General features: G+C 45.5%; 1 protein-coding gene across 1 annotated transcript; it reads right to left on the bottom strand.

Moving 5' to 3' along the window:
- Positions 1–35631: 35631 nt before the first annotated feature.
- LOC136489288 (protein COP1 SUPPRESSOR 2-like) lies at positions 35632–36619 on the bottom strand. Its single transcript, XM_066485972.1, has 3 exons — positions 36525–36619; positions 36359–36432; positions 35632–35866 (listed from the first exon to the last, which is right to left on the bottom strand). The coding sequence occupies exons 1-3, from the start codon at positions 36594–36596 to the stop codon at positions 35632–35634; spliced, it is 381 nt and encodes a 126-aa protein (XP_066342069.1). The 5' UTR covers positions 36597–36619.
- Between the last annotated feature and the right edge of the window lie 35470 nt (positions 36620–72089).

Here is a 72089-nt window from a genome sequence, read left to right as displayed (position 1 = left end):
AAGGGGTTAACTCCCTTCAACGAGTTCGGCAAAATAACTCCTAGTCAATGGGAGGAGCTCGTGGCTTAGAAGACTTCACCGGAGGCATTGGAGCTCAGTGTCCGTAACACCGAGCTGGCGAAGAGGAACAAACACCACCATCATCGAGGCCCCGGTGGCTACTATGAAAAAGGAAGAGCAGTTTAGGAAGATGGATGAAGAGGCCACAACTGCTGGGAATATCGATGTGACGAATTTGAAGGTACGCTCAAGGAACTGGATATATGCGAGGAGTATAGAATCATCCGGCAGTAATCTTAAGTTTGATAAGCCGGAGACCCAAGAGGCGGTATCAAGGATACTGAAATATGCTGAAGACAAAGAGAAGGGCTCATTCAATCCTTCCAGAGAGAGGGACGAGCTTAGCCTTGGCTTGGGAAACAAGGAGCACACAGGCCGCACCAGGGGGCTAGGGAAAAGGATGACCTAGAAGCAAGGATTCAAAGAGGACAGGCATATGTACAAGAAACATGGCCGAGACCGGGAGACAAGTCTTGAGCTCCTAGTGAAGGCTCTAGTTGCGAAGGCGCTGAAGGAGCAAGGACTATCTACGGAGCCATGGATATTAGTGACGCTGTCGGGAGAACTGGCATTAGTTGGCAGCCCTCCGAAAGTTCCTAGCAGCCAAGGCTCCACTGCAGCCACAACCCCAGTTGATCGCATATGGGAACCAACTAGTTGCACCTTGGTGTTTCTCAGCGGCCGACAGAACACTGTGATGGAGGTGGCAACGGGTGTGGCACATCCTCCCGGTGGCTTACACCACAATAATAAGATACCGCCGGACTACACTAGGGTCGAGGTGCATACAGTGAAGCCTGAGTTCATGCAGTGGAGGATAGACTACGCAACTCCCGAGGGGCTGGTGTTACTCGGAGACGTTATGGGGTAGTTCATCCTCTGGCACAAACGAGACATTATATTGACTGCTTCTTCGCCGCCTCCCCCTCTCCCAAATTTGGAGCGAGTTGTTGAGGTCGGGGAGATATTTTCATCGTCTCGTGACCCCCACATTACTGAGATGCCACATTCTTCCCCGCCTCCTAGCGATCATGTGCCTGATGAGATGCCACAACCTTCTTCAGCTCATACCGAGCAAGTGCATCATGAGATACCACAGCCTTTTCAACAAGCACAGCCGATACATGAACAACGAGTGCCTCCTGAAGAAGCGGCAGCACAAGAAGATGAGGACATGCCTGAATGGGAACTTCAAAAGAAGCATCCAATCACCATAAGGCCAGTTTATGTTCCGATCAAAGACGTCTCGTCGGTGTCCAAGTGGTATTCCCATGACTAGTTCAAGCCTAAGAACCAAGTTAAAAAAAGTCCCATCACGGGGTTCTGAGGAGGCCGTCACTAGCAAACTCCACCAAATTGCAAAGCAGTAGCCAAATGTTGATGCCATCAAATGGTCAAAGGATTGCCCGAAAACATATGAAAGAGGCAAGCCCTTCCTACCAAACCGGGACATCCAGTGCCTACCACTTGGAATTAGAAGGTTCCATGATTGGTACTTGCGTGTTCTCCCAACGAGCATAGATATCATACAAGCATGCTTCCCCACCGGCACATTTGGAAGCCCAGCCGGGAAAATTGTCTTTGACTTCAATGACATGCAAACATGCTTTCACCTGGGAGAAATGGAGATGAATCTAATTCGCACATGGTGCCTGTAAGTCCTTGTTCTCCCGATATGATATGAATGTAATCTTTTAATTTTATTGTAACTAACTCATGCCGTGATTTGTAGAATGCAAGTGCACATTGTCAAACAAATGCCAAGTGTGAAAGCCGGGTATGTGGACCCTCAAGCTATAGCCCAAACAAATTTTAATTACCCTAAACGGTGGACACTGGATGCCAAAGAGCTAGCTGCTGCAAAGACTCTTCGGGAGAAAGAGCACATCCGTACGGCGAAACTAAGGGAAGAGTCCCTTAAGGTTGCGGCATACATTGCCCTGGCTTTCAAAAATCTCCAACAACACTCTACTATATGGCTACCATACAACTTCGAGTAAGCTCAACTCTATACTTAAAGCTTTGTTTGATATATTTTATTCGATGCAAAAGAGCTTATCTAGTTCTATGATTAAATCCATGCAGCAACCACCGGATTTGTATAGCCATCGATGTCGGGAGGAGCATGGCATGGGTCTTTGATTCATTAGATAAGGACACGGTGACATACAAAGACTTCATATTGATTCTCAAGACGTATACATATCGACAATACTCATTAGCTTATATGTTTGTATACATACTTGTAACGTTCACTTTTGGATACTAACAAGTTGTATTTGCTAAAATAATTCGAACAAGGCATTTAGGTTCTATGTCACTAATCATCATGGAAGGCATGATCCAGCAAGGAAGGAAAAGGTGGCTATAAAACACTATGTGCAGTAAGTGTAACTTACTTCTTCAGTACTCCGTTACATGGCTGTCAAAAGCATTACTTAACATTTTCATATGCAAAACACACAGTGCCCCAAGCAGAAGCCTGGGAGTGTACATTGTGGATACTATATATGTTCTATAATGAGTAACACCGGTGCCTACAGGAGACACCCCTTAAGGGTAAGTTTGAACCTCTTCACCCGTAGTATAAAAACTTCGTAAATGGTATGAAATACTAAACCTAAACTTGTTCTCTTGTAGTGGAGAGAAGAGAAAGGAATGAAAAGAGACCCATACAAGGATGACCAACTCTTAGAGCTGGTCGGCGACCTTTGCAACTTCATATTGAACCAGATTGTACACGTCAGAGGCGCCTACCATGATCGAGAGTCTGAGTTAGGTACAAATCCTCAGTACCAACACCTTCGTGAGACTGAAAGGCTAGCTCTAGGACGTTGATAACAATGTGTATGGAATTTGTATATTTAATGATGAATTGTAGTTTATAGAATACTCTTGTGCTTGTAGTCGCAGTCGCAGGGCGTTCGGAAACGCGAATGCGGTTCCGAACGTTGGTCGCGAGGCGTTCGGCAACGCGAACGCGGCTCGGAATGTTGGTCGCGGGGAGTTCGGCAACGCGAACGCGGTTCAGAATGTTGGTCGCGGGGCGTTCAGCAACGCGAACGCGGTTCGGAACGTTGGTTGTGGGACCTTCGGCAAAGCGATTTTGAATTGTAAATTTGAATTTTTTTTGCAGGAAAACGTACTGTAGGGGCGGTTCTAGATTGAACCGCCCCTACAAATACCTGTTTGTAGGGGCGGCTGGTACTACAGCCGCCCCTACAAATCGATTTGTAGGGGCGGCTGGTAATACAAGCCGCCCCTACAAATAGATTTATAGGGGCGGCTTGTATTACCAGCCGCCCCTACAAATCGATTTGTAGGGGCGGCTTGGAAACCGCCCCTACAAATGCATGATTTGTAGAGACCCTTGCGTAGGGGCGGTTGAGTAAACCGCCCCTACAAAGGGTTACCAGCCGCCCCTAGAAATGCTTTTTGTAGTAGTGAATTGCGTAACTTGGCATCCTTGCATGTGCAATTCATCCAACTATGGGTAAACAATGTCGCATTCAGGGGACTGACAAAAAATTATAATCTACACTATGGGTGCCGTAAGTAAACAACAGATCAGTGATAGATGAAGGGCATTATAAGAGAAGTTGGCAGATGGGCCAAGCCAAGGACTGTATCATCCCCTCGACCTATTCATGTGCTCAGAGAGCTCATGTGATGGTGACGCTGCCATCGCGGACTTACTGTTCCTCTGCCGATGTGAGTGCTTGTGTCCGTAGAGGAAAACTGGGTCCATGTTAGTGACAGCATACTGTGATCTTGGAGGATGCAACCAGTGAAATTTTTTTACTTGACAGTGGTAAGATATGGTGATGCAAAACATCCCAATGCTTCCCAATCCTAACAGGCAACATGATGGTATATATGATGCAGTACCACTTCGAGGTTTGACTTCCAATCTCAGGGTTATTCCCGATGCACCATGTGAAGTTGTATTTATAGTCCCGTGTTTAATGCTCTAGAAAAGTAAGTGGTTGAAGATGTGTTCCTTCACTTAGCTCTTTTTTCCCTATTCTTTCACCAATTATTGGGCTCATATATATATAGAGAGAGAGAGATAGGGAGAGAGAGAAGTTTATTTGAATCGAGCTACAGAATACTCTATTCTATATCCGCACCCAAGCACCATGATCGCATCCAACGGTCCAACCTGCACCGGCCTGCCCTTCCTATATGGCATACGCCATGCAGCGTGCGCGGTGTGCCCTCCTGCAATCGGCTTGTCTAGGAACACAGCTCAATCGCCTCACGTGATTTATAGAATAACACCAGCTAAAGGAAGCCGAGCCTGGCCTCCTGAAATTCCGGCCATTCAACTGTTTCCTATTCCCACACGAAGAAGTGGACGGAACCCAAAATCTCCAATCTCCATTCACTACTGGAAACAGGGCCTTTGCCGAGTGCAAACTGCTTTGCCGAGTGTCAAAAATCGGGCACTCGACAAAGACCTTCTTTGCCGAGTGTCGCACTCGACAAAGAATTGCACTCGGCAAAAGTTCTTAGCCGAGTGCCGAGCACTCGGCAAAAATGGGCACTCGGCAAAGGACTTCTTTGCCAAGTGCCAGGCTCTTGGCAAAAGCGCGGCACTCGGCATAGGCTGCCCCGCGTAACGGTGTTCGGCTACGTCCTTCTTTGCTGAGTGCCTGCTGTTAGGCACTCGCCAAAGATTTTTTTTGGAAAATATTTTGCCGAGTGCCCCTGACACGGCGCTCGGCAAAGATTCAATATTTTTTTTGAAATGTCTTTGCCGAGTGCCCACTGATTCGGCACTCGGCAAAGAGAGGAATTAAAAAAATACTTTTTTTTTGAAATTCCTTTGCCGAGTGCCCCTGTGAAGGCAATCGGCAAAGAGGAAATTTAAAAAAAAATTCAAAAAACCTCTTTGCCGAGCGCCTTATTCTTGGCATTCGGCAAAGACCCCCTTTGCCGAGTGCCATGCCTCGGCGCTCGGCAAAGTTTTTTTTTGATTTTGGCCTCCAAAAATTTTGTGCAACCCTTTTTAAGTACCAGGAACTCCTCGTCATAATTTAGGGATTTTTTTTGGCTTTTTGATATATTTAGTTACTTTATTTCGTTTACTTGAATTTTTTCGAAAAATATAAATTTGAACTGCACGTGGTACGAATAATGGAATTTAATGATTCAAAAAATGATAGTCATGTTACTGAGTGCAAAGTGAGGCCGTATCCAGGAACGGACCCGAAATTTCGGACATCTTGTTCACGAAACATGACCGCGAACTTGCGTGCGAAGTGTTTTTAAATTCTATAAAAAGCAAACGAAGTCCAAAAATCATGAAACTTGTTGAGATGTCGTAATATCGTATGTGGAGGCTATGATAAAAATTTGAGAAGGTTTCACGCAAGTTGTCACGTACGATGCTTGCAAACTGAAGAATCTCCAAAGAAGTTTCATGATTTCGCGAAGAGATCGTCGAGGTGGTAAGCATCGTACGTGACAACTTGCGCGAAACCTTCTCAAATTTTTATCACAGCCTCCACATATGATATCCTGACATCTTGGCAAGTTTCATAATTTTTGGACTTCGTTTCCTTTTTATAGAATTTAAAAAGAACTCGACCGCAAGTTCGTGGTCATGTTTCGTGAACAAGATGTTCGAAATTGGTGGTCTGTTCCTGGATACGGCCTAACATTACACTAAATAGCATGAATATCATTTTTCCATTCATTTTTTCATTATTCGAATGACTAGCAGTTATAATTTGAATTATCCAAGAAAATTCAACTAAATGAAATAAATTAAAGAAATATAGAAAAAGTCCGAGGAATGTGCCACATTGGAACATGGACTACCAGATATTGTATGAGGACTGCAGAAAAAGTTTGGAGGTCAAAAGTGAAAAAAAAATATGGTTTGCCGAGTGTGAGGAGAAGACACTCGGCAAAGGAGCCTCTTTGCCGAGTGCCAGGACGGTCGGCACTCGGCCAAGATTTTTTAAAATTTTTTAAAAACCCCTCTTTGCCGAGTGCCAGCCCGGTTGGCACTTGGCAAATAATTTAAAAAAATTAAAAAATACTTTGCCGAGTGCCAGATCGGGGGCACTTGGCAAAGAATTTTTTTTAAAAAAAACCCTCTTTGCCGAGTATCAGGCCAGGTGGCACTCGGCAAAGAATTAAAAAAATAAAAAAAAACTTTGCCGAGTGCCAGATCGGGGGCACTCGGCAAAGGGATGATTTAACCAGCCGGCCCGCACACACCGCACACACGCACGCCCGCGCCAACGCCCCCCGCGCCGCCAGCTCTAGGCCACCCCGCCTCCCGCGCACGTCATGCCGTGCCGCCGCCGGGTGCAGCTCCAACCCCACCTATCCGCCTCCCGTCTACGCCGGGTCGGCGTCCCGCATCCCGCCTGCGCCGCGCGGGCGCGCCCGTGGCCCGTTTGTCGCCGCCACCGTCAAGCAGAGGCGTGAAGCAGGCATGACCGGTCGCTGTTCCTGGCTTTCCTACAGACCTCTCGTCCTGCAGAGCTAGCAAAGTGGTGAGCTCCCATCTCTCAGTCTACTCCATGGTTCGCATCCTTCACATGTAGGCGTGTGTGTGTGCCCTGATTGTGGTTGTGCCGCTCCGATGCAGCTGGTGGCTTAGAAGTCGAAGGAGGCGGAAATCACCGAACTGGATTTGCTGCTTCTAGTAAGTCTCCTCATCTCCTAGCTCTTCTCCGATTTCAATTCTAAATTTCATGTGGAGGTGACTAACAGCTGCAGCCTTGTTCATCAAACTTTTTCAGGTTTTTATTTCATCAACAGGGTGCAGAAACTGCTCAGGTTATTTGCTAATATACAAGTTTTGTTGGCTCTGCAGAAACTGTACAGTATAGATAAGATCGATTATTTGGGCTCTTACATTCTGAATATCATGATACAATGTATTAGATAATTGTAGTTAATTTGCTTATGCTTCCAAAGAGTTCTATACTCATATTTCATATTTTAGATTGAGACAATTAGGAGGAGTTATAGACTTCTCAAAATGATTGTCTACACTTTGTTCGACTTCAAAAACAGTAATTTTGTACCTCAAGTTAGGCCCAGTGGATGGATGACATAAACATTGCTATGACTAGAAATTCTGAGCTGGTTGTCTATCATATGAAGTCTGTTTTAATATGATCTGTATGTGTTTATTTATTGCACGTCTGGTTGTCTATCCATCCAGTTAACAACAATTGGATGATTGGATTTGCACCAATTGTTTACATTTATCAAGTGTATTGTGGACATACAATTTGTTTGGTTAGTTGCCAAAGAGTAGATACATTCCAGTAGTCAATTTGTTTGTTTGTTTGGTTAATTTACCCAGCACCAGCTAAATAATCAATATTTCCCAGTAATCTTTGGGATTCAATGCTTAAAGTAGTTGATATAAATGTTTAGGAATAATGATACCGAAATTTATCTTTTAAAGAATGTTGTCAGGATTGTTATAGCTGGATTCATTTACGATGGCAAAAAAATTATGGGCGTTCACAATCTGACTGGTAGGGTGCCGCGAAGCGTGCAAAAGTTTCTAGTATGTTTAGAGCAGCATGTTAGGTTTGTGGTTTTTAAAAATGCAGATCATAAGCTACTCCCAACAGTACGATTTATATGACATAAAAATGCATATCTAGGTGATTTGATTTTTTTTCTTTGTCGATATCATTACAGTATGATCCTTGAGTCACTTGTCCACTCTTCAAATGCTTCTAACAACCAGAAAAAGCTGGCTAAATCCTTTGGCGAATTAAAAATTGTGGTTTCTGCAACTTTCCATTGGAATGCTGCAAATAAGGATGTCACCAAACACCTTGAGAAAGGTAGTAGTGTTTAGGCCTTAATTCCGTAATTCTGTGATCATCCTCTGGATGCTATGGGCTGTGATCTTTTTTGCTAGTAGGACCCAATGTGGTTGCCTCCACTAGAGCTGATTATGTATCTCATTTTCCTTAGCACTGATAGTAGAACATGGTGGTGCTCGCTAACTACTGCATGATTTATGAGTCCCACTATCACTGTCAAGGTATGCTTCCCCCTATTTTGTTCTCCTTTTTTCTGATTCAGTTTAGTGAGCCTAGATGTGGTTTCTGACTGGTTTGGGTGATAGAGATTAATTCCATGCTATTTTTTTGGGTGATAGAGATTTGATTAGAAGCAGAAGATCTAATAATACTTACTGCATGTTTTTCCTTTGTTTCTCGCAGTCGGCGTCACATAGTGGCCAGGCTTGCTCGGACTTCCAGGCATGGTGTATGGCCCACAATGGCAAGGCGACGTCTCCTTCAACCTGGAGGACCCGCCCGAGGCATACACGAACCCGAGCATCCACTCCCGCATCAGTGAGTACACTGAGGTGGCGAGGTCGCTCCATGGGCCAGACCACGATCCGAGCACCCAGGACTTCGATGGAGAGGCCGTCATGAGGGCGGGGCAAGGCAAGAAGCATGGGTGGTTCTAGCTTGGCGACGGCGTCATCGACACGGCCTCTACTCCCTCTCTCTCCCAGATCCGAGCATGGAGCACGAGCGAGAGCCCGGCCATTCGCACACGGCCGACCCCTATGATATATATTGTGATGGATGTGATATGTGCGGATGGATGTGTGGATGGATAAGATATATATGTGATGGATGAGATATATATGTGATGAATGAGATATATATGTGATGGATGAGATATATATGTGATATATGTTTGTATGAATTTATTTGTCATGATGGAATGTAAAATAAAAATAAAAATTGCCGTTTTGGGTCACTTTGCCGAGTGTTGCACTCGGCAAAGGACCCCGTTGCCGAGTGCCATGGTCACAGCACTCGGCAAAGCTAGAAAATGGGCGCTCGGAAAACCATTTTTCCAGCTTTGCCGAGTGCCATGACCATGGCACTCGGCAAAGATTTTTTTTTAAAAAAAATTCAAACTTTGCCGAGTGCCGGCCAGAGGGCACTCGGCAAAGAATTTTTTTTTAAAAAAAATTCAAACTTTGCCAAGCGCCGGCCAGGGGGCACTCGGCAAAGAATTTTTAGAAAAAACAATAAAACATCTTTGCCAAGGACCGGATAGAGTGCACTCGGCAAAGAAATTTTTAAAAAAATAATAAAAAATCTTTGCCGGGTGCCTGCAGGGTTGGCACTCGGCAAAGCGACCATCAACGGGGCCGGCACAGTGACGGTCGCTTTTCTTTGCCGAGTGCCCCCGGGGCTCTCGGCAAAGGCTTTACCAAGTGCCTAATAAAAGACACTCGGCAAAGAGGGCTTTGCCGATCAATTTTTTGCCGTGTGTTCTTTGCTGAGTGCCGCACTTGGCAAAGGCTTTGCCGAGTGCAATTTGGCCTTTGTCGCGTGCCTCAGGCACTCGACAAAGAACCTGAATCCAGTAGTGATTGACTTCATTCGCCTCTCACAGGCCCCGAACACCACCAAGCACGGAAGCGGTATGTGTGACCTGTGGTGATCTCAATTTGTCCTTCGATGGCCCTGTTCATTTTAGGGGAGCTGCCACACAGAAACAACAATCCATGTGCTGTTAGATATGGAGCTAATTATCCTGATTTTCCACCTCTTAATCCCACATAAATGAGTTTTCGTTCTTGAAACCATTGCTCAATTGGCGACTGTTGTTGGGAGATGTCACCATTGGGTGCCAGAAGGTGGCAACAGGGAGCAAATCACTACTGGAAAGAGGGCCTTTGCCGAGTGCAAACTGCTTTGTCGAGTGTCAAAAATCGGGCACTCGGCAAAGAATTGCACTCAGCAAAGAGTTCTTTGCGGAGTGCCGGGCACTCGGCAGAAAAGGGCACTCGGCAAAGGACTTCTTTGCCGAGTGCCAGGCTCTCGGCAAAAGCGCAGCACTCGGCATAGGCTGCCCCGCGTAACGGTGTTCGGCCACGTCCTTTGCCGAGTGCCTGCTGTTAGGCACTCGGCAAAGATTTTTTTTTTGGAAAATACTTTGCCGAGTGCCCCAGGCACGGCGCTCGGCAAAGATTCAATATTTTTTTTGAAATGTCTTTGCCAAGAGCCCCTGTGAAGGCACTCGGCAAAGAGGAAATTTCTAAAAAAAATTCAAAAATCCTCTTTGCCGAGCGCCTTATTCTTGGCACTCGGCAAAGACCCCCTTTGCCGAGTGCCATGCCCCGGCGCTCAGCAAAGTTTTTTTTTTTGTTTTTGGCCTCCAAATTTTTTGTGCAGCCCTTTTAAAGTACCAGGAACTCCTCGTTAGAATTTGGGGATTTTTTGTGGCTTTTTGATATATTTAGTTACTTTATTTCGTTTACTTGATTTTTTTTCAAAAAATATAAATTTGAACTGCACGTGGTACGAATAATAGAATTTAATGATTTAAAAAATGATAGTCATGTTACTGAGTGTAGTGTGATGCCATATCCAGAAACAGATCCAAAATTTCGGACATCTTGTTCACGAAACATGACCGCGAACTTGCGTGCAAAGTGTTTTTAAATTCTATAAAAAGCAAACGAAGTACAAAAATCATGAAACTTGTTGAGATGTCGTGATATCGTATGTGGAGGCTATGATAAAAATTTCAGAAGATTTTGTGCACGTTGTCACGTACGATGCTTACAAACCAGGAAATCCCCAAATTCGCATCTAGGTATGTTCTTTTCTGGATTAATGGATTTTGCTAGATATTTTAGATAATGACAGAAATCATTTGGGCTAGATTTCTTCTGGTGGTGTTCATCTAGCTGGGAACTTAACAGAGTACAGCTCTGTGATTGTTTTAATACATTTGAATTGTATAAAATACCTCAGTGTTCTACTCTTATGCTAAACGTGGCTGCTGCTCTGCCTTAGTTGACTTTTAGCTGATGTGCATTTATCGTGTGTCTGTGGTGAAACCCCTATTTCAGTATGCAATCACACCTGAACATCCAAGAGAAATAGCCTTGTATTTGCATTATTATGATAGACTACTTTTCTGTATAAGATTCAATTTTTTCTAGCTGATATTGCATACCACACATCAAAATCACTAGTTAATTGGAGGCCAACATGATAGCACATTCAGTTTGAGTTTCGCTTAGCTGGTCTCGGTATGGCAACTGAGATTTGAATTGATCGTAGATTTCATGTATGATTTCCACTTAAAGAATCAGACCCTTTCGAGTTGTATCATCTCCTCGCCAACTTGATGCTTAGGCAACAAGCTGCTTGTTTAATCTATCTACATCCATATGAAATTGGAAATTCAATCGATCTTGGTTTCTCCAACATAGTAAATGTTGCCCTTCCAATTTGAGTTGCATCAGGACTCACTAACTATATTCCTTGTAGGCTACTGGATATGATGCTTCTAGTTTGCTCAGCGGCAGCAAAAGAACATGAAGACAACTTGAACCTGGAATGAGTTTGTAGTAAATTACATACTCTGTTGTGCAAAGGGCCTGTTAGGACCTATTAGGAAGCAGCAGCTTCATGTCCTTGTATTGGCCAAGGACTTGTTAGGATCTTGGTAGTAGCTTCATGTTGACCTGTTAGAAATGAAGCATTGCAACTTAACTTTCGTCATGACTTTATTTGACAGTAGCTTCATGTATGACTTGGGTAGCAGTACCTTCATGTAGCTTGATCCAAGGATGATGTAATATTTTACTGATGATTGCATATTGTTTTGACATTGCTGAATGTAAATTTATTGCTTTCATGTGGTGGAATAGCTATTTGAGCTGATGTGATATTAATTTGCATAATAATTTAGGTGGTAATGTAGACAGACAGAAAGGATGGATGCGAGGACTGAGTTTGGCACCAGAGCACGAGGGCAACATTCGGTCCTCTAGAAAATGGAATTAACGAGAGCTAGCAAGTGGATGGAGAAGCTAAGAGAATCACACTGGATGTATAAATTTTGTATCCCCATCCAAACAAATAGCTAATAGGTGAACTAATTTTTAGCCAAGCCTCTAACTACTTCATTCATCCCGGAATATAAAGAATGGATGGTTCAAAATTTATACCAAAGTATAAGGTATTCTATATCCCCAGCTCCTCTCTCTCCTCTGTCCTTATTAATCAAACCCCTCTTTCCTTCTAGATACACCATATCGCGCCGCCTCTTGTCGGGTCCGCGCGTGTACTGCCGCCACTCACCAAATCCGGTCGCGCTCCACCGGATCTGGCGGGCTCGCATGGAGGGAGAAGGGAGCAACCGACGGTGGGTCTGGTGCCCGCCGGAGACGCCGCCACCGAATTTGGGGCCCGCCAAAGCATCCGCCCCCGAATCTGGGGCCCCTGAAGCCACCGTTGTCAGATTTATGACCCGCCGGAGCCGCCACTAATGGATCAGGGATCCTCGAAGCTGCTGCCATTCGATCTGTGGCCCGCCGGAGCCGTTGCCGCCAGATTTGTGGCCTGCTGGAGCCGCCGCCGGGTCTAGGTACCGCCGAAACTGGGCCAGCCGGAGCCGCTGCACGAGCGTCGCTGTGCGTGCGCCACAGCCGGGGGGTGCATGGGCGCCGCCGCGCGTGCGACCTGCTGGGGGGTGCTGCCACCATGGATTTGCCGAGGCTAGGAGAGGGAGATCCGCGCCGCCATGGATCTACCGTACAGAGGGAGAAGGAGCTGGTTGATGGTGGGAGGGAGAGCCGGTTGGGAGAGGAGAGGGAGAGGGAGCCGGCCGGTTGGGAGAGAATGAGTGTCGAAACCCTAAGTTTGTGTATTTATATGCAAACATGGTTATCGGGCCTTCTGGGTCTCTTGGGCCTCAGCTTTTTTTCCCAGGCGGGTCTCACAAGAAGACCACCTCAAAAAATGGTCTCTATTTTCGTAGGCGGACCTCATAAAGAGGCCCGCCTCCGTTAATGGATTTACCGAAATGGTTGTTTTTTAGTGTCTCAGAAAATGGTCTGTCCACCTCCGAAAGTCGCTGCATATTTTAGGAGGCGCCTAGACTTTGTGCCCGCCTCAGAAAATCATAGGGCCTTGCCTCGCAAAATCATATTTTTAGTAGTGGAAGGGGCATCAGTCCACAATAATTAGAAAACAAAAATGATCTTGCACACCCAAGAGTTTTAAACTTAAGAATTGATCCAAAAAAAATAAAAGTCCATCCAATATTTGAGGTGGCGAAGTGTAGTGCCCTCCACTCTAGTAGACGACCTGTGCATCATAGCCTCCATTTGGTCCTCATTGTGCTGTAACTGAGCCCAAAACCAAGCCAATGTGTTACCTTGAATGAGACCAGCAAAAATGATTTTGGTGTTTGTTTAATAAAATCCAAATCCTAGTGATGAATTTGGATGGCCACAACAAATGAACTGTATCTGCAAATACATTTCCAGAGGGCAGGTGGTGGTTACCATGCTCCCATAGAATTCGAGAGGTACAAGAAACAATGAGATCGCCCCTGCAAAGCGAGGCCATTGTTATCCGCTGCTCTTAATTATGGTCAGGACATCGCATATGCAAAATGTATTGAGGTAGAAGCCAACTTTCCACATAGAAGTTAATAAATTCAAGTGGCCAAGAAGCATGCAATTATTGAGAAATCAAATGAAATTTACAGTTCCTGTAGAGTGCACACAGAACATGCTTATATGAGGAGATATGGATAAGTCAAAAATCATCCTTCATCATGCGAGGTCTGGTGGTGGACTAATTAAGTTTGATCCATCACAGAGAGAAAGGAACTTCATACAAAGTTTAAATCAGTGGTGATGCTAGGGCGGAAGAGGAATACAACAATGTCGATTATGGATGCTTTTGATGCTGAACATGCAAAGAAGCTAGTGGTGAAAGTGGTGGCGGTGGTCATGGGGATGACGTTTTAGGTGTCATAGGGGCAGGCCAGGATGAGGGTGGATGCCAGAGTGATGAAGACTTATTTTTGGAGGAACGGTTGAGAAGCATTGAACAGATATGTTAATCATGATTATGAAATAGCGAAAAAAATTTAGGAAGCATAAAGGTGCAACAAAATGAGAGTTTGTATGGCATTGAAAAAGGTTGTCGGAGTGGTTGGACGCTTCTAAGTTTTCTATTTGAGCTGGTGACTCTGATGGCTGTATTTGGTTAAGCTGAGCTGTTGCGTCTCTGTTGTATGTTTCTTCCATAGGCTAACATATGAAACAAAAAGACATACAAGTCCTCCGTCAACAAAGTGATTCATAGATCTACTGTGCTCTCACTCTTCCAGGTTTTCCCCACAATGTCATTTTCGACTTCCATGCCAACAAACCTGGTCGGACCCCTCGTTTTCGAGCCAGGTCTGTTACCATTGTGTTGGCTTTTAGACATGGGATGCATTGGGAGATTTAGCCGAGTGCTTCTTGCCTAACGAACGTATCTGTGAGTGTATTTGGTTGTCCAAAGAAGAACAAGCCTGTAATAGACATAAGCCAGGCCGGATAGACGAAGCAAGGATACATGGTAGAATTATTAGCCGGAATTCTTCTCCGGAGACGATCAGGAACTCCGGCGAGAGCTCCCCTGATCACTTGCTCTGAAGAACTCACGGGAACAGAAAACAAGACACTGGATTTTTGGTGCTGTGTAAATCGTGACAGCTTTTCTCGACGCTAATACTGGAAAGTGAAAGAAAGGAAAGGATTGGACAAGCTAATCTCGCTGTCCGCCATGCAGCATGGCGCCATGCACGACCCTGTAAACGTGTGCCATCCCACATGCCAGATCAGCAGGAATCGTAGCCATGATACAAGTTCGCGCTCGGGAGAATAACATTCCAAGCCGAGCTCAACGCTATCTCTAATAGAAAGGAAATGAGCCAGAACTCAGGATTACATGTCTCTCTCACACGAATGAGCTCGTTTTACGCTGCATTAAGGTTCCATTTGACTGACTTTTCTCAACTACAAAATCATTGTACAAAGTTGAGTAAAAAGTACTTCTTGAGGAGGGGTGCTTGACCGCCTCTGTTTCAGGGTCTCGCAACTATGGCACGGTTCACCAATTAATTAGTGTGATTGTTGGTGAGTCATCGATTTGGATATCTGAGCCCAGCATGTACTAATGATGGATATTAGAGGACTAGACAGGGTTGAGGTTCGGTTTGGATAAAGAAAGCAATATAATCTTAAATCCATTACCCCTTGGGGGGGTCTCTCTCCTACGGAGCCTCCTGAGTTTGTTGTCCTGGCCATGTTGATTGATCAAAGCTGCAAAAGTTCACAAGATGGAGACATATTATAAATAACCACTCACAAATAAACAGAGACAAGGATACCAACACACCAAAATGAAGATTTTGGTCTAGTTTGTATGAATTCACAACTAAAGTGATCAACTTTAGCAATTAGGGCAGCAATGCCATGAATCAAAGCCCTCAATAAGGAACAATGCATTAAGTTTGATGAATTTCAATTGAATGACATATGAATTTGACACAAATACCAATTTTCTTGACTGATGTGTGCTGTAGTTCATATGAATTCTCAACTGAAACTCTGTAAGAGATCTAGCTTAGAAATTAGGGCAACAATGCCATGAATGCAAGCCCTGAACAAGGAACATTGCAAAAAATAGATGAAATCTGATTGAAGCTAATAAAAATACATTGCAAGTAATTCTTACCAGAGACAACAAGGGCAGCTCCTTTCACATGAATGACTGTGAGGGCGGCAGCTTTGGCGTCGGAGAAAGGTGGTGGCCGAAGATGTGGACTATGGGAGGCGCAAAGGCCACAGGTGGTGCGGGTGCGGGCTCAAGGCATCCTGGTGGGAGGCACCGAGACCACCGGTGGCCCTCGAGCAGGCTTTAGGGGGATTTTCACACGACGCTCGTCGGAGGTTTTTGTTTTTTTGTTCGACAAATGGAGGACAACCTTAGGGTTCAGTCCAGACAAATGGCCAGTTCTCATAGATGAATGGTACAAATTCCCCAAGTAAAAAGGACCACCATACCATACGTCAGAGTTTGTTGTGCATGTCACCAAATTTTATGATGATGTACGGAGACAAGTTGAGGGAGTGATGAAGAAGAGGAGAGAAAAGGGGTTTTGTTCCAGCCATTTACCACCGCCAGGTTAAACGAGCAACTGACTATGATATCTGTTGTTACCACTGGATCATGGCAGGTGAAATTCAGTCTGTGAACAAACCAGCGGTAAAAATTGTTATCACTGCTGGTTCAGCGGATGGTGCGGCAGTTGGAACCTTTGCGCTTTTGACCACCAGATCATACTCCGAACCGATGGTGATAGCAATTTTCACCGCCGGCGGTTCTAATGTGCACTTCGACATACCTTCAAACAAGTGTTGAAACTTCTTATTATATCGGTTTGTCAGTGCCTCACGCATTGGGTGACTAACCAGCAGTGCTAAACATTTTCGCCGTTAGTTTGACATATGATATGGCAGAGAAGATCGGCACAGTTTCAGTCACTGGATCATACATTAAACCGGTAGTGTATACATTCATGACTCCTATGTCTCACTCTTCTAACCCCCTTTGCCTCTGAACTACACACTAATACATAAATGATTTTGCTTGACACTGCCAAATCATTAACGAAGGCAATCACAAAATTCACCTGTCTTCTAAAGTACCTTAAGTTTTTCAGAGGCAGTCGTTTTATTTACAGAGGCGGTCACTAATTTTCCGTCTTTCAAAATGTATTCATGGAGGCGGTCATTTCATTTACGAAGGCGATCAGAAATTTTCCGTCTTTCAAAATGTATTTATAGAGATGGTCACAAAAAGTCCGTCTCTTTAAATATATTAATAGTGGTGGACCTCTTAAGAGGAATCGCTCCAAAAATGGAGACCATTTTCGGAGGTCGACCTATAAAAAACTTCAATCGACTCATTACGGGGTAATGTATACAAACAAGGGCTACGGTATCTTAGCCTCACTTTCCCCTTCTCTCTCCCTCTAGCAGCCGACGCCCACTGCCTCTTCTGTCCATAGATGCCTACCTTCCTTTTTCTCTCCAGCAGCGGCGTGCGACGGCACTGCGTGGCAGTGCGTGGCAAAGCAGACGCGCGGCATTGGTCTACGCGGCCTGAGTGCTTGGCGGCGCGAACGCGTGGGCCTGGCGCGACACCAGCGAGTGCCAGCATGGAGTGAAGCAGATGCGGCGGCACTGGACGAGGAGCATAGTGGACCCTGCGTGGTGGAGAGGTCAAGACCCAGGCGCCACACCCGATTTTAAGGATAAAACAGGATGCAAAATCTTTTGTGCGCCCAGAGATCAGTCACACACATAAGCAGACAAATTATAAATAGTATCATCACAAGTATTTATTACATCACGAATAATAAGACATAGTCTTCACATAAATATATAGCGGAAGTATAAAGAAAAATCTCTCGCGGAAGCTTCATATCACAGGGACGTCAACTGGTTGACCACAAGTCTAGAAATCCTCAGGAAAGTCTGTCATTACCATAGCCATCTGTTACCCATCCAGGATTTTTATCCAAATAATGAAAATAAACAAGCGTAAGTATGTGTCGTACTCAACAAGTGTAACATGGGGTTCATGAGGCTCAAAAGGCTTGACACAGGTTTAACAACATTCAGCTTTTAATTGTCACAATTTTAGCATAAGAGTAGCAACAAGTTGTTTTAATCCCAAAGTAAAACACATGATCAACGTAAACATGAATAATGAATAGCATTAACAGATAATTCTTAGTGATCATCTATTCCATAAATGTTCCAAGGCCGCTCGTGACCGTGAGCACGGCTGATATACCAGTTTTACACTCTGCATAGGTTATACACTTTCACTGTGAGTCGTGATACCCATATGCCCGGGTTAATTACTCCCAAACCACTTCCAAGGTGAGCAGCAAGGGGTCACTATGAAGCCTTTCAAAGGTTCATCTAACAAGTTAGGGCCATTAGATTCACTTGGCAAACAGATATAGAGCCCCCCTTCCCGATGGCACATTAACGCGCAACCTATACACATGGGGACAGAGGCCGCACTATACCCGATTCGTCAAGCCATTCTTACGCCAATAAAGGTAACCTCTAACAAGATATAAAAGGTCCTCATACTGTGCTAAAGCCAGAGCCATATATCCCTCATAGCTGTACTGTAAGTCCCGGATGATTAGTTACAGATAAGTCCTTAGGAAGAGAAATCTAGAGCATTTAGAAAGTAGCTAAGCACTCCAGCCCCCTGTTTCCATGTTGCTAAAAAGTCATGTTTTAATGTTTATTGCATATACTATTAGTCAAGTTACAAGATCATGGTTTAGTTGAGCACTAGCAAAGCTACCCAATGCATATCCCATAGGAGACAAGGTATAAGTTCAATTCTAGGGAATCCCAATCAAGGTGACACATGGAAACATGAATTAAATGTATTAAAGTTGATAGGAAACAAGGTTAATCCCATGCTATACTTGCCTTGAACAAAATGATCCTGCTGATTCTGCTCGTCAAAGTAGTACTCTTGATCACCCACGAATTGCTCACCGTCTATACTCGATAATCACAACAACATACAAGCATCCGGAAGCAATCATGCATAGCAAACAAAAGCTATAGATTAGAACAGTACACCAACAGCATAAAATTAAGATGAAAAGTTTGTAAAACAAATTTACGTCTCGCTACGAACACACAGACGCGAAGATCACAAAAATCGAAGCTATAACGAAGAAGTTACAAATTAAACAAGATTTCCTTTAATAAAATAATAGATTAAATCTAACCTCTAATTTTAAAAGTTGAAAACATACCGAACAGTAGTTTGAACATGTAGATTATGGAATTACAAACCTAACGCAAGTTGAACGGATCAAATCGGAGTTAAAACAAAGATTTTATGGCCTACAGAAGGTAGTGGCAGTTCGGTAAATAGATGAAACTTAATTTCCGAATTTAAATAAATAAAATCAGATTTTAAACCGAGCCAAGGACTGCGGGCATGAAAATGCAGAAACCTAGGGGCTCTTTAGAATAAATGCAAGCAAGGCGGGTTGAGATCCAAATAATTATAAGGGCCTTTTTGCAAAACGACAAGCGAAAGGGTATCTTAAGATCTGGACTGTTGGATCAGAATCGAACAGCGCAGATCAGATCCGAGGGGAGGGTAAACGCCCGGCGAGGACGGCGGCGAGCTCCACGGCGGCGCCATGGCTGGAGACGGATGGCGCGTATGAAACATGGCCTACGGACCACGGATTCACGAGCCGAAGACACCGGGAGAGAGAGGAGATGAGGGCGAGCTCGGCTAGGTAGCTTACCTCGGCGTGAAGCGAACGAGAGCAGCATGGTGCTCGGCGAGGTGGGCGGAGATGGCGGCGGTGCTAGGGTTAGCGTGGCTCGGCGCAATGCGAGGGCAGCTGCAGCTCTGAAGCTTGGGACGGGAGCGGCACGATGCGGGCATCCGATTTTTATGGTCAGGAGCTGCTTAAGGCGCAAGGCAAGGACGGGGCGTAACCACGGCGGAGTCAGAGTGGCGACTGCGGTCGTGACCGACCCGGTCACGCGCGAGGAGGAAGACGACGCGACTGACATGTGGGGCCCGGCCGTCAGCGTCACAAAGTGTGGAAGAAGGGAACGGCGCGGGCACGCAACTGGGCCGCTGCGGAGAAAGAGCAGTCCGCGTGGGAAAAAAATGGGCTGCGCAAGAAGAACCAGGCCGAGCTGGGCCAGAATCGGAGAGAGGGAGAAGAAAATAAAATTCCCTTTTCTATTTTCTTAAACACAATCTCAAATCCAATTTCAAATCAAATTCAAATTCTTTTGCAAATTTCAATCAAACCAAAGCATCACAAAATAAATATACAGCAGCATGTATGCACATACATATATGTAGACCTATATTTGATTTTAATTTTCACAAAGTTATTATTTTTCTAAAATCAAATGCTCATAAATTACATAATTAAATCATTTCCTCCAATTTTAAAAGCATGCAAATTTTAGGGTGTTACACCAGGGCATGGTGGGGCATGGCCACTGTGGCTGCCGCTAGTGGATCTAGACATTGGCCTCAATTGGGCTTGACGGTGGGCCCTGAATGGGTTCCGCATAGGGCTTGGTGCTTTTTTATTTTATTTTTTAAATTGGTTAACCCAGGCTGCCACCATGCACTGCCTGTGTTATCGTGATTAACGTAGACTTTGGTATGGAGGAGGACAGGATGCCCGCCTCCCAAAATTGTTATTGACCATCTGTGTTAGTGGGCGGTGAAATGCATAACCGCCGGTTGTCACATAACTGGCAGTCAAAGTCCGGGCAGTGATCAAACTTTCTGTAGTAGTGTATACATGTTCGAAAATTGCTCCTTAATTAAGGGGCTTGCCTACCCATGCGTTCTCCCAAAATCTGTTTTGCGAACCATATCTCATTTTCAAATTTCCACATTCTCTAAAATCTTCCATGACCTATGAAAGTACTTTACAGAAATGCGTCTCATTAGGTTTAGATGGGCCGAGAACATTGAGCCCAAATATGAGATCTGATTTCATTAACATTTTGATTTCATTCCTGACATCCAAAATGCTTTGTAATCTAATTGAATTCTCAACAAATTCTATGAAATTCAGCAAGATTACTTAATTGCCAAGGAATATTGTTGCAAGGTTTAGACATTTACAGTGATATCATGTATACCTAGCATTTTATTTAGAGTTAAATGCACCACAGGCCCCTGAACATGTAAGCGTGTGTCACATAGGTCCCTGAACTTGGAAAATGCATTTCTGGCCCCCTAAACTTGTTAAGTGGTACACATAGGCCCCTGAACTTTGAAAATGCATTTCTGGCCCCCTAAACTTGTCAAGTGGTACACCACAGGCCCCAGTAACTTTTGCTATTTTTTCAAAACTTTTTTAGAAATCCATTTGCAACGCTCCGTATACACAGTCATATATATATATATACGGTACAGAGCAGCAGGGCATCCATCAGGCGATATGATGCAGTAGGTGAGGCCGGCCGGGTCGGTGGAGCTGCTGCTGCGTTGGCATGAGTGGTCGGTCACTGGTACGTACAATGCATGCATGCATGTGCTGATGTGTGTGCGGTGTACTACGTGCTACGACGACATATATGTAGGTGTGCGCATGGTGACTTATATGGACATGCATGCATGTGCGTGGCTGACCTGACCCGGTCACCTGGCCGGCCGGCCTCAGCCTGGGTCGCATGCGCCATGCCATGCGCGCACTGCAGCAGCACCGGTTCTCTTCTTCCTCACGCCAACAACACCAGCAGCACCGGCCAGACGCCGGCAGCAGCAGCGGCACAGCCGCGCAGGTCTGTCTGTCTGTCTCTCTCTCTCCCTGTGTCTCTCCATCCATTGAGGGAGGCAGCAGCAGGCAGGGGCAGTCAGGCACAAGAGAGCGAGCGAGTCAGGCGCCGCTGTACCAAGGCATGCACGCCGAGCATGCAGTTACACGTTCAATGCCAAACCTACTGGCTACTGCATTCCTATCTCACCCTGCTGCATCATATCGTCTGATGGATGCCCTGCTGCTCTGTACCATATATATATATATATGACTGTGTATACGGAGCGTTGCAAATGGATTTCTAAAAAAGTTTTGGAAAAATAGCAAAAGTTACTGTTCAGGGGCCTGTGGTGTACCACTTGACAAGTTTAGGGGGTCATAAATGCATTTTCAAAGTTCAGGAGCCTATGTGTACCACTTAACAAGTTTAGGGGGCCAGAAATGCATTTTTCAAGTTCAGGGACCTATGTGACACACGCTTACAAGTTCAGGGGCCTATGGTGCATTTAACTCTTTTATTTATTTGAAAGGGTGTGCTATATGGTGCAGTTTGAACTCTAAGAAAAATCATGCAACGATGGAAGTTTCTTGTTTCTAAAATTTATTTGTATATATGTGGGTAGGCACATTTTCTTAGCATTTTAGCGTATTTTTATTATACGCTTAAGGAATGTATGCACCAATATGAGAAAAGCAAGGAAAATTTTATGACATTTTATATAAATAATTACTTGATTTATGTGTGGTTTTTATTTTGGTCGTTACATCTATTTTCGCTAATAATACTTTCTTCATAAAATTTATTGCTGTGTAACATGATGTTTTGGTACGTGACACTTGAATGCATCAAACATGGTGAGAAATTTTTAAAATGTGTAAACCATTACTATTAACTTATTCACTTCTTAAAATGGAAATATATAGTGTGACATTATGACCTTAGAATACTAATATTAATTACATCACAACAACCAAGTATTTTGTAAGACACAATTATATGATGCTATGACATCAGCTCAAGCAATAATTAGGTTAATCCTTTTCAATATTGCTGGAACATTGACTTGTCCCAGATTAACCCTATTTCACAAGCTAGCACAAAAGAACAGTGGGCAACGGCATTTCCATGCTATGCTTAATTATGAGAGCTGGCAGAATTGTGTTTGTGAGAGGGAAAGGGCTGGGAGGAGGGGGGGGGGGGGGGGGGGGGGAGAGAGAGAGAGAGAGAGAGAGAGATTGAGAGAGAGAGAGAGAGAGAGAGCACATTCATATTTTGTCATTATATATCCTAATATACTGCAGACCCAACACGACCATTCACCAGGTGTTTGTCATAGTGTTCCTGCAGCTTTAGAGGAGCAATTGTTCAATGCTACTGAATGTCTGTGATTGAGAGACATCAGGATGTTCATCATGCTGCACATTTATCATGCTGGCGCTGGTAGCTTTTGGAGTCCAAATGACATATAGATGCAGCAGCTGTTGCCGCAAGTTTTTGTCTGAGGGAACAGCGGATCGTATTGCGGCACACGTTTTCAGTTAGGGCATATGGCAAATTGCATGGCGATGCATGTTTATGTCCTGGCGAGTGACGGATTAGGCAGCGATGCAGCAGTTATGGCTGAGGCGCTACAGATCTTGCAGTGGCATGGCCGTACCTTTGGTGTCCATCCTCCGTCTGCTATCACGTGCGGAGTTCCTGCCCCTAGTGCATACCTCGACTCTGCCCACTCTTTCTAACACACACACTCCCGCTCTAGATGCAGAAATGGTCTAGTCATTGATGCCTGAAGCGGGACAGGGGCGGCATGATGGCAGCGGTGTGGCGCAGGGGACGGCAGCCCAAGTAGCCAGCTCGTCAGGCTCTATGCTGTGCACTGTGTACAGTTTGTATCCTTGCATCAGTTTGTTAAGCTAAAACTGTGCCAACGGAAAAACCAAAACAAAACTTGTCGGTTTTTGTTTGCTTACTAACTGATCGGCTCTTAGTTTCTAAAAACCAAAGTCTCCGCAAACCGAACCGAACTATCGGTTAGCACCGATTGCCCAGGCCTAATGGGATTACTGACTACACAAAAGTTCTTGTTGACAGCTCAATAATGCAAACACCATACCAATCTGTCTTAAGATGATGATAATAAACCTGGGGAACAAGATTGAGGAGGTAGCACATATAGCACAACGTATTTTGCTTTGGTGTCAGCAAGAATAGGTTGGACATCACCTAATAGGCAATAGATGTCTACGGGCTGACACATACAGCAATTAAAACTCATGAGGTGAATTCTGAAAAAAATCGACAGGTCAAAATGCAGCTGCGGGAATCGATCTTTCACAAGTGTATGCTCATAACTCGATTTATTTGGCAGTTCAAGTTGCAACAATTAAAGCCACATGCATGTTCAAATATTGGCATCTCGTGTCAGCTTTATTTGAACAAGTTCATGCTGATAACTCTATTTATGTGCCTCCTTTTCTAAGGAACCCACAGTGCTAACATGGACGTGTAAGTCTCATTCACGGTGCATAACATGGAAACAATACGACTTCAAATGAACCCACAGTGCTATTTACATGAACCCACAGTGCTAACATGAACCCACAGTGTATTCACATGCATGCCAATACAACTTCAAATGAGACGGACACTGGGGGGCCTGGCCATCCGGCGGTATATACTACTGAGGGCCTCTTTGGCACGGCTTATGCCGGCTTCGGCTTCATCTATTTTACGCAAATCGAGGCACTGTAGCGTGAAGCCGTTTTGTAAGCCGGGGTTAAAATGAACTAGAAGCCGGGAAAAGCCAGTTTTTCTGGCTTCACCGGCTTTGGCTTCACCGGTAAAGCCGTTTTGGATGAGCCGTGCCAAAGGGGGCCTGAGTGTTACATGGCAGTGGACTGTGCAGCATGAAACGCTATAGTAGGGTCTTCCACCGTGGCACATTTTGCTGAAGGAGATGCAATGACGATTGACATGCAGCATACTCCGAAATAGATATTGACCACAGGATGGGAGGGGCAATATCCTGGCAATCCATGCATGCTAGATGCCACATACTAGGTATTGGCCACAGTCTGTGATGTATGAGACAGTGGGTGGTGATCCGCGAGAGGCAACTAGCTAGTATCTATTTCTTTCGCGCCAATCATAAGTGAGGGGTTACGAAACTTCCCAATGTTTCCCAATCCTGATGAACAGCACTTGCGGCCCTAGCATTTTCTGGCTTGCATTTTATTCTGAGGGCTCAGGACGCTAGCTCCTTGCACCCGTCAGGTTCTACTACTTATAGATAGTCCATGTGCTTCTATGCCACCGAAAGATGTCCTTGCTTTTAATTAGCTCTGGTGGTCCTTGCTTTAGTTAGCTCTTCTTCTTTTTATTACCACACCTTTTTAGTTACCAGTTATATTTATTAAGGTCACCAATTATGTTTATGAGGTCAAATGCATATATAAGTAGACAAATGCTTCCCACACCCTACATCAAACATAGTGAGCAGCGAGAATCATGCACTGACGTTGTGGATAGTAATTGTGAATTACATCTACAGTTATTCCAAGAGATTCTTTTGAATTACACGTAACATTGCCATTAACCACTCACACTGACTATGGCGATGGAAGAACACAACCACCTTTGAGAGAAGATTCCAACTAAGAACTGACAAAGGTATTTCAGCTCCCAGAATCAACTAGTATGTTAATAGAGGGACCTTGAGTGCTTCCGTTTAGACACATTGTTCGTGAAGAAAGATGTCTGGTCATTGCAGAAAGACACATTGTTAGACACATTGCAGCAAAAGTATGTTAATAGAGGGCGACGCCTGTTTGCACATCTACTGCACGGACACCAAATGGCTGACGCTCCTGGAACTAGGGCAAATGCTCTATCTATGAAAGCCTCCGTCTTCTCAATCCATTCATCAGTCAAAGCACGCTGACTTGGGCGGCCCGTGTACATCCACTCACGGTCATCCATCGTCTGACACACACACACACACACACACACACACACACACACACATATATATATATATATATATATATATATATATGTATGTATGTATGTATGTATGTATGTATGTATATACCAGCGAGACATTAACAATCAATTGCATGTACACGATATTCCTACCATCTAATAGGTCAGGATAGGTCCTAATCCCACCCGAGGATGCGTAGCTGGGGTTAGTCTCCATGGTCTACTCCGATCCGAGAAAGAATTTCGGTAGCACCTCCCCGCTGTTCTCCAAATACACGTCCCGGTAGGAAGATTGTGTATCCGGAGAACAACAGGGAGATGCTGTCGAAACTCTGCCTCGGAACGGAGTAGACCACGGAGACTAACCCCATCTACGCATCCTAGGGCTATCCAAAAAACGTGGACAATTCGAAACAGATACGGTTATCGATGTGCAAAGAGCTGCATATTTCCAACCGTATCTCTTTTGAATGGGAGACGCCTAACCGGATTACGTGCTCTACAAACATGCATGATACGGAAAAGAGGGGTGTTTTATGCCTCACCTCGCTGTCCCGCAAACAGGAGAAGCCTCAACCGCTACAAGGTCCATGGAACACCAACAAACAGCCAGAAGCCTCAGTCCTCCCTAAAAGAATAAGTCATTTCACACGAGTAAGTAATTACCTTTATATCACCATAAACAAAGTAAAAAGAAACAAGATCTGAACTTTTCATCGAATAGAAGCTAGCTAGCTAGGTTCCCAAAAACAGGACCTAAAAGCATCTCTACGTTTCAAGGCCTACTCCAAAAACCATGATCTGGACTTTTCAGCCTCCTGATGTGATGTGAGTTTTTTTAGTTCTCGCCTAGGCCTATACATAGGGAGTCTAAATTTCTACTAAACTACTGGCAGATCGGTTTCTGTACTCTGAAAAATATTATTTCTGTGAGACTAAGCTGATGTGACCTGTGAGCAATAGATTTTAGCAAATTGTTTGACAGAGGGGCTATGTACCAATATAATCTGCTACCCCAATCTAAGCTGATGTGACAGACTGGATGTGGTAGGGTGAGGTGTACAAGGGCAGGCTTCAGAAAATAATCTGCTACCGGAAGCAAGCAAACTGAATCGGTCTCATGTCTCAATTTCATTTGTTAGCTCGCGTATGCTGGGGGATGAGGCGCTCAGGGACTGGGAGCTTGCTCTTCGTCTCGCGCACACGCGGTGTTCGGAGAAATGCCCCGTATAGCAGAGTAGCTGGCATTCGGACTTTCCGTGAATTTTTCTCTATTTATCTGAGCCTTCAGATCCTGGTCATCCTATTCCAGCAACTGGATTGCTTCTGCTTGCTCGGCTGTTTTTGTAGATTGCTGATGCTCATGAGATTCGGTCTTACTAGGGTAGGGTGCTACTGTCGGATACTACGTGCTAGCTATATTCTCTGTTTGGTAGCCACTGAAATGACTCAGCTTCTAGAGAATTACTTCAGTGAGCTAAATACTCTGTTCATTATTGCTTCCTGCAGATCTCAAGCAGCCGATTAGTTGGACTTTTTTTTATATACTTATTACTACCTTGCAATCTAGTAAAAGATGAACTCGACATGCCAAGCTTCAAAAGCGGCAAAGTCAACAATCAATTACCACAGGTTTTCATTAGATGAGCACCACTTATTTGAGCCAGATGCTTTGATTACTAAGGAGCGAGATGCCAATCATCAATCAAGCCAAAGTTCTCAATCTTGCAGAACATATGCTTGCAGAAGATTGACCACTCCCCAGTTTGTATCTGCATTGGCTGGAATCTGGAATCTTGTTGGCCAGCCTGAATCATCTGGCACAACTCAAAGATCTGAGATTCATGGGACTTCGAGTAGGGAAGACCATGTGTGCTTTAGCAGGGATCAACAAGGAAATATACTGACACCTTGCTATGTGGAAAGCTCAAGTGGTCTGAGATCTCAAAACTGTTTGTCTACACCTAAAAAAATTTATGAGGATCTTATTTCGGTAAAGAAGATGTTGATGCTGACACCATTCAATAGCGTTATTGGTGCATCATCCACATGGAGGCATATGTCCGCAAATAAGGTTGGAGGTGCACATTATTTGCACTGTGGAAATATATACTCTATGCTAACTGAAAAGATTGGGACTTCTCAGAGTAGCAAAAGAAGCATGTGTGAGGAAACTTATGCTTGTTCCACCAATATGGACATTAGGGACGATAGCTATTTGAATCAAACAAGAAGCACGCCTGACGAGCTATTTACTATCTCAAATGAAGAAGCTAGCAGTACACATGATCGTGAAAGTTCTCAACACAATACTGAATGTAATCTAGAAATTTTCCAAGAAGAAAATATTTTTTTAGCTTGCCCAGTGCACGAAATGGAAATTGGCAAAGACATGAGGATAATGCCAGGAAATCAGATTTTCAGTAAGGCATGCACAGATGTTCAGCTTGACAAAATAAAAACTAAAACCAGTTCTTATTTGCTACCACATCCAGTCCAGATGGCAGAGTATCTATATATTGCATAGTAATCACCATGCAATTTAGAACAAGGGTTGGCAAGCAAATGCAGAGAATACTGCTGGTAGGCTAAATAAGGCTGAACTAATCTGGACTAATGCTCCACCCAACGACAGTAATTTTCCTTTGCAGCTACTTTGTGGGATTTGTTGGAAAATGAATTTGGCATCCAAATACTCCAGCACATAAACATTTTAAGACTAGGAACAATGTGTTCTTCAAATCAACAACAAAATTATAGCTAGGGTCAGATGGCTGTGTTGATTGACCCCTCCCCTCCCCTCCTCCCAATCCTGCTGCTGCTTGCTTTATCAGCTTTATCAGCAACAGATGCATATGAATGCATGCATCGCGTATTATTCCCTATGCACTTATCTAATCGAAATCAAAATTTGCCACTTCTGAAACCGAAATCAAAACTGAAACGAGTCCCAAATCGGAAGCAACCGAGCAGGGCGACTTTGAGTTACCTAGGTCGCCGTAGAACAGCTGTCGTCGGAGAGGCGGCCGCGCTGTAGAAGCCGCCCAGGAGGTCGTCGGAGTGGCGTCGAGCAAGGGGCTCCCTGCGGGCGGGCACCGAGGTGGCGCAGGGACTCGCTAGGGGCAGGCGGGTGGGGTCGTGCTCGCGCTCGGTTTCGCGGCGGGGACAGGGGCGTGGGCCAGCCGGTGGCTGTGGCAGACCGGCCGGGCGGGGTGGAGGTCGACGGCGGAGGCGGGCGGGGTGGGGAGGGAGGGGGCCGTGGAGTGGGAAGGGAGGGGGGCGGCGAAGGGGTTGCGGTGGAGGGTGTGCGGTCGGCGGCGCGTGGGGAGGGAGCTCGACGGCGGCGGGCGTGGGGAGCACGATGGAGTGGGCAGGGAGGAGGGCGCGTGGGGGGGGGGGGAGCTCAACGGCGGCGCGAGGGGATAGAATGGAGAAATGGCCAGAGCCGGCCAGCGGCCTAGATATTTTGCGGCCTGTTTGCCGAGTGTCGGCCCGATATGACACTCGGCGTTTTTTTAAAAAAATCCCATCAGTTTGCCGAGTGTCAGCCGATGGCGCACTCGGTAAACTACTTAAAAAACCCTAAACGCCTAGTTGCCGAGTGCCGTGACGATTGGGCACTTGGCAAACATTTTTTTAAAAAAAGTGCCCACCTATTTTCCCTATTTTAAAAAATCCCTGTTCTCCCTTAACCAGAAATTTTAAAAAAAATTATTACATTTTTGCCGAGTGCCACCTATGCAGCACTCGGCAAACTTATTTCTATATTTCATGCTGCCCTTTTCTTTCCTCTACTTAATTACCTTCCTCTATTTCATGTTTCACTAATTTCATGAAATGAACTTGCATTACACTTTGTTAGGTGCACTCACAAATGTGAATTTCAAGCTTGTACAAAAATTGGACTATTATTTCATGTGTTTGTATATCACGCATCTAAAATTCAATAATTGCGACGAAAGAATTAAAATTATGAAATGGCTCCAAAAAATTGCCAAAAATTTACAAGAAGCAATATTTGTTCTCTATTGTATATACAAAAATTTTTGAAGTGAAACTCCAAATCGACATTCAAATTGTCTCCTCATCTTACTGGATCTTTCTCAAATCTCAGAAACTTCTTCGGAGATGATCCGATTTGTAAGCTGCGTACGTGTCAACTTCGCCGAAACACTCTCAATTTTTTATCATAGCCTCCAAGTATGATATCATGACAACTCGACGAATTTCGTGATTTTCAGACTTCGTTTGCTTTTTATAGAATTTTCAGACTTTTCCGCCACGCGTTTCTGCTCATGTTTCGCGAACACAATGTTCGAAATTTCTAGTCTGGCCCTGGATACGGTCTCAAAACAGACTCAGTGACAAGAATATCATTTTTTTTATTCACTTTTTTCGGATATTCGAAGCACTTGCAGTTCAAATCAAAAAAATTACCGAAAATTCATTTGACTAAAATAAATTGACGAAATATAGTAAAATAACTCAGAAATGTACAAAACTTCAACACAGAGCAACAGGTATTGTAAGACAACAGTACAAAAAGTTTGGGAGGCAAAATCAAAAAAAAAATTGTTTGCCGAGTGTCATATGCTGACACTCGGCATATAGTAGGATTTGCCGAGTGTTGTACTTTGACACTCGGCATATAGGTTGGTTTGCCGTGTGTTAACGGGTGGCACTCGGCAAAATGATAACGGAGGTCGACGGTGTTACCCCGGACATGAAGTTGCCGTGTGTCTGTTGTTTGCCGAGTGTCAGCACTCGGCGTAAATTGTTATGCCGTGAGTTTTGGTTTTGCCGAGTGTCGTCTTTGGGACACTCGGCAAACACCATGTTTGCCGAGTGCCCAAAATCTTGCCCACGGCAAAGGTGGGGACACTCGGCAACACTACTACAGGAATCAATTTGCGCAGCGTGGCCAAAATACGCTCCGTGGCGGGCACCTTTTTTGCCCGCCACGGTTAACCGGTGGCCGGCCAGCGGGGCCGGCCACTGGGGCGCCCGCTGCGGGAAATTGGTTTACCGCGGCGGGCAACCTTACCTGCCTGCCGCAGGAAATAGTTATTTACCGCGGCGGGCGGTATGAATCGCCCGCCGCGGTTAATACGGTTTACCATGGCGGGCTCTTTAAACTGCCTGCCGCGGTAAAGACTTGATTTACCGAGGCGGGCGATTTATGTTGCCCGCCACGGTAAAGCCTGTACAAATACAGAGCACAGACCCTCCTTCTTCTCCACGGGTCTTCCTCTCTCAAAACTCATGGGGGGAGGCTTTGCCCTAAAATTTGAGGAAACTTTTGATTTGAGTTGAAGGGCTTGGATTTGAGGGAGGAGGACATCATAAGAGGTTCATAAAGGCTCTCCCTCTCTCCTTCCATCCTCTCTCTCTATTTCCATCACCTAGAGTTCTCTTTAGATCTAGATCTAGATCTAGATCAATTTTAATGGAAAAAATGATGTCATGTATTTCTTTAAATTTAGATTCATCATAGATGCATGCTTCATCTTTCACATCGTCATTTCCTCTCTTTTTCATGATTTTGGACGTAAAAATCATCAATTTCTCCTAATTCTTCTTTATTTAATGTTGATTGTGATGGATAATGTTCGCAGATATGATGGATAGATCGGAATGGATGTACCGGATCGATAGAGTGAATGATCCGCGGTACCTCTTTGAATTAAGGAAGTTTATTGCGGCTGGTAAAGCTCACCGTGAGAGACTGAAGCGGATGACAACCATATGTCCATGTTCTCGTTGCAAGAACCTGAAAGCCCACCGAGACAGCGAGGTGCAAACTCATTTGATCATGTATGGTTTCATCGAGGGCTACACAGTCTGGACATTTCACGGCGAAAGAGTTGGTGCGAGTGGCGCTGCATCTGGAGTTACCTCTTCGACGCCGACTGACGACAGCACCACCGGTGAATACAGATCCTTCCGCAGCAGCTGCGCCAGCCGACAGTGACAACAGTTGTCGTGATTACATCACGGTGGATGATCTAATGCAAGACATGGCCGACGAAGCCGGCGACGGTGGTGATGGTCAGGATACTGTGAGCCAACCCGAGGATGTGCAGCTTGTTGAAGATCTAGTCAAACACTTCGATGAAGACGACGTTGTGTTGGGTTGCCCAAAGTGGTTGGAGAATTTCAGAGAGTTGAAACAGGCGGCAGTTGATCCTCTCTATAAGGACGGCGGCGATTGTCCAAAGGACTGCACGGCGCTCCGTTTTAACCTCCATATGTTGATGTTGAAGGCTCGTCATGGTTGGTCTGACACTAGCTTCAATGAGTTGTTAAGCTACCTTGCCACCACGTACCCAACGGCTAACAAGGTGCCCGCCAATACTTATCGGGCCAAGAAGCTGATCCGGCCAGTGGCGATGAAGCTTAGAAAGTTTGATGCATGCCCTAACCACTGCATCCTGTATCGGGGCAATGAGTATGAGAATTTGACGAGTTGTCCGCACTGTGGCTTTAGTCGGTACAAGAAAAATGCTGGTTGTCGCGTGGATGCAGAAGACGAGGGAGACTTGCGGGGTGGTCGGAAGAAGAACAAGAAGGGGGCAAAGAAGAGCAGTGTGGCCAAACAGATCTCGGCTCAGCAGGACGATGAAGAAGAGGGTTACACGCACAGGAAAAGTCCAGCACTGTCGGTGTGGTACCTGCCCGTGACCGATCGCCTTGCGTGCAATATTCGGGAACCCGGACGATGCCAAGCTCATGTCCTGGCATGCATCTGCTGACCGCCTGAACGACGATGGCAAGCTACGGCACCCATCCGATGGCAAGCAGTGGAAGGATTTCGACGAGGCCTACCCGGAGTTTGGCAAGGAGCCCAGGCATGTTAGGTTCGCGCTAAGTACTGACGGGATGAACCCGTTCGGTGAGCTTAGCAGCTCGCACAGCACTTGGCCCGTCGTGCTCACCATGTACAACCTACCTCCCCATCTATGTCAGAAGCGTAGGTACCTTATGCTGACCATGCTTATCTCCGGACCGAAGCAGCCCGGCAACGATATAGATGTGTTCCTAGAGCCGTTCATGGAGGAAATGAAGATACTATTTGATGTTGGGGTCCAGATGGTGGATGCATCCCGCAAGGAGAAGTTCACACTAAAAGCAATCATCTTTGTCACCATCACCGATTACCCCGGTCTCTTCTCACTATCGGGGCAGATCAAAGGGAAGACCGGCTGCGTAATTTGTATCGACGAGACCTGCTACACTTACCTTAAGGGATCCAATAAGATGGTGTACACGAGGCACAGACGGTTCCTCACCAAAAATCATAGGTATAGAAGAAGTATTATGAACAAATACTTTGACAATCAAGACGAGCCGCAGCGTGATCAAATGACGCAGACTAGTTGGGGAACAAAGGTGTATGAGATGGTCAAGGACATGGATCAGGTGGAGTTTGGAAAGAAGAAGAAGCCGCCTAAGAGGGGCCCAAGCAGACAAGGAAGCGAAAGCGGGACCAGACGGAGGAAGTCCCCGCCGCCGTTCCTTTCAAGAAGATGTCAATTTTCTTCAAGTACCTGTCGTATTGGAAAACACTGAATACACCCCATGCCATCGACTGCATGCACCTGGAGAAAAATGTCTTCGAAAGCACGATCGGTGTCCTGCTGGACATCAAGGGCAAGACAAAGGATGGTATTAAGTCACGGACGGATCTTGTCAATCTGGGCATCAGGCCGGACCTTCACCCGGGACCGCCTCAGAATGGTAAAGTCGATATCCCGGGTGCGGCCTGCAACCTAACGCAAGACGAGAGGACGGCTTTTCTTAAGTTGCTTAGGGGTATCAAGGTGCCGACTGGTTTCTCTTCCAACATCAAGAGCCTGGTCTCCATGAAAGACCTCATAATGACCGGCTACAACTCACACGACTGCCACGTCATGCTGACGGTGTTCCTACCAATTGCGATTAGGGCTATCCGTCCAGAGTACGTGAAGATGGTCATCACACGGATGTCATACTTCTTTAATCGCATCACTCAGAAGGTCATTGATAAGGCTGAGCTGCCTGCCCTGAAGGAGTTCATCGCGGAGACCCTTTGCCAGCTCGAGATGTGCTTTCCACCATCTTACTTTGATATTATGCCACACCTAATGATGCATATGGTCGATCAGATCCATCAACTAGGCCCCGTGTACCTACACCAGATGTGGACGTACGAGCGGTTCATGTCCACCCTCAACAGATACGTCCATAACCGCGCTTACCCGGAGGGCTCTATGATCGAGGCATACACAACGGAGGAGGCCGTGAACTGGTGTATGAGGTACATAAGAGATGGGAGGGTGATTGGGTTGCCTGTCCATCACCACGAAGGCAAAACCTCAGGAATGGGGTGCACAGGCCGAAAAGTGCGCACCGATGTGCCAAACCGAATGGTGCAAGAAGCTCATTACAGCATCCTTCATCAGTTAGTGAGCATGGAGAAATATATTGAAAAGAACCTGGAAGAGATCCGCGCCGCTAATGATGGACAACGCACGGAGGCATGGGTCCAGAACCATCACAAGAGCAATTTCGTAGACTGGCTCAAAGAGCAACACATACCCCTTGAAGGATGCCCTGATGAAGATACGGAGACCGTTAAGAGGCTTGTGTTAGGCCCATCCAGCCAAATCACCACGTGGCAAGGGTATGACGTCCAGGGCTACAGGTTCCACACGAAAGACAAGGACAAGAAGAGCTCGGCACAGAACTGCGGTGTTCGATACGAGGGCGAAGAAGAGTACACGGGCCAGAGGAGGCAATACTATGGGCAAGTTGAAGAAATATGGGAACTTGACTACGGCCAGAACCTACGCATAACCGTCTTCCATTGCCAGTGGGTCAAACCGAATGCGGTTGCAGTGGACAGTTATGGGCTAACCACCGTGGACCTCAAAAGTATCGGCTACAAAGATGACCCGTGGGTACTAGCAACCAATGTCGCACAAGTGGCCTACTATATATATGCAGAGGACCCAAAAAGGCATGTGGTTGTGTCCGGAAAGCAGCGGATTGTGGGAGCTGATGGGGTGCAGAGTCCCGAACAATACAACAACTACGCAGAGCTCGAGCTTTTTACCGATCACCCAAAGAAGATCAAGGCCGTCGAGGACCGATTCAACAAGTCCAGGATGATGCCGTGGGCCCGCCCCGATGGTGAGAAGAGGACGGTGAAAGCACCTGCACCAAAATGATTAATGTATCCCAGAGACATATATATATATATATGTAATAATGTAGTGGACTCTATACGTATCCCAGAGACATATATATAATAATGTATCCTAGAGACTCTATATGTAACAATCCCAGATACTCTATATGCATACTCTATAAAAGAGGATAAAATTCTTAAGTGTGCTACAAAAGTCAAGTAATAAAAAGCCAAGGGACCTCAAAAGTATAGACTAATGAATACAACTAATGAATTAGCTAATGAATTATGTTAGTATAGACTAGTTTCATCTTCATGAGACTTAAAATAGGTAATGAATTCTGAACTGATGATCTTTACCGCGGCGGGCATATAACAGCGCCCGCCGCGGTTAATAGATTAACCGCGGCGGGCATATAACAGCGCCCGCCGTGGTTAATAGATTAACCGCGGCGGGCAACTTAACAGACCGCCGCGGTAAACATTTCCCGCGGCGGTCTGTAACGTTGCCCGCCGCGGTTAATCGCAACCTATATAAGGCATCCCCACCCTCAACATCTCGGCGGTCTTTCGTGCGGTTCAGTTTTACCCCGAAGGGCTGCCAAAATCTCACGCCGCCGCCGCCGCCGCTGGGCTCCACCGCCGATTGAGCTCCTCCGCGCACCGACCCCCGCCCCCGTTCTCCTCCCCGTGCCCGGTCCGCGCCCCCGTCCTCCTCTCCCTTGCCCGCGCCCCGCCCCCGTGCTCCTCCGGCGCCCCGTCACCGGAACCCTAGCACCTGCTCTCCAGGCGGCCGGCACCAACACGCCGGTGAGTTACCCTCTACCCCCGTCGCCGCTGCGTTTGCTTACCCATTTCCCCTTTCCCTCCGTTCATACTGGGGCGTCGCGCGTCCACCGAAAATTTTAATTGGTAAATCAAGTTTGGTTTACACAAACTATGACACTATGTTATGCAAGTACTATACAAATACGATATTGCTTCCCACACATTTGTTGTGTAATTGAAAATGCATGAGTGTTTCTATTTGCAACCTAGATAGAAAGAAAAGCAGCTAGCCAACTGTCAAGCCCTGAAAACTCTAAAGGCAGTTCTACCTAACAAGATTATCCTAATACATATCAATATCAGAAGAAACTGTAGAGTACCTATGTCAATTGCTATATCTGGTCCAGTTGTATACGTCTTGTCTCCTTTTTTATTTCTGGCCTTACATTTTTATTTTTTATTTCCCACATCAAATCATATGATTTATCAGTAGGGTTCCCTCCAGTTTCTCATCAAAATAATCTTGAAAAGGGGCATGTAACAAACCTCTTCGCAGTTTCTCATCATATTCTTTACCACGGTGGAAATAATCAGCACTGTAACTTGAAGGAATGTTTGAATCTGATTTTGGTTTACTCGCAAGCCTTTTCTCTTGCAGCACCTTTTTAGCTGCCTCAGTTTCTTCGATATTTCTTAATTTGTACCTGTGGAAATAAAAAAAATGATAACATGGAATTGCATGTAATTGTGCATCTACCTTTGAAAAGAAAGTCTATTACTAGAATAAAATTTAAACTACAACACAGATAAAAATATTAGAAAAAACAGAGAAGCTCTGCCTAGGTTACATTGTTGGGTCCATGATGCTCATAGAACTGTGGTGATGCATGACATATCTTTGTAATGGAGTCCTAATTTGAACATATCATTGTTGTATAGTTTAGTCACAATAAATTAATGGTGAGTGAATACATACTGAGATCAAGTTCTGTGTCTACCAATCAATGTATGTCCACTTAATCATAAACTAGACCATTAGCTAGTTTCCTTCTTCACACAATATTCTCAAGAAATTGTTAGCTCCAATATGTAAGGATTTCTAGCCAAATTATCAAAGACAATGTTAAGTGTGGACCAGACTTTTGTCAAACAAAAACAAATAGTGCAATAGAGAAAAAAAATGTTGGGTAACGCACTCAATGGGCAGCTGAACTTCAGCAATGCCAGTGGTCCATTGTGTCGAGCTCTCCTCTGAGTTCTTCTTCTTCACCTGCAAGGAACAATACAACGGTACCATCATTGCAGTCCACAGAACAACGTGCAATTCTCAGGTTGAGGAACTCGGTTGAGCCACAAGCAAACCTTGAGGTGGTCTGGCACGGTGTAGAGCTCGTCCACATGGTCCATCTCTTCCTTGTGTCCCACATCAACCATCTTACCCCTCTTCTTCGCCAGCTCGGTCTAGTAGTATACTACTACTACTGCCTACCTCTACTTCCTCCTGTACTACTACTAGTATACTACTACTACTGCCTACTACTTTCTAGTAGTATACTACTACTAGTATACTACTACTGCCTACTACTACTCCCTCCTCTACTCCTCTACTCCCTCCTATACTACTATTCTACTACTGCTGCTCCTGTTTTTGATTTGTGAAAGGTTTTTATTTAATGGGGCTGCTTCCTTTTTTGGCATATGCAATGATGAACTTTTAAACTTATTGCTGAGGCAGTGGCATATGCAATGATGTGAACCCTTTTATGCTGAGGCAGCGGCGATGATGATCGAGTGCCCCCGCTAAACTAGGATGGCTTGTATACCAGATACAAGCAACCAGTTTAAAAGCGATGTGATGACAATGGGGCAAATCTGAGCCAACTACTACTACTTTACTACTCTATAACTGTGTCTATACAACTGAAATATGTATTCATTGTAGCTTTCCAATGGCGGAGGAACCGATAAGCGAATGGCGCGACCCTACCCCTAGTGCATCATCATCAACTAGCCTCGAGAGCCAAGTGTCCGTGACCCCTAGGCCAACAAAGAAACGTCGTACAGAGGACGATGATGATCCGACCTACCAACCGAGGGACGACGAAGTTGAAAGTGCGCGGTCTCCAAACCCTGAACAGATGCCGGTGGTGCCTCGAGAATTGAATTTCGAGGAGGAAGAAGTCAGTGACAAAGAACCCCCCGCTCCATCTCCAACCACTTCAGGTAAGTCTAGTGGTCAGAGGACAAAGCTGAGAAGGGGGGAACACGGGAGGCACCGGAGGGAAATCCACGGCGAAGTCCATGTGATCCATGAGGTGGGACCAGAGGGAAACCCGTTGTCGCCACCCACGGTCCTTGCCAAGTTCAGCAACCAGGTGGCATGTATAGTCAAGGACAAGGTGGAGATCACTTGGGCGGAGTGGAACAATGTCCCGGTCGACTACAAGACACATATCTGGGGTGAGGTGACGAGGAGCTTCCATTATCCCGAGGACGCCGATCTAGACAAGTGCAGGGAGTGGGTCATGCACGTGGCAGGAAGAGCCTTTAGAAACTTCAAGTCCATGCTGACCAGGTACTACCTGAAGCTAGGCAAGTCACCCTGTGTCAAATACACTATGGTAAAGGAACATCACTGGGAAGAGTTCTGCAAACAAAGAACAACAGAAGAAGCAAAGGCAAAGAGCGCCAAGTTCAGCGCACTCGCGAAGAAGAACCTGCACCCCCACCACTTGGGCATGACTGGGTTTGCTGGTAAGAGGCCCCAGTGGCGGGAGGAAGAAAGGGCTAGAGCTGCCGCCGGGCTTCCCGATCTGTACGACGGTCTAGACTTGAGGGCTAAGGACTTCATTTATGCCCGCAAGCCGAAGAAGCTCAAGGAGGGCGCGAGCAAGTTCAATGAGCCGAAGTTCGAGGAGGTGGAGAGGGCTCTCATCCAGGCCGCTAAATCCAAGGACAGCTTCGAGGTTCGCAGGGGCCAGGACTTGCTGACCCTAGCGCTGGGAACCCCCGAGCACCGTGGCCGCGTCCGTGGCATGTCGTCGAAGATGAGCTGGAACTCAGTGGAGTCATGGCAATCCGACGCTGCCACATACCGGTCAAGGCAGAGGTACAAGGAGGGCATCTTTCAGAAGGGCTATGACCAAGGCGTGGCCGAAATGATCAGTCGGTCCATAAAAGAAGCCTTCACGAGCAATGACCCAGATATGGTGTCGATGAGGTCACAGATGCTTCGCCAGGCAGGCGTGGCCGTGCCACAAGTTCCACAAGGGCAGACACAAGGGCAGCCACTGCCGATGATCGAGGATCGCCCAAGGCACCCCGTCGACGACATCCGGCAACCCATGCGCGTCAACCTCAACATCCCGTTCGGCAGGGCGAAAAAGTTGACCGTGGGTGAGGGTTACATGCACCCCAAAGAAGATATCAAAGATTTCAACCAAGACCAGATCCCTGCCAACTATGCTGCCGTGATACTTACATGGTATGCGACCCAATATGAAGAATTTGAAATGGAATATCCAACTGCACAAGGGGTAACGATCCTTGGAGCTGCCATTGGTTCCGAAGTCCTGTGGAACAAGGACGACATAGAGATCATTCTCTCGACGCCGACTTCTACGCCGATGGCGACACCAGCATCACAACCATCCGTTGCCGGATCTTGTCCCCCCGATGATCCGGATCACGGCGACGGCGATGACGAAGGCAATGGCGGGGATGACAAGGGAAGGAAGTCACCCCGAGGCACAAGCCCTCACCCTCGTTCTCCTACTCCAACAACAAGTCCACCCGCACCTCCCGATAGTCCGTCTAAGGGCACAAGCAAAGGACCGGGAGGCACGGAGGAACCGGGGGCAAAGACACCGCCTGCTGCCATTACGAGCACAAGCCACTGTCCTCCACCGCCGGCGAAGACTAAAGGCGACCAAGGGCATCTCACATACTCACTTGAGTTCGAAAGGTATGGTAGCGGCGAGCATAATTTGCTAATAACTTTTCTTTGCCATAATATGGTACTAACATTTCTATCCCAGGCCAAGATCACCTTTCCATCTATTTCCTGAATCGGATGATTGCCCCGGCCATTACGAGCATGGGAAGTTCATGATAACCAAGGCCCAGCTCGTCGACGAGGAAAGGTGGGAGACAAGGAGGTTTCATCTCTGGTACATGGAAGCGGCAAAAGCTGGCCTACGTGGTTTTCTAGTCAAGGTTGTGGCGGAGTACTTCCACTTGCCCGGCAACGATGTAGAACTCCCCGTGGACTTCCACGACATGTACAGACTACTACGGGAACAAGACCTTGACATCGCCCAAGTCACCTTGTTCTCTATGTAAGTGATGAATTGCGAGTTTCACATATCACCTGCCTTTGAATCGGTCAAGACTACTTATATATGCCACGATGGCTTGTCCTTGCAGGTTGATGGCCTATATATCCAAGGAACTAAAACTTGATGTTATCTATCTATCTCCAATGCATATTGCTCAAAGAGTCATCATTGGTTACCACCTAGATGACAATCATCCAACCATGAAAGACTTGACCAAGCGACAGAGAGAGGCGCACAGGAAGAAACTGATGGACAATGAGAAGTTGAACATTTCAAGGTACATACTAGGAGCAATGAAGAAGATCAGGAGAAATGGGTGTATCGTAGCTGCCTACCACTTTGGGTAAGTCGAAGACATGCCTGTAGAGATAAGTGGGTAGCTAGCTAGTATTATTATTTCTCATTGTAACCTGTATTTTGTTTCAATGGCGCAGCCAAGGCCTCGAGGGTCACTGGGTTGCATTTATCATCTACCCTCAGGATGGCAGGGCCTGCGTATTTGATTCGTTGAGAATGCCAAACTTAAAAGGGTACAAGGCCTTTGAAGATTGCCTCAGAGTGTAAGTGACTGAACTGTCTTCTCATATGCGTTCTAATGCCCTGCCTAATACTAGTACATTTCATATAGCGCTTATAAGGAGTACGTGAAGGATCCTGAATGCTATGATCGAAGAACAGAGAATTTTAAGGCTAAGCATAAGAACCGCATCAAAATCAGACGCAACTTTCCGGTAAGTATTTGAAAGGTTTAATTGTGCGTTCTGTTCATAAGCGTTCTAATGCCTGTATTCTAATGCTTGTGTATCGATCATGCAGTGTGCCAAACAACCGGTAGGATCACAAACCTGTGGCTTCTACGTCTGTGAGTACCTGAGGGAGTGCAAGCAGTATAGCAGCAGTTGGAGGGTGCTCAAGAATGGATTGAACTGGTGGAGAGACGTGCAGAGCACCCAACACTCCTTCAAGCAGACAAAGGCGGACATATGTAAGTTTGTCTTAGACAAATGCGTGCTTGAAGGGAGCACGTTCTTCAATGAAAACAGCCAGCTAGCGATTTTACCGGAGTACGAGAGGCTGAGGAAATGGCCCACGATGATGCGTCCGCAAGATTACACCTTAGGGCATGTATAACGACTTCAATATGTAAATGTAATGAATTAACAATGACAAGAACGACTAAGTGAATGTATATATATGTATATTATCTCATGTGTAATGCCTGCATACTTTTTAAGTTTAATTTGTGAAATCTGGATGTGATTTGAATTTGAATTTGAATTTGAATTTAATTATATGGCTGCTGTATTTTTTTTAATTCAGGGAAAAATTTACCGAGGCGGGCAAATGATAATGCCCGCCACGGCTAACGAACATAACCGCGGCGGGCTCTGTACTGTGTCCGCCGTGGTAAAATAATTTACCGCGGCGGGCGGTTCAACGTGACCGCCGTGGTAAAAGTATGTTTACCGCAGCGGGCACGTTACATCGCCCGCCGTGGTAAATCGGTTAACCGCGGCGGGCAAAGCCGCCCGCCGCGGTTAAGCCACGATTTACCGTGGCCTCTAGGCCGCGGCGGACGGCTTTGCCCGCCGCGGAAAATCAAAAACGCCCGCCTCCATAAACGTTTGTGTAGTAGTGTCCTAGTGTTTTAGCATTCAAAACTTAGTATAAACTTTGCCTACTAAATGCCTCCAAGCGAGGATTCCCGTAGTGCTATGACTAGTGGTAGTTTTTATAACTAATTAAAAACACTAGGAGAACACCATTTTGGTAGTGATAAGGACCAGCTCCACATGTGGAACGTGCCAGCATACGCGTAGCACCTCTCTTATACTTTTGTCCTCTCTTGGTTTAAAAGGGTTAATCCGGAGGTGTTGTATATGTTTGGAATGACAAGGACACTTGGTTTAAAAGGGTTAATCTAGAGGTGTTGTAAGCTAGCGCTCACCCTCCTAAACTCCATGGCGATACACTACTACAGAAATGAGATCTAGTCCCGGTTGGGAACTAGCTCTACTCCCGGTTTCTCAACCGGGACTAGCAATCAAGGGCTAAAGGTGTTGTTCTTTAGTCCCGGTTTGCCACAACCGGGACTAAAGATCCTCTCAGCTTTACAAAAACATAATGCCTCCCACCGCTGCGCTCCGTGAGATTCGAACCCAAACAAAAACATAATGCCTCCCACCGCTGCGCCCCGTGAGATTCGAACCCAAGACCTCATGCACTGCCTCGCGCGTAGCTTACCACCCCACCTACACAACACATCTAACAATGGATGTGATGCTTTCCTTTTGAACTAACCCATCCGGAGACCTTTAGTCCCGGTTGGTGTTACCAACCGGGACTAAAGGGTCTACCTTTAGTCTGTGTTGGTATTACCAATCGGGACTAAAGGTTGGAGGACTTTTAGTCCCGGCTTAGCCGTTGGGCAGGGACCTTTAGTCTCGGTTGGAAACATCAACTGGGACTAAATGCCTCTCTAGTCCCGGGTGCAAAAAATGACGAGGCTAATGCCAAATTGGGACATCGTTCTAATATCTGTTCTCTAGTAGTGATACTAATATAGTAACTACAACTCCCACCCTCCTAAACTCCATGGTGATACTAATATACTATCTACAACTCCTCATGTGTCACAGGAGCTACATGGGTCAACAATACAACTACTACAGGCTTCTAATGGCACTACGTAGAATGTGATTTTTAGGGGTGGCTCCAGAGGCTCTGTAGGGGCGGTTTGCCCAACCGCTCCTACGCAAGGGTCTCTACAAATCATGTATTTGTAGGGGCGGTTCCCAGACCGCCCCTATAAATCGATTTGTAGGGGCGGTTGGTACTGTAGCCGCTCCTACAAATCGATTTGCAGGGGCGGTTGGTACTGTAGCCGCCCCTACAAATCGATTTGTAGGGGCGGCTACAGTACCAACCGCCCCTACAAATCATTTTCCCGCAAAAAAAATTTAAATTTACAATTCAAATTTGACCGGGACATATATTTTTCATGCACAACTCCATCATGACTTATCTTCTTCTGCGATTGTATTGAAACTCAATGACAATACACATTTATTTATACCAGATTATAATAAATATTCCATGACAATACACAGTGCAAATTATTGTGCTTGTTGTTCATTTAAACTATGAGACTGCACATAGGTATATGAAAAGTAATGTGAAAACCAATCTTCACTCGATGCAAGTAACACAAGAGAGAACAAAAACACACCCAGGCAGACTGAACAGAGAAGGAAGGTCCCGACAAGCTCTTTCATTCCACCGTCATCCTCGTCAGGTTCAGGAAGCCCAGATCTCCTCTTGTCAACACATTACGTGAGACTGGAGCAACAAGAGCACCTGTACCAAGTTGATGAGTAAGAACTAGCAGGAGTGATGTACTAACGAGAGACTTGGGTTTCTAGAAGAATGGAAGACTGGAGCAGCAGGTGTTCTTATCAAATAATTTGTCAACTTACCTGCATTTGTCAGAGCAAAAAACATCTTGAAGGCAGTAAACTACAAGAATTTTCAGCATGGTTTGTTGATTTCATAGTTTGTGAGACAGGAGGAACAGGAGCACCTTATTGAGTTCTGGCAATCAAAAATGGAAACAGGGAGCCAGGTAATCTGGTAAAAGGTAAATGTTTGATGTTGCCACTACGTGGAAATGCAGTTCTCAGTTAGCATGCACATGAAACTCTTGCAAAATGCAATTATATAGTGCACACAAACCTCATGAGTTTCAAGGCTGCAAGAGTGGAGCACCAGTAGGTGGCACATGGCTTGCCAGTTTACCTGCATTTGTCACTAAGATATAACTGAGTTTCAAGGAGGGGTTGTCTAAGTACAAAACCCCAAAACAAAAAATGGATCAGAGCTTTTGGTGCAGTAATATGTACCTATAATAAGCAATAAACTAAAATATAAAAAAGAGACACGCTATGTAAATGACAGTCACTCTTAGTTTTACTAGAAACCATATTTTCTACAGTATTGTTTTATCAGGCACAAAGGAAAATTAATCATCTGAACTTACTAACAAAAATATCACACATTTACACATGAAAGCTACACAGCCTCTTAAGCAGAGTGCTTTGAGAACGAAGTCTGACTCACCATCATGCCTCGTTAGGAGTCCTGGAGTGTCCGTAACCTGCAGAAGGATGCCTTTGTTCAGTTGTGAAGAAAAGCGAAGGAAGCAAAACTGGTGTCAAGTCTAATGGTTCTATGAACCTGAAAACGTTAGTGAATGGATACAATATGACCCATTAGAATCCCTCTTGTTGTGAATGGGTAGCTGCAGACCTGCAGAAATACAAGTAGGATGAGACACGAGAGGAATTTAGCAATCAGCTAACTGTATATTACAGATAATACTATTGCAGCCACCAATGCTTAAATGATGACATGGAACAAACTCAAGTACTCAACAATCAGAACCCGTAGTCAGGCATTTTTCCAAGAATGTATATTCGATAAACAGAAACGTTTTGCTACTAAGTCAAGCCTCTCAAAGATGTTAACTGAAGCTCACCAATGAAGAACACATTCTTTGATACAGGAACACATTGGATGAGGCATGAACATTAAAAAACTACTCAAAAGTTAGCCATAAATCAAATTAAAAAATTTAGAAGCCTGAATAACATCAGCAAAAAAAAAAGAGGCACCGAAATCATTTCCTTATTCTCCAACTTGAAAGAAAGATAACTGCAGTTAATACCTTTGCAACATTTACTAAATCATCAATGGCATGCTTCCCATGCTGGAAAGCCTCTTCAAGTTTCTTTCTGCCCTGGAAAAGTAGATAGAGACACCAATCCAAAGGTATTTGAGCATGCCATTGCAAATCCCACAATACCACCATCCCTGTCAAGAAAAGTTATTTTAGGTCAAACGCCCTACTAGATACATGTATAAAGGACAGCTAGTTTCAGAAGAAATATACTCATTGGGGATGAAAGCAAAGCATCATTCTTTGGGAATGAAAGCAGTACTTTGGTAGTACCACTGATTATATTTTATTCATCTCAAGCACCAAAAGTGACTGTGTAACACTAATCTAGGCACTAAACAATTTTTTTCTGGAACACGCAAGAGATTGTGCATCATTTCATTCAGAGAGAAAAGAGGAACTGTACAAAGGCCTACTGCTCTGAATCGAAACTTTGCACAAGCACTGAATCCATGTCCAGCTGCTGCTCTGAATCGAAAGCATTGCAAACCTGCACCCTGTGGCAAAAGAAAGAAGCCAGCCAAGTTGCCGATTGAAAATGGAATTAGCAAAAGCCTACTGCAGCTGAAAATCCAATTAATATGAACTGCTGCTCCTGCTCTTGGTGTTGTGCGTGCACAGGTTCTGGATGAGCATCGATTGGTGCTTGGAAGCTGAGCATGGCCAACCAGAGGCGAGTGAGCTTCGGCGAGGACTGGACACTGCCGCGCCGAACTGCAAACAAAGGGAGGGAGCAGGCTCGGGTCTGCACGAGCACACACAGGTTTTGACTGGTCAAGCCGTGAAGGCACCAGCGCCTGTGAGCTGCACCTGAGAATTACGAACTGGGACCGAGCGCAAGAAACAGACACGGGCGAGCGCCAAAAATTTGACGGGAACTCGATCAAAACAAAAGGATTCGTCCCCAAACTTTGCACAGGCAATCACCACAGAGTAGGTAAGCTATTCCCAATAAATCAACATTCAATTCGTGCTCAAACTCCAGAAAATCCAGATCACGTGCGAGAACTCGAAAAATCCCCAAAAACAAAATCGTGGTGCCGCGCCGCGCGGGCGAGGAGCCGCGGCCATCCGAGCGAGGGCGAGAGAGAGGGAGGGGAATGGAAGAGTCGAGACGGAGAGAGAGAGAGGAGGGCTGCAGATATTTTTGGGTGGGTGATTTATTTACTGTACGCGGGGCATTTGTAGGGGCAGCTTAATCACCAGCCGCCCCTACAAATAGAAACACTGGGGGCGGCTGGTGAGTGAGCCGCCCCTACAAATCATACCTATTTGTAGAGGCGGCTCGTATCACCAGCCGCCCCTGCTGTTCCATTTATAGGGGCGGCTGGTCTCTGGCCTCCCGAGCATGTCATTGTAGGGGCGGCTCCATCACCAGCCGCCCCTACAAAAAATTCATGCCGTTGCTATAAACCTTTTTTCATGTAGTGTGGGCTAGAGTGTTATAGTAGCTGACACAAACACTGTTTGCTTTTGTTAATTGAACCATCATTAGTTGGTTTTCCATTTTAGGGGCTACGGACAGGCCTGCAATTTACTGCCCGTATAAACCCAGCGTACATGCATATACAATTCTGGACTAGCTCATTGATCATTCATGCCCATGAAACAGGTGCCCTTGCTTCCTTTCCTTTCCTTTCCTTTTATCTACCTTATTAAATAGCACGTATATCAATTTATATTAATTATTACATATTTGGAGGGCCATGTATACATAACATATCGTCGGACACAGATCATCCTATTTTGCATAGAATTGAGATGTACAAGTTGATATATAGTTGCATCAACTCCTCTTATTTCCCACACGAACCAAACAATAGAATAGAACTAAAATTCAAATTTCCATCTTAATTACTCCCATCAACTCCCATCGCCCTTCATATATAGTTGCCATACGCACCCTCGTCCTCATAAGAGACCTACAAAGTCTGTAGGTGCCACAAGCCTCAGTCTTATACATGTGTCCTGGTTCCAATAAAAACATTTCCCATAGCATATAGAAATCACCCAAGATCTGAGGCAGACAAGCTAGTATTATTATATTATATGTCACTACCTCAAATCTGTCGTAGGATTGGGAAGCATCAGGATTGTTTGTATCACGGCAAGCGGCTCGTTCAGGGTATGTGACTATTCCACTACGAGGAAGATCCACACCAAGCCCCGAGATGGAGGAAGTAATAGAGCAGACAGTTCATTTGGATTTGCAACGTGAACACACTTCCTGCGTGGCAGAAGCAAGCGCAAGAGTCATAATCTGCAACTCTCGAGGTGCAACCATTGTTGTGACTTGGATTTGCAAACTGCAATAGCTGCAACACTGAGTTCATTAGGCCTACTTAGACTAGCAACATATCCTTCACTGTTCTCATGGGCAGAAGACACATCAGCATGATATGTGGGTCTTCCTCTGGCAATCTGTCAATTTGTCAGCATGACAGTAGGGCATCCCCGACGCCACGAATTATTAATTTTAAAGTAAAAAAAACACTGTTGTCCCTTCGACTTTAACTGGGTGTAACAGGGGTCTGTCAACATAGAAATTGTAGTTTGGGGTCCATAAGATATGTTGTTCCCTATACATATCCATTCAGGTCTCCTCGTGTATGCACCATGCACTAACCGGTTTTGTTAGGCAAATCAAGACAACATGCATTCACTACTCAAAAAAATGTTTGTAACAACGGGACAATTTTTTTTTTGTAGGGGCGGCTGATGATGGAGCCGCCCCTACAGTAGGCGTGCTCGGGACCCACGAGACCAGCCGCCCCTACAAATTGAACAATATCCCCAGTCGTCCCCGGTGTTGCGATTTGTAGGGGCGGCTCAATCACCAGCCGCCCCTACAAATGACCCACGTATAAATGCCTGCATCCTCTTCTTCCTCCTCGGGTGACTCACTCCAACCCGTGAAAAAAAGGTAGGGAGGCCTTGGGCACCTCTCAAAAATTGCTCTGGGAAGGTTTTGGTCTCAAATATTATGGTGAGCACGGTATGGTCGTGATCTCGCTGACTACCTTCTGCTTGATAGGCAAAGTACTTGGAGCTAGTTGCCATGTGTGACTCATGCCACTGCTGCTGTACATGCGGCATCGCCATCTGGAGTGGTCAACGACCCATGCAGTGGACTTTCTGAATTGAGTCACTAAAAACATGAATTTCATACTAGATAGACTAAATCTATCAAGCAGGAGTTCACACTACGCCAGATATTATTCTATCACCATCGGTCCATACACTAAACCTATCACTGGTAGATTCGGATCCACAGTGATAGGGCAGCTCATCACGGCTGGTTCTTTACCTGGTAGTGATAAGTGGTAAAAAATCAGAAAATTTGCGTTTTCCATGATTTGAAGAAGGCAATACCTCGGTGTTCTCATTCTCTCGAGCATCCATACCAGCTGAGTTACGCAACACATGTAACTATACAATTGATGCTGAAAGAATCAAGATGCCCAAGAGGGGAGGTGAATTGGGCTAATTCTAAATTTTCTTGCAATAATCAAATCCTACGGATAGCCTAATTAACCCCTTGTGCCTAGAAAAGTGTTTCTATCAAACTAACGCACAAAAGACTTGCAACCTATGTTCCAAACTTACTCTAGCATGACAATTCTATGAATGTAAAGACAAGTATTGAATTGCTCAAAGTAAATACTCAAAGTAAATGCTCAAAGTAAAGAGAGAGCAACGCGGCGATATTTTGCCGAGGTATCGGAGAGTCGCCACTCCCCACTAGTCCTCGTTGGAGCACCCGCGCAAGGGTGTAGCTCCCCCTTGATCCGCGCAAGGATCAAGTGCTCTCTACGGGTTGATTCTTCGACACTCCGTCACGGCGAATCACCCAAAGCCGCTCACAACTTGAGTTGGGTCACCCACAAGCTCCACCGGGTGATCACCAAGCTCCCATTCACCACCAAGCCATCTAGGTGATGGCGATCACCAAGAGTAACGAGCATGAACTCTCACTTGACCACGCGAAGCCTAATGAGAAGATGGATGCACACTTTGCTACTCTTGATTCACTAATGAGGCTACTCTCTTGGATTCTCAAATCTCAATCACCTTACTAGGACCTTGCTCTTCTTGGCACTCACAAACGTGTTTCTCAGCTGTTGGAATGAGCAAAAGTGACTCCACACACGAGTGGAGCTTCTATTTATAAGGCAGCCTGAAAAATGAACCGTTATGAGCTTCTGCGGGGTGACCGGACGCTCCGGTCGTGTTGACCGGACGCTCCGGTCAGTTCAACCCGCGAACCAGTGAAAATGTGTTGACCGGATGCTGGTAGGGTCCGGTCACCACTGACCGGACGCGTTCGGTCGCATTAAACCCTTACTGGAACCTTACTGGACTCGACCGGACGCTGAACCCCCAGGGTCCGGTCAGTACTGACCGGACGCGTCCGATCACAGATTCCCTTTTCTGAAACCTTACTGGAGTCGACCGGACGCTGCCTTTCAGCGTCCGGTCACTTGACCTCTCCAGCGTCCGGTCGCACCGAACGCAGACTGTTGATCAAATGAACTGACCGGACCCTACGGCCAGCGTTCGGTCGCACCGGAGCCAGCGTCCGGCCAGCATTTGACCCTCCATTCACTTCCAACTCTCGAACATATGTGAATGAAGTTTGCTCCAAAGGATCTTAGGCATTCATAGGAGCTACCTAGAGCTAGTTTTAACAAGTGTGCACCACACCTAACTCACTAGACTCACCTAGGTCAAGCTACCCGTCCATACCCCCCTTAATAGTACGGCCAAAGGAAAAACAAAGTCCTAAACTACTCTAAGTGTCTCTCCAACTCCAATCGACACTTAGAACTAGTCATCCTTAACCTTGTCGTCCATCCTTTGAAAACCGAAACGATTTCCATCATAGGGGCATGACAACCTTGATTGCCCAATCGATCTCCATTACCATGACCTAACTTAATTGCCTCTACAAAACACACGTTAGTCATAGCAATCTTGTATTGTCATTAATCACCAAAACCCAACTAGGGGCCTAGATGCTTTCAATCTCCCCCTTTTTGGTGATTGATGACAATATCACCTCGAGTATGTGAAAGTGTGAGGTTTTTGACGGGCTTGGTTCATATAAGCTTTTGTCGATAAGAACAAAAGTGTTAGTCAAGCTTATATGACCCAAGCCAACACAATGTACTCAAAGGATATGAATTAAGCATGAGTACGTGTAACAAAGCTTATTTGCATTGGAGTATAAACGCGGAAGCAAAGGCAAATGAGCATAACACAAGTGATATGACATATAAATAATGTAAAGTAGAGAGCACACATGTCATATATCACAATCACGTAGATATCACTATCACATAGATATAATAATATGCATGAAAGTAACACACGAATGCATAATAGTAATAGTGTATCACACAGATAAAACTCCAAATGTATATATAATAAGCTAATACTAGATAACTAGCTCCCCCTAAAACTTGCTCCCCCTGAGTCTACATACTCGAACCCTCTCCCCCTTTGGCGTCAAACACCAAAACCTAAGGGTTGGTCGGCGGGGCTGCAGCGGATGAGTCAGGCGCTGAAGTACGTGGAGCAAGCTGGAACTGGGCACCATCATCATCTGACCCTAAACTCTGAACAGACTGAGCCTCTGTAGCAGGAAGTGTCACTGAAGCGGTCTGGGTCTAAGCTGGGGCAGGTGCTGCCTGTGAAGCTGCTAGTACGTCTATCGTAGGATCTGAAGAGGCAACAGACGAGGGGAGCCTCTGAGTAGTCACTGCGACTGGAGCTGCTGTAGAAGGATCGGCGGTATGCATATGAGGCGGTGTAGGCATGCCGGTCAGCTCACTGAAAGATGCTCCAAGACTCCTGGAGACTGACGTGTCAGGCACAAAAAGCGAGGGTGACTGCTCCGGTGAGAAGCCCGTGTGATATGGAGTGAACTGCGGGGCTACCACTGGTGAGGACAACCACTGGGACACATAAACTGTAGGTGAAGCAAACTGAGCTGGAGGCTGTCCCTGACTCTGAAGCCCACTGGGCTATACTGCTGGAGTCATCAAAGTGGTGGCAGGCTGAGCAAGCTGGGGCGAAGGCTGTGGCAGTGGGGCCCCAAGTGCTGTCACTACATGCTGCATAAAGCACATAAGCTGCTGCTGCATGAGTATCTGCTGCTAATGCATCTGCTGCTGCTGCTTCTCGAGGAGCTGCTGCTGCCTCTGGAACTCGTCCTGATGAGCCTGGAACTGTGCGAAGTTGGCAGCAGTCTCCTATGCCTGTCATGCCTGATCCTGCTGCATCCGCTCAAGAATGGCAATCAATGCGGGGTCCGTCTGTGGTGCTGGTGGAGCTGAGCTGGAACTGCTGGCCTCTGCATCATGTCGGCGTGGAGGCATCTGAGGAATCGGTAGATAGTCATCATCCGAACTATCACTAGACTCGGTCATCCCCTGCTGTGCCTCAAGCTGCTCCTCCTCTGTAGCGGCTATGCCTCTAATGATCTCGTCCTGCTGAGCTGCTGACTCTGGAACATCTGGACGATGACTAGGCTGAGTGGGTGCCTGTGGAGTGCTGTGCCTGATCCTTTGTGCCATGTTATATGCGGAAAACTCTGTGGTGGTAGCCTTGTACTCTGCAACCATCTCAGGGGTCCTAACCTGCACACACTTGAGCATCAAGAATGTGACCCAATGTGCATAAGGAAGCTGTCTGCGACCCTTGAAGCCCTCAGCAATAGTATCCTCCATCTCTGATAGAAGGAGGTCCCAAATGTCGAACACGGTCTGCTGCATTAGGGCATTAAGGAGCCAGAACTGTAGGCGAGTTAGACCCTCTCTGTATCCTAACCTGGGAAGTAGTGTCCTCCTGATAATGGCCTCTAGCACATGAGCTGTAGGAGTTAGGTCACTGGGGTTCCTGCTTGACCCCTCACCAAAGGGCTCCTTGAAGCAATGTCGTACCAGATCTGTAGGGGGCACCAACCCTCCATGAGGATGCCTGGGAGGCTCCTGCTGTCCATAACACACCTCATGCAATTTGACAGGCTGATCCTGTAGTCTCAGTATCTCCCGGGCCCTGAAACTCATCACCCTGTAATCTCTGCTGTTGAATGCAAAGTGAATGAAGTTGTGATGCGGATCAACGTAGAGTGAAGCATAAAACTGCCAAACCCAAGATGGTACATATACTCCTGTCCGGCCAATCAGATCTACGAGCCCCGGCAAATATGACAAGTAGGGGCGGATGTGCTCTCCAGCTGCTGCCACAATAGACTCTAAACTACAGACTCTCTGAGATCTGAACACTGCCCCACTGTTGAGATAGGCATTATAGAAATCCTCCTAGAGCGGCGTGTAGAACCCCTCTGCTGCTCTCTCATCCCTCCTCGGAGGAAACCACACATCGAACTCAACAAACCTCAACTGGCGAACCTGTCTGGCTGTGGCGGCCCTCAAGTCAAGGTGTACCACTGGAGGCGGACCCTGTGGTCTAGGCGGTGGGCATGAACCCCTGCACTGTGTAGCTGGCCTCGGTGGAACTGTAGCACTGGTACGACTAGAGCGGCGTAGCTAGGGTGCCGGCTCGGTCTCCTCGGCCTGCTAGCCCTCCTGAGTGTCCTGAGCTGGCTGAGGCTCTGCAGGTGCGGGCTGCTGCTGTGACTCCTGCTGAAACTCCCCCTAACGCTGAGGCTCCTCAATAGCTAGACGACGTCCTACCATTATGATAGTCCTAGGTGGACTACCATGAAGTCGCTCAATCTCCCTCAGTATGTCCTGTGCGTCTGGTGCCAGCTGATCTGCTATGACAACTCTACTGCGGGCACCGCCTCTCTCGGCACGCTCTGTGGCCTCAGCGACTGCAGCTGCTCTCGCTATCTCTACGTCGGGGTACTTGCGCTTCTTGGATGTCACTTGCTTTGTTGCTTTGCCTTTCGGTCCTGCAGGCTTGCGAGGCGGGGGCCTCCGGTCATCATCACCTGGGCCACCACCAACGTTCTTGGTGCGAGCCATCTGATCTGACAAGAGGATGAACTGCCACTGATGAAGATCAACTGTCAAACTGACACTCTCGAGGCTTAGCCTCGATCCTTACTCGCGAGCTTGGCTCCGAGATGACTGCCAACTGCCACAAGAACCTCAACGGCACCGACTCACTGCACGATAGAATAGATGGATATACGAATAAATACAATATATCTAATAGATGCGAAAGACCTAGGAAGCAAGCAATGTAGGTACGAAATTGAGATGACGGGCATGCTACCTGACAATCAGCGATCCAAAAAAAGAAGAGACATCGTGCGGGGAACCTCGGAACCGACTAGGATTAGGGATGCGAAGAATTGCGATGAACCGGTGGCCCTGGATTATTTGAAGTCAGTGATTTGCAATCGATCTAGATCACAAGCAAGGCAAATAGAAAGCTAGGGTTAGGCCTTACCAACCAACAAGGAGGCAAGAGCAAGGGTTGGGAAGGCGCTGCAGGCATCACAGTGGTGGCGCGTGATGACTTGGGCGCGTGGGGAGGCGGCACGCTGGCAGGCGGCGCCGGGCGCACGGGCTGGGCTGCGGCGGCGCAGAGGTCGCGGGAGGCCCTCGGATGCGGTGGCTCGAGGCTGGCACGAGGTGCTCGGCGTGCGGGCTCGGCACGGAGCTGCGGCGGCACGGCGAGCTACGGCGGCGCGGCGAGCTGCGGCGGCGGTTAGGGCACGGGATAGGTTGGAGGCGGAATAGGCCAGCAATGGTACGGTCAATTGATTAAATAGGTTCCCCCAACGCAACAGATAAGGAAACGGAGAAAGAGATCGGAAACCGCACGTTCTCCATTGACCGGACGCTCCGGTGGTAGCGACCGGACGCTACCACCCAGCGTCCGGTCGATTGTAGAGAGGTCCAATTCATCTGGAATCGCGACCGGACGCGTCCGGTGGTCCATGATCGGACGCAGGCAGGGTCCAATCAGCTTAGCCTGATTCTCCTTCAAATGACCGGACGCTGAATCCCTTCCTGACCGGACGCACAAACGCAGCGTCCGGTCACCCCTTCAGCAGCAGTTCACCTCCTGTGAACTGACCGAACGCTGGATAGCAGCGTCCGGTGCAGCGTTCGGAGCACCTTTTCCAGCAAATCTTCAAAGTTCCTTCACGCTGCCTGTTCCCAATCAAGTCCCAACTTGAATAAGATCCAAATAAACACCAATTGGGACTGATGCGAGTGACCTCTCTCAAACCCTCATATTTTTCAAAATATTTTGCCTTAGGCTATAATTCTTTTTAAGAAAATAGGCAATAAGAGGGCAAATGGAACAAAACGACAAAACAACATCCATGTATATGCAATACTATGTAAGTAAATCTAGTTGCTTGTCAAGTTTGATCCAAGGTTAAGCTTCTTCACACGCTTTTCGGCGGTTATCTTAACCATGTTAGACAAGCCCTATATGCATTGCCAAAAATTAAACATGTTGTATATTACAATGAATGCAAGGAACAACACAAGCTCAATTTTTAGTGAAGTTGCTAAAGTCAAGTACATTGAGCTCATTCCGTAATCTACAAAATATAGCCTCATCTAGCGGTTTAGTGAAGATATCCGCTAATTGATCTTTGGTTCTTACACCTTCTAGTGAAATATCATTTTTAGCAACATGATCTCTTAGAAAGTAATGGCGGATATCTATGTGCTTGGTGCGAGAGTGTTGAACCGGATTATTTGCAAGTTTTACTGCACTTTCATTGTCGCACAAAAGAGGTACCTTTTCTAGAACTACACCATAGTCTAGCAAAGTTTGTTTCATGTATAAAATTTATGCACAACAAGCACCCGTGGCAATATATTCCGCTTCGGTGGTGGACAAAGCCACACTATTTTGTTTCTTGGAGGACCAAGACACAAGTGATCTACCAAGCAAATGGCACCCTCCGGATGTGCTCTTTCTATCCACTTTGCATCCGGCATAATCCAAATCGGAATAGCCAACTAATTCAAATATAGCTCCTTTGGGATACCAAAGGCCAATGCTTGGTGTGTGCTTAAGATACCTAAGGATTCTTTTTATGGCAATTAAAAGTGTTTCCTTAGGACTAGCTTGAAATCTAGCACACATACACACACTAAACATGATGTCGGGCCTAGATGCGGTTAAATATAACAAGCTACCAATCATAGAACGGTAGAGAGTTTGATCAACCGGGTTACCTCCCTCATCTAGGTCGAGATGTCCATTGGTAGGCATTGGTGTCTTGATTGGCTTACATTCATCCATCTTGAATTTCTTGAGAAGATCTTTTGTGTATTTCTCTTGAGAGATGAAGATGCCTTCTTTCATTTGCTTGACTTGAAAACCAAGAAAGAATGTAAGCTCACCAATCATGGACATCTCGAACTCCTTCGACATTAATTCACCAAATTCTTTGCATGAGTCTTCATTTGATGATCCAAAGATGATATCATCAATATATACTTGACAAATGAAGATATGCCCATCAAGCTTCTTGGTGAATAGTGTGGTGTCGACCTTCCCAATGCTGAAGCCCTTCTCAATGAGGAAGTCCCGAAGGCGCTCATACCAAGCTCTTGGGGCTTGCTTAAGCCCATATAGTGCCTTGGACAACCTATAAACATGATTAGGATATCTAGGGTCTTCAAACCCAGGATGTTGATCAACATAGACTAGTTCATTAATAAAGCCATTTAAAATGCACTTTTCACATCCATTTGATATAGTTTCATTTCATGATGTGATGCATATGCAAGAAGGATACGGATGGCTTCTAATCTTGCAACTGGTGCAAAGGTCTCTCCAAAATCCAAACCTTCAACTTGAGAGAACCCCTTTGCAACTAGTCTTGCCTTGTTCCTCACAACAACACCCTGATCATCTTGCTTGTTGCGGAACACCCACTTTGTTCCAATGACTCTTGCACCTTTTGGTCGCTCTTCAAGAGTCCAAACTTCATTGCGAGTGAAGTTGTTCAACTCTTCATGCATGGCATTGATCCAATCTGGATCTTTAAGAGGTTCTTCTACCTTGGTAGGCTCATAGGAAGAGACAAAAGAGTGATGAGCAATAAATGAAGTAAGTTTTTGAGATCGAGTCATTACACCCTTTGATGGACTCCCTATGATGAGATCTTGTGGATGATCTTGTAGGAGAGGTGTATTTCTTCTATTGACCACTTGAGGAGGAGGTTGTGGAGCATCAACATCTTATGCTTGTACCACCATTTGCTCATGGGAGATATGAGTATCTTCATTTTCTACTCTCCCATCTTTTTCACCATCTTGTGGCACACTTGATGAAGAGGGTTGGTTAATGACTTGTACATCATCTTCATCATCTTTTGGCTTGATGTCTCCCACCGGAATATTCTTCATGGCCTCCCTCAATGGTTCATCACCTACATCATCAAGATTCTCATGTGCTCCTTGGGAGCCGTTAGATTCATCAAATTCCACATCATATGTTTCTTCAACCAAGCCGGTGGCATGATTAAATACTCTATATGCTTTGGACTTCAATGAGTAACCAACAAGAAAACCAATATCACAACATCTTTGGAACTTCCCTAGGTGTTGCCGCTTCTTGTAGATGTAGCATTTGCAACCAAACACCCTAAAGAAGGAGACGTCCGGCTTCTTCCCATTGAGCAACTCATAAGGTGTCTTGCCAAGGAACTTTTGAAGGAATAGGCAGTTTGATGCATAGCATGCGGTGTTGATTGCTTTCGCCCATAGAGCTTCGGGGGTGTTGTACTCATCTAGCATTGTTCTTGCAAGAGTGATCAAAGTCTGGTTCTTCCTCTCAACTACACCATTTTGTTGAGGAGTATAAGTTGCGGAGACTTCATGCTTGATCCCAACTTCATCACAATAAGCTTCAATGTTAGTGTTGTCAAATTCTTTTCCGTTGTCACTTCTTATCTTCTTGAGCTTCACTTCAAATTCATTTTGAGCTCTCTTGGCAAACTTCTTGAAGCAAGATGCAACTTCGGATTTGTCATGAAGGAAGAATACCCATGTATACCTTGAATAGTCATCAACAATCACAAGACAATAGAGATTCCCTCCCAAACTCTTGTATGTTGTTGGTCCAAATAAATCCATGTGTAGGAGCTCTAGCACTCTTGTGGTTGACATGAAAGCTTTGGTTGGATGAGTATTTGCAACTTGCTTGCCGGCTTGACATGCACTACAAAGCTTGTCCTTTTCAAACTTCACATCCTTCAACCCTCTCACCAAATCATTCTTCATAAGCTTCTTGAGTGAGCTCATCCCAACATGAGCAAGTCTTCTATACCATAGCCACCCAAGTGTTGTTTTGGTGAATAGGCAAGTCTTCAAATTTGCATCTTCGGAGGTGAAGTCCACTAGATATAAGTTGTTGTATCTAAATCCATTGAATATCACTTGATTGTCATCTACCTTGGATACAACAACCTCTTTCTCGGTGAACAAGCATTGGAAGCCAAGATCACACAATTGCCCAACGGATAGCAAGTTGAAGCTCAATGAAGCAACATAGAGCACATTGGAGATGGAATGATCATTTGATATTGCCACTTTGCCCAATCCTTTAACCTTGCCCTTTGAGTTATCTCCTAATGTTATTTTCTCTTGTCCATCTACCTCTTCATCTAGTGAGGTGAACATACGAGGATCACCGGTCATATGTTGAGTGCAACCACTATCAATAACCCATTGACTTCCACTGGTCTTGTAGTTCACCTACACACAAGAGATTCAAGCTTTAGGAATCCAAACTTGTTGAGGGCCCTTCACCTTCTCAACAAGTGACTTAGCCACCCAAATCTTCTTAGGCCTATTCTTGTTAGGGGGACCTAAGAACATGACTTTCATCTTTCCACTAGAGTCCTTTCTAAGTATGTAGTGAGCATTGAAGGCAAAGGGTCTAGCATGCTTGGGCAAGGGTTGTGGCGGTGGAGTTTGGCACTCATGAGCAAAGTGGCCTTCTTGTCCACACTCAAAACATCTCTTTGGCTTTGGCTTTGATTGTTGTTGTTGAACTTGAGCCTTCTTCTTTTCTACACTTGCAACATATCCAATGCCACTTCTATCCATCTTCATGATGGTGTTCATGAGTAGCTCACTTTGGAGATGCTTGCCTCTAGCAAACTTGCTCAATTCAATCTTGAGATGCTCTTTTTCCAACTTGAGCTTCTTATTTTCTTCCTTTAGAGCATCATCTTTCTTCTCTTCCTTGAGCTTCTTGTTTTCTTCTTTGAGCTTCTCATTCTCAAGAATCAACTCTTTGTCATGATCAAGAGTTTCTAGCACAATGGTGTTGTGGCTTTTCATTTCCTCAAGATCTTTCATGAGCTTCTCATTTGTGTTCTTGAGCTTGACATATTCATCATAGTCATTGCACTCAACCACTTGCTTGCCTTTGTCACTAGATCCTTGCTCAATGCTCTCATCAATCAAATCATCACATGATGTAGCTATATCAATCTTAACAACATGGTTAGTAGCATCATGTGGCTCATTTGGTAGGAATTCTTGAGCAATAACAAGAGTATCATGATTGATCTTAAGAGTTGTATACTCATCTTTTAGCTTGTTGTGACTAGTGATGAGCTCATTGTGCACCCACTTAAGTTTATCATGTTTATCCTTAAGCTCTTTCTTAGAAGATTTGAGCTCCTTGAGTTTGGATGATATAGCATCATTAGTTTCTCTAAGCTCATCATTAGCCTTTTCCAATGTATCACACTTAGCTAAAAGTGAATCATTTTTAGCATCAAGCTTTTCATTTGTAGCTCTACTCTTTCTAATGATCTTAGTGTATTTTCTTAGTATTTTAACAAGATCATCATATGTAGGTGAATCATCATCATCGCTATCGCTATCATCATCACTAGCTTGCTCATCATCACTACTATCATCACTCTTAGTTACCTTGTGTTCACCCTTGGCCATAAGGCATAGGTGTGTAGAGGATGATGGCGATGGTGGCGGTGAAGATGCAAGATCAATAGCAATGGCGGCCACCTTCTCATTGTCACTATCATCATCGGATGATCCACTTGATGAATCAATGTCCGTGAGCCAATCACCGACGATGTAGGCCTTTCCACTCTTCTTCTTCTTGTAGAAGTCCCTCTTTTTGCCATCTCTCTTCTTGTATGGCTTATTCTTTTTCTTCTCATCTTCATCTTCATTGCTTGAGTCATCTTTCTTGCCCTTGTTCTTGTTCTTGAACTTGTCTTTCTTGGGTTTTGTGCATTGATGAGCTAGATGGCCAAGTTCACCACAATTGTAGCAATCCATCTCGGAGATTGGCTTTCTTCTTGAGCTAGTGAAGAATTTCTTCTTCTTGCCATCAAACTTGATGCCACTCTTGTTTAGCTTCTTTAGCATCTTGGCGGTCTTCTTCACCATGAGAGCAAGACTTTCTTCATCATCTTCATCACTTGAGCTCTCATACTCAAGTCTTGCTTTGCCCTTATCTTGGCTAGCTTTGAATGCTAAGTCCTTCTCTTTCTTCTTTGTAGAGGATGAGCCATCTTGTGGCATGATGTGCATGTACATCTCATGAGCATTGATCTTTCCCAAGATTTGTGTCGGTGTAGCGGCGGAAAGATCACCTTGATGTAGCACGGTCACAATGTGCCCATATTTGTCAATGGGGAGGACACTCAAGATCTTTCTCAAAACGTCGGATGGTGACATTTGAGTAAGTCCAAGCCCACTGACTTCCTCTACAAGAACATTTAAACGAGAATACATCTCATTAGCACTTTCTTTGGGAAGCATTTCAAATGAATTTAGCTTTTTAATCACAAGATGATAGCGTTCCTCACGCTCACTCTTGGTTCCCTCATGGAGCACACAAACGTCCGACCATAGTGCATGGGCATCTTTGTGGTTCCTTACACGATTGAACACATCTTTGCAAAGGCCTCTAAAGATGGTGTTTCGAGCCTTTGCATTCCATTTTTCATAGTTAACCTCATCGCCTTGTAGGTTAGTAGCATCCCGAGGTTTTGGGAAGCCTTGAGAGGCGGCTCTAAGAATACCAACGTCTAGAGCTTCTAAGTACGCCTCCATGCGGATTTTCCAATATGGAAAGTCATCTCCCTCAAAGATAGGAGGAGGTCCATCCCCGTGAGACATCTTGCTCTAAGCAATTAAGCTTAAAAATGTGAGCACGAGGCTCTGATACCAATTGAAAGGATCAAGATGCCCAAGAGGGGGGGTGAATTGGGCTAATTCTAAATTTTCTTGCAATAATCAAATCCTACGGATAACCCAATTAACCCCTTGTGCCTAGAAAAGTGTTTCTATCAAACTAACGCACAAAGGACTTGCAACCTATGTTCCAAACTTACTCTAGCATGGCAATTCTATGAATGTAAAGACAAGTATTGAATTGCTCAAAGTAAATACTCAAAGTAAATGCTCAAAGTAAAGAGAGAGAGGAACGTGGCGATGTTTTGCCGAGGTATCGGAGAGTCGCCACTCCCCACTAGTCCTCGTTGGAGCACCCGCACAAGGGTGTAGCTCCCCCTTGATCCGCGCAAGGATCAAGTGCTCTCTACGGGTTGATTCTTCGACACTCCGTCACGGCGAATCACCCAAAGCCGCTCACAACTTGAGTTGGGTCACCCACAAGCTCCGCCGGGTGATCACCAAGCTTCCAATCACCACCAAGCCGTCTAGGTGATGGCGATCACCAAGAGTAACAAGCACGAACTCTCACTTGACCACGCGAAGCCTAATGAGAAGATGGATGCACACTTTGCTACTCTTGATTCACTAATGAGGCTACTCTCTTGGATTCTCAAATCTCAATCACCTCACTAGGACCTTGCTCTTCTTGGCACTAACAAACATGTTTCTCAGCTGTTGGAATGAGCAAAAGTGACTCCACACACGAGTGGAGCTTCTATTTATAAGGCAGCCTAAAAAATGAACCGTTATGAGCTTCTGCGGGGTGACCGGACGCTCCAGTCGTGTTGTCCGGACGCTCTGGTCAGTTCACCCCAAGAACCAGTGAAAATGTGTTGACCGGACGCTGGCAGGGTCCGGTCACCATTGACCGGACGTGTCCGGTCGCATTAAACCCTTACTGGAACCTTACCGGACTCGACCGGACGCTGAACCCCCAGGGTCCGGTCAGTACTGACCGGACGTGTCCGGTCACAGATTCCCTTTTCTGGAACCTTACTGGAGTTGACCGGACACTGCCTTTCAGCGTCCGGTCACTTGACCTCTCCAGCGTCCAGTCGCACCGAACGCAGACTGTTGATCAAATGAACTGACTGGACCCTGCGGCCAGCGTCCGGTCGCACCGGAGCCAGCGTCCGGTCAGCATTTGACCCTCCATTCACTTCCAACTCTCGAACATATGTGAATGAAGTTTGCTCCAAAGGATCTTAGGCATTCATAGGAGCTACCTAGAGCTAGTTTTAACAAGTGTGCACCACACCTAACTCACTAGACTCACCTAGGTCAAGCTACCCGTCCATACCCCCCTTAATAGTACGGCCAAAGGAAAAACAAAGTCCTAAACTACTCTAAGTGTCTCTCCAACTCCAATCGACACTTAGAACTAGTCATCCTTAACCTTGTCGTCCATCCTTTGAAAACCGAAACGATTTCCATCGTAGGGGCATGACAACCTTGATTGCCCAATCGATCTCCATTACCATGACCTAACTTAATTGCCTCTGCAAAACACACGTTAGTCATAGTAATCTTATATTGTCATTAATCACCGAAACCCAACTAGGGGCCTAGATGCTTTCAGATGCTATTCTTTTAATTATACAATTCAAAATCTTATATTGTATATTTGACACTATCTCAAATGAAAAAGATTATTTGTTAACTGAAAAGTGGTAGATATTGTTAAGTACTACAACTTGGGTGTTGAGTTTGTCTCTATTCGACATTGTTAACCATATCAAATCCGATCCAAGAACTTATATTAAATATTAGGACTTGTAAACCTTCTCAAATTACAAAGTTGTCACGTATAAAGTTTTAGATCTTTTTGAGCTTTATAATTTTGAATTAAGGTTCATCTTGACCCGACCTCATATGAAAAACTTATGATGTTTTTGTGCAAAAAAAACCTCAGCCATATATTTCTAGGTGTGTTGCCTGGCCACCCCTTCAGATATTTTTTTTCTAGACAAAAGACAGATGCATATATAGAGGTGGTTGTGTGAACCATGGCTAAGAATTGATTAATATTATATATACGTATCCTTGTTGCTAATGGTCATTTATGCTTCTGTCCGAAATGCACGCTTGCAGCTAGTAAGTGTTACATTGTCTCCCTTCGTGCTGGAAGAACCGTTTTCTAGTTCAGTCAAGTCACTAGGTGAAAATGAAATCTAATCCCTTATTCTGTTTCCTCAATATCTTAGAGCTACACAATCCACAACCTACCCTAGCAGTTTGCCTTGCCTTATACACTAGTTGATAACTGATGCAAACATGGTCGCCACAGCCAAGAAGAAACACTGCCCAAATGATAAAAAGTTTTATGTTGCTGCCTGTGTTTGTTTGCTTAAATTTGATGTGGCCGGATAAACAAGCAAACATAACAGAGGTCACCGCCATCTGTGTACTCTCAACTTAAGCTAAAAAGGCCATTGGTACTATCTAGTAAAGGAGCACTTCAATGCTAGAATCCGATTTGATACCGAGCGGGCTGAAGCCATAATTATGATATTATTTTTCAATAGCTAGAAAATTGACTTGTCCTACATTAGCCCTATTTCATAGTAGCATATAAGTTCGTAAAGGCATTTCCATGCTATATATATGCCTAACGAGAGCTGATAGTTGTGTCTGTGAGAGGGAGAGAAGCGGAGAGGGTTCAGGGCATTACAAATCCCAATTATATATAGTAATACACTGCAGAGGCACCAGGTGTTCCTCAAAGCCTGTATATATATGTGCAAGCCAGTCAGTAGCTTTAGAAGTGAAAATGTTCCGTGTGATGAATGGGGGTCTCAATGTGTAGGATTGAGATACATCAGGATGTCTATCGTGCCGATGAATGTAGCTGCTAGAGACTTCTGTCTTGAGGACACTGAACGGGTGTTCTTGCACGTAGCACGTCCTGCCCGTTGTATTAGGCTGGTAGACACTGCTAAAGTTTGGAATTTGTATGCAGCACATTGTCCCATTAAATAATTACTTTCTGTTCTGCAAGAGGAGTCAATGTGATGGGGACGTGATTCCCGATCTTCCGTCAGGTTCAAGATAACTATCGATTTGGTGGAGAGCGACACACCGTCGATTTGGTGGAGAGCGACACACCGATCCGGCTTCAGATCACAAAGACCCGAACCCTGCAACCTTAGCACCACGTCTCCTCTGGTTATCAACCATGTCACAATCTGGTTGACCTCACCAAGAAGGCTAATCCCTGTTGCGAATCGAAGAACACAAGCAAGAACAAGATAAAATGCAACTCAAGTATAGTGACAATTGTGGATGTATGATTGAGCACTCGAATGTGGGGTTCAAAGATAGATTGATCTAAAGCAAAACCCAAACCCTAACGTAGGCGGCGACTACTGATTATATAGCCTAAGGGGCGTCAAGGACCCCTCTTCACGTCCTAAAGGTGTCCCAATACGTTACAAGGCCCAAGGGCCCAAAAGATGGTGACGCAGCACCCTGATAGATTCTGGACGTCAAATTGTTTCGACAATTCCTGTTGATTCTCATGGAATTTTGATGTGGGACCCCTTCCATTAGTTACCTTATCAAATTATCTTTTCTTCCATATGTGGATCGCCGAAAACGGAGTCCGTATGCTACCTGGACGTTCGTTTTACTACACGCTGCTCCTGGAGCCCGAGATTGACTCGAACTTGACTTGGATTGGGCCTCCAACTTGGCTTTGACGCCCTTGCTTGCCTCCTAAGGTGGTGGCCAAGGGGGAGGACGTCCAAGGGCTTCCTTTATGTGTTCTCCATCTCCTTGGGGCGTGCTCCAACTTGGCCCAGGGTCCCAAGGGTGAAAAACAAGCGATGTAGCTCCCGGCAAAAACAGCGACAGCATGTCTTTATAATTTGGTGGCCTTGCCGACATGATATTGAGATGGGACCAGATCTATTTAAAAGCTTATCAAACAATCTTTCAATCAAGAGCTCATTGACCGCAATCGCACTCCGGATGGAGGAGTTATGACCTTTCCAATGCAGCATTGTCGGGCCACCGAAGAACTGAAAGTTCAACTTTGATGAACTTGCACTTTGAGACACATTTATACCTACAAGCAAATAATGACATGTACATGTGGAACCAAGTAAATTGTATAAAAATGACTATGCAAATATAGGAATGAGCTCACCTTATAATCAATGGTCATATCCGAAGGTGTCGTGTCCTCATCATCCTCCCCTTCTTGATGGCAAACCGTCCTCGGTTTGAACTTAGTTAGAGGATAGGTTGCAGGTAGTAGCCAACAATGCTTCTCTTCTTGAAATTTAACCTGTTTATTTATAACAAAACTTGGGGATCTCGACATGACATGATTATATTTATTGCAGCCCTTTACTTGATCATATTGTTGCACAACAAAAGGAGATTTCGGATTTGAACAAATATAAACACGATGCACCATATACTCTCCTTTACAATTATATTTTCCAATGAAATAATATGTACAAGTAGACAACCATGGCAATTCAACATATTTAAGTTTCTCTTCCAAACTACTAAGAGCACACAGAGTATCAAACTCAATATAACCCCAAAGTATTTAAAGAAGATAATAATTTTAGTTCATCTTTTTCAGTTGCAATGGGAAGCAAAATTTTATTTTCATCATAAGTATTTGGTTCCAAGGCAATAGAATCAGCCTCATTCACCAGTTGTGACATAGGAATAACAAAAGCATTATCACACAACTCTTCTTTATCACAAACAAGAGCAGAACAATTATTTTGTGACAAAGGTAATTCAGATTTGGTGTCCACTAAATGTTGCTCTATTATAGCATGAGTGGTGGACAAATTCAGCACATCATCTCTAATTTCAACAATATCATATTTGGTAGGAAGCATAAAACAACATTTCAATTCAGATACTTGCTTATTTTCAGATTTAACATCTAATTCTTTCTTTCCATTAGCAGCTCTATCTCCACTAGTTTGTACAATTTTAGCATGGTTTAAAGTTTTACCAGACTCCAAAGTGTGTGTGGGAGGTGGTGGTGCTGGTGAAGATGCTGTTGCAGGGGCGGAAGTAGTCACTCGCCTTTTTATCGTAGTCTCAACCTTCGCAAATGCTTGCTCCACCCTTGCTAAAATCTGGTTGAGGTTGTCATCAATGTTGCCCCAGTTCTTTTGCTGACATACCTGCAAATCTTTTTCTGCAAGCATAGCAAGCTAGAACAAACGATTGAGAGTATAAAATTTGTTATGAAAAACAATATCATGTATGTCATGCCTCAAACTACCATAAAAGCAAACAATTCTATCTTCCATGTCATCTACTATCCCACAACGTATTGCACACTTTTGAAACTCTGCATAATATTCCTGGATAGACATATTACCCTGCTCTAAGCACTACAATTTCTTACGCCATTCACGTTTATAAGAAGGAGGAATAAAACGATCACGCATTGCTTCTTTTAGTCTGTCCCATGATTCAGGTTGTTGATGCAAATTGCCTAGTTCTCGCCACCATAATTGAGCAAACTATTTAAATTCACTAGTGGCATGTTTAACTCTATGTATCTTGGGAACTAGGTTGAAATTAAAATCTTGTTCTACAGCCATCTCTCAATCAAATTAATTTTCTCCATCATAAAATCCAACAAAAGATGGAATGGTAAATTTACCTCTCATATCTTGATGATTATAGTCTATATGTGATGGCTGATTGTTCTTCATTTGGTCCATCCTTGTAAACTTCTGGTCTATAATTTTCTGCAATTCACTCTTAAACAGAAACTCGTTGTTTGATATTGTTAGAAATCAAAATAAATGCCTATCGACTATTATATCGGTCAGTGGAAACACACTCACACGTCTTTCCAAGCTCTTACAAGTGTTCTTACCAAAGCAAGACAGTGGACGGTAAAACCGGTGGCTGGTTCGTGATACCTGTGAGGGCGTGTCACCAAGATTACAAGGGTCTTTTTCTGTACTCATATGAAGTATTTATGTGGAGCTTGAGAGGCACAGAAAGAAAAGAAAATTATATATGGCACACAAGTCAGTAATAGATAGCAATATTGAATAAATGTCTAGAGCACTTGTCCTAGTTGCTGGCCTATACGTGTTCCTACAAGTAGTTGTGACAAACAAGGGAGTGAAATAAGTATGAAAGGTAGCAATGGAAATATGGACAAGGCAAAAGGCACCACAAACAATAGAGCTATTGGGTGTTCCATATGTGCTCCTTTTCTCTTCTCTCTTCTCTTTTCTTTTACTATTTTTTTCTTTTCTTTTTTGGTCCAAACTTTTTTTGCTTTTGCACTTTTGATATTTTTTTATCAGCAAGGAGCATACAAGAATAAACCACAAAAAAATTGAGCTCAATTAGATAAAAGATGTGTCCTATAGAAAATTAGGATAGTGCTATGAAAAGCATACCAAAACTTGTGGGCCCAGAAACTCAATTTTCCTGATCGAATTTCACAAATCTAGTTTTTGCGAACCTAGCATTGCTGGGATGAAACTGATCTAAAATTTTCTAGCGTTCTCCATAGAAATAAAATTCGCCCTATTTTGAGTTCAGCTGCGAAAGTTATGACTGTTTTTTGAAAGGCAGTCCGAATCAGGATTTTAGTGGACACAAGATGCAAACAGATGATGATACGGAATGGTGGCGGGTGGATGGTGAAAGGATCAAGATGTCCAAGAGGGGGGGTGAATTGGGCTAATTCTAATTTCCTTTGCAATAATTAAACCCTACACTTAGCCTACTTTACCCCTTGTGCCTAGAATGTGAGGCTATTGATCTACCGCTCAAAAGTTTAGCACCCTAAGTTCCAATCCTACTCTAGCATGGCAATTCTAAGAATGTAAAGACAAGAATTGAATTGCTCAAATGTAAATACTTAAAGTAAAGAGAGGAGAAGGAACGCGGTGATGTTTTGCCAAGGTATCGGAGAGTCGCCACTCCCCACTAGTCCTCATTGGAGCACTCGCGCAAGGGTGTAGCTCCCCCTTGATCCGCGCAAGGATCAAGTGCTCTCTACGGGTTGATTCTTCGACACTCTGTCGCGGTGAATCACCCACAACCGCTCACAACTTGAGTTGGGTCATCCACAAGCTCTGTCGGATGATCACCAAACTCCCGATCACCACCAAGCCATCTAGGTGATGGCGATCACCAAGAGTAACAAGCATGAACTCTCACTTGACCACAACTAGCCTAATGAGAAGGGTGAATGCACACTTGCTACTCTCCTTGCACTAATGAGGCCTTAATCTTGGATTCTCAAATCTCAATCAGCTCACTAGGCTCTTGCTCTCCTAAGCACTCTCAACGGTGTTTCTCAGCTATTGAAATGGGCAAGAGACATCCCTTGGATGAATAGAGGAAGTATTTATACCCCCTCATTCAAAACAAACCGTTAGGAGGTGGAAACACCATTCTACGGGGTGACCAGGCGCTTTGGTCAAGGTGACCGGACACTCCAGTCAGTTCTCCCCGCCACTGAGCCGTTAAGTTGTGATCGGACACTGACCAGCATCCGGTCAGCACTGACCGAACGCATCCGGTCATGAAAACTGCTTTCTGGAACCTTACTTATGTTGACCGGACGTTGGAACCCAGAGTCCGGTCACTTCGCTGCTCAACGTCCAGTCAGTAACCGGAACCTGACCAGCGTTCGGTCAGCACTGACCGGACGCGTCCGATCAGGATTCTACCTCTAGAACCTTACTGGAGTTGATCGAACTCTGGCACCCAGCGTCCGGTCACATTTCACTCAGTGTCCGATCGCAACCAGATGACTTCACCTTGATCAAATCAACTGACCGGACTCTACTGCCAGCGTCTGGTCACACCGGAACCAGCGTCCGATCAACATTTGACCCTCCATTCACTTCCAACTCAAAATCATATGTGAATGAAGTTTTCTCCAATTGATCTTAGGGCTACTTAGGAGCTACCTAGTGCTAGATTTGACAAGTGTGCACCACACCTAACCCACTAGACTCACCTAGGTCAAGCTACTAGTCCATACCCCCTTAATAGTATGGCCAAAGGAAAAACAAAGTCCTAAACTACTCTAAGTGTCTCTTCAACACCAAACGACACTTAGAACTAGTCCATCCTTAACCTTGTCGTCCATCCTTTGAAAACTGAAACGATTTCCATCATAGGGGCATGACAACCATGATTGCCCAATCAATTGCTATTACCATGACCTAACTTAATTGCCTCTACAAAACACATGTTAGTCATAGTAATCACGTATTGTCATTAATCACTGAAACCCAACTAGGGGCCTAGATGCTTTCAATCTCCCCCTTTTTGGTGATTGATGACAATACAACCTCGAGTATTTAAAAGAGATGATGTTTTCAACATGCTTGGTTCATATAAGCTTTTGACAATAAGAACAAAAGAGTTAGGCAAGCTTATATGACCCAAGCTAACATGATGTACTCAATATATATGAAATAGAGTACAAGAAATAAAGCTCATTTGCATCGAAGTAAGAACGGGGAAGCAAACCAAATGAGCATAATGAAGTGACATGACATATAAATAAATCAAAGTAAAGAGCACACATGTCACATATCACATAAATATCACACTTATGCGTATATAGTTCGATGCACGAAATAAAACATGAATGCATAATGTCTCACACATAAAGAACCAAAAGTAATAAAGCATAAGCTAAAACATAAGCTCCCCCTAGATATAACGCTCCCCCTATGTCTATCATACTCGATCCCTCTCCCCCTTTGGCATCAAGCACCAAAACCTAAGGGTCTGTCGGCGGGCCAATAGCAGACGAGTCGGGCGCTGAGGTGTGATGAGCGATCTAGAACTAGGTAGCGTCATCCTCTAATCTGGAGCTCTGAGCTGTCTGACCCTCTGTCGCTGGAACTGAAGCTAAAGCAGTCTGGGTCTGCTCTGGAACTAGCGCTGTTGGTGACTCAGTAGGTATGACTGCAGCAGGTGGCTCTGATGATGCAACTGATGAAGGGAGCGTCTCTATAGTCCTAGTGACTGGAGCAATGGTGGAAGGTCCAGGGACACGTAGCTCTGGTGGTGCAGGCTGCCCTATCAACTCGCTGAATGCAGCACCGAGGTGCTAGGAGACTTGGGTGTCTATCACAAGCAACGAGGAACTCTGTGCCGGTGTGAAGCCCGTAATAAGAGGTGTGAAGGAAGGACCCTGGGCTGGCACTGGTGAGGCAACCCACTGGGACACCTGCTCTATAGGTGAAGTGAACATGGTAGCTGGTTGTCCCTGACTCTGAAGCCCACTGGGCTAAAAACCTAGAGTCACTGTAGTGGTGGCAGGCTAGCCGAGCTGAGGTGTAAGCTAAGGCGGTGGAGCCCCAATAGCAGTAACGATATGCTGCACAAACCCAAGTAACTACTGCTGAATGAGGAGCCGCTGCTACTGCATAGCCTGCTGCTGCTGCTGGATGGCCTGCTGCTGTCTCTAGAACTCGTCCTATCTGGCCTGAACCTGTGCTAGTGCAGCTGCGGTCTCCTAGGCCTGGTGAGCCTGATGTTGCCTCATCCATTCAAGAATAGCAAGTAGAACGAGGTCTATCTGTGGTGGCTATGGTGGAGCTGAGCTGGAGCCACCGGCCTCACTGTCATGTCGTCGAGGAGGCATCCGAGGGATATCCTGGTAGTCATCATCTGAACTGTCACTGGGGTCGCTCTCTACCATACCCGCCTATTGAGCATCTAGTTGCTCCTCCTCTGTCGCTGCAACGCCCCCTGATAATCTCATCCTGCTGGGCAGCAGTCTTTGGCACCTCTGGGCGACGGTGCGGCTGGCTGGGTGTCCTCGCTGCACTATGGCGAAGCATCTGAGTCATGTTATATGCTGGAAACTCTGTAGTAGCTCCTGAATACTCTGCCAACATCTCAGGAGGCCTCACTATAACTGCCCTATGAATCAGAAAAGTGATCCAATGAGCATACGGCATCTGTCTGTGACCTCTAAAACCCTCTGCAAGTGTATCCTCCATCTCAGAAAGAATGAGATCCCATATATCAAATAATGTCTGCTAGATCAGGGAGTTGAGTAGCCACAACTAAATGCGAGTCAATCCCTCGCGATATCCCATCCTCGGTAGCAGGGTCCTCCTCATGATAGCATCAAGCAGTCTAGCTATAGGAGTAAGATCTCTGGGTGTCCTGCTCAACCCCTCGCCAAATGGCTCTGTGAAGCAAGGTCGGATGAGATCTATGGGAGGCACAAGACCGCCATGAGGGCATCTAGGAGGCTCTGTGTGACCATAGCAAACCTCATGAAAGCATATGGGTGACTCCTGTAACCTGAGGATCTCTCTGACCCTGAAACTCAGCAGCCTATAGTCACGGCCTCTGAATGCGAAGTGAATGAATCTGTGAGCTGGGTCAATCCAAAGTGTAGCGTAGAATTCACGGACCCAAGATGGTACATATCTGCCAGTCCGTTCAAGTAGGTCAGTCAATCCTAGCAAGTAAGAGAGATGAGGTCGAATCTCCTCTCCAGCTGCTGCTACAATGGCCTCAATGGAACAAACCCTCTGTGATATGAAAGCCACACCACTGTTCAAATAAGCATTGTAGAAGTCCTCCTATAGTGGTGTATAGAATCCCTCTGAAGCACGCTCATGCCTCCTCGGCGGGAACTAGTCCTCGAACTGCACAAACCTGAGCTGCTGCACCTACTTGGCCATGGTGGCCCTTAAGTCCAGGTGAGTCACTAGAGGCGGACCCTGTGGTCTATGAGGCGGACAAGAACCCCTTCGCTATGTCTCTGGCCTCGGTGTCACCTGAGCACAAGTACAACTAGAGCGACGTAACTGTGGCTGAGATGCCTACTCTGTCTCCTCTGTCTGCTCTACCTCCTGAGTTTGCTCTGCTGGTTGAGTCTGCTGCTGTGGCTCCCCCTAAGGCTGACTCTCCTCCAAAATGACACGCCGTATGTCAAGCATGATAGTCCCAGCTGGACTACCATGATGACACTCAACCTGCTCAATTGTCACCCTCTGTGCTAGAGAGAGTTGATCTGTAATGACAACACCACTCCGGACACCTCCTCTCTCTACAGGCTCTGCGGAGGCTACAACTGCTGCTGCTCTCTCAGTATCAGCATCTGCATACTACCTCAGCAGGCAAGCGAGGCAGAGGCCTCGGATCCTCATCACCTGAACCACCTCTAGCATTCTTCACACTAGCCATTGCTGGAGTTGAAGTGAACCGCTGTCACTAACAGGAATCAACTGCCAACTGTCACTTCCGAGGCTTGGCCTCGATCCGTACTCGCGAGCTTGGCCCCGAGTTGACTAACAACTGCCAAAGTAACCTCAAAAACATCAACTCATTGCACGATAGAATAGATTGGATATATGAATAATTTCAATATACATCTAGAGATATGAAACCCTAAGAAGAAAGCAATAGATATGAAATCAAAATTGAGGGCTTGCTACCTGACAAACCAGTGAACCAAAGAGCAGAAGAATGGAACACGGGGAACCATCGGGGATCACCTAGGGTTAGGGTTCTGATGCGGCGCCCGATCGATGCAATGTAGGCATGGCGATGTAGGCGCTGGTGATGACAGCTAGGGCACCGACGATGCTTAGGCGGCAACATTGATGTGGGCATGGCGGCGCGGAGCAGAGGCATAGGCGTGAGGCTGTGGTGATAGCGGTGCTAGGGCACGGGCACACGGTAGAGTTGGTGTGGGCACGGTGGCGCGAGATGCGACAGCGTGATGCGGTGGCGCTGCTGCGCGGCTAGGGCGTGGCACGCGGCGTGGATGCGGCGAGGAATGGCAAAGTTGGCATGAGATTAGGTCAAGCATGGTGCGGTGCTACGGTTATATGGTGCCCCCCCCCCGATGTAATAGAAAAAAAACTGAGATAGAGTCCTGAAACCGCATGAGTTCAACTGACCGGACGCTCTGATGGCAACGACCGGACGCTGCCACCCGAAGTTCGGTCGACAATAGAGAGGTCCAAAACCTCCCAAGTCGCGATTGGACGCGTCCAACCACTACTAACCGGATGCAGCCAGAGTCCGGTCAATCCTTAGATCTTCTTCTTCGCTTGATCGGACGCAGGGACGTCATCTGACCGGACGTAGGGAAAGAACTATTTCAGCATCTGGTCACTCCTTCGCGCTTCTGTTCACCTCCTATGAACTGACCGGATGCTAGACTCCTGAGTCCAGTGCAGCATCCGATCGCCCTTTTTCAGCAAATCTTTAATGTTCCTTCGCGCTGCCTGTTCCCAATCAAGTCCCAACTTCAATAAGACCCAAATGAACACCAATTAGGACTGATGTGGGTGACCTCTCTCAAACCCTCAAATTTTTCAAAGTATTTTGCCTTAGGCTATAATTCTTTTTAAGAAAATAGGCAATAAAAGGGTGATTGAAAGGAAATGACAAAACAACACACATGCATATGCAATACTTGAAAGTAATTCTAGTTGCTTGTCAAGTTTGATCCAAGGTTAAGCTTCTTCACACGCTTTCCGGCGGTTATCTTAACCATGTTAGACAAGCCCTAAATGCATTACAAAAAATTAAACATGTTGTATGTTACAGTGCAGTGCAAGGGACAACACAAGCTCATTTTCTAGTGAAGTTGCTAAAATCAAGCACATTGAGCTCATTCCTCAACCGACAAAATGTAGCCTCATCTAGCGGTTTAGTGAAGATATCTGAC

Source organism: Miscanthus floridulus, chromosome 10 (assembly GCF_019320115.1).
Source record: "Miscanthus floridulus cultivar M001 chromosome 10, ASM1932011v1, whole genome shotgun sequence".
Taxonomy (NCBI): domain Eukaryota; kingdom Viridiplantae; phylum Streptophyta; class Magnoliopsida; order Poales; family Poaceae; genus Miscanthus; species Miscanthus floridulus.
The sequence above is the reverse complement of the archived record's forward strand: the minus strand, read 5'-3'. Positions and strand labels throughout refer to the sequence as shown.

Coding starts and splice junctions, on each gene's coding strand:
- LOC136489288 (XM_066485972.1), bottom strand. CDS start 36,596: ATGGTTGATGTGGGACACAAGGAAGAGATGGACCATGTGGACGAGCTC. Junction 36,433..36,524: donor CCGTGCCAGACCACCTCAAG/GTTTGCTTGTGG, acceptor TGTTCCTTGCAG/GTGAAGAAGAAGAACTCAGA. Junction 35,867..36,358: donor GAAGTTCAGCTGCCCATTGA/GTGCGTTACCCA, acceptor TTATTTCCACAG/GTACAAATTAAGAAATATCG.